At 38.7% G+C, this 72089-nt stretch overlaps 1 protein-coding gene across 1 annotated transcript; it reads left to right on the plus strand.

Annotated features, from left to right (window-relative positions):
- Positions 1-51419: 51419 nt before the first annotated feature.
- On the plus strand, positions 51420-53751 carry LOC145067247 (putative clathrin assembly protein At5g57200). Its single transcript, XM_079014430.1, has 10 exons — positions 51420-51571; positions 51670-51794; positions 51878-51970; positions 52067-52183; positions 52273-52338; positions 52408-52488; positions 52560-52640; positions 52733-52900; positions 53012-53212; positions 53290-53751. Exons 1-10 carry the CDS (start codon positions 51439-51441, stop codon positions 53680-53682), a joined length of 1458 nt encoding a protein of 485 aa, XP_078870556.1. The 5' UTR covers positions 51420-51438; the 3' UTR covers positions 53683-53751.
- The last annotated feature ends 18338 nt before the right edge of the window (positions 53752-72089 follow it).

Genomic DNA, 72089 nt, shown 5'->3' on the forward strand with positions numbered 1-72089 from the left:
TACTCAACCAGAGTGCAAACTCTAAATTTGGGGTTTTGACCCCTATTTAAACACCTTAACCTCCATAACCTCTTCCATTCTCCGCCTCCATCTCTCCAAACGACTTCCTTGAACGCTAACCCTATATTTGAGCCTTGTGAGCTAAAAAGTATGTTTTGGGGTGCTTTTGAAGGGAGAAGAAATTGGTGGTGTTTCTTGGAAAGCTTCATACCTTCTGGATCTAGGATTTGCACGTCTTAATCATTTTCTAGAAGGTATAAATTTCAGAACTTGATGACTAACTTGATAGATCTTGCACCTCTTAAGCCTTTTCAGACGTTTTTAGTGCATAGAGTCATGAAAATGCAATCTTAGTCCTTTATTTCTACCCATACATGAGTTATGGAGTTTAGGACCTTGTAATAAGTTATGGTTTTAGATTTGGACAATTTCTAGCCATGCACACTCGTAAAGTTGGAAACTTTATGATTTAGGATGCAATTTAGGGTAAGATATGAGTTTTGGATGAAGGGTCTTAAAGGGATAGGTGCTTAATGGAAAGTTTGTTTCAGGATTGAGTATGCATGGCATAACTAAGGGGTACGCGACGCGTAGCCCAAAAGTATCCCGTAAAAGCCAAGTCACCTTGTACACAAAGCGTAGCAATGGAGTATGTAGAGTGTACTCGGTGTGATCATGACCATTAAATTTTGCCCATTGACTGTTGACTTTTAACAAGTTTAACTTTAGGTCATTTTGGGTGATTTGAATAATAGATTGAGATTTGGTCCCTGTTTATTGTGACAACCCGAAATTCTATTCTGTACAAACAATAGCACTTCAATAGAAGTCAAATCAGTTACAGTAAATTTTCAGGCTTTTTAGTATAAGTTTGAGTATTCCAGGATTTACACTTAAAGAGATATCAGGAGAGAGGATGCACTGGGGTTATGTGCAACTCTGTTATTTCAAAACTCTATGATATTAGAGTTCATTTCTTGAATAAAATATTTTCTGCCAAAAATCCCAGGACTATATATATAGGATTTTGAACCATATTTATTCATTAATTCCATTTCCAACTAGAGAAAAGCAGATTCTCTCTCACGGATCTTCGGACTTTCGTCCCAAAACGTGAGTACATCTATATAGTTGTATTATATAGCTTATTAAGTGCTTAATAACATAGAAATCATATCAAAACAGCAAGATTTGAGAGTTTACCGCCCAAGAACACCTTGGACCGTAAACTCTTTTATAAGGGTCAAATGAGTGCCTAGTCCTTTCCTCTTGATATGTAACTAGCTTAAACTCGTATCTTATTGTATATAGGACTAGAAAACTCCCAAAAACACCAAGAGTAAGGTGTTCACGGCCCAAGACGTTATTGGACCGTGAACTCCAAACTCAAGGGTCAAAAGAGGCATTAAACCCTCCAAAAGCCTTAGACAATAGCCTTGATTTACTCCTAGTTATTTAGGGACTTTAAATCATCAAAAACCCATCCCAAAGAGAGATTACGGCCGTAATCTCTTATGGTTTTGGTCATTGGGGCCGTGAAGTCCTCAAAGGAGTGTATTTAAGCCCTAAACCCTTCCAAGGATTAATCCATCAAGTAGGAATGCTTCTAGGGATCATGTAGAGCTTCAAAGCACAAAATAACCTAAAGCTTAGGAGCTTACGGCCATAAACTCAAGAGTTTACGACCGTAAACTCCTTGTGTGTTGGTTCTTGGGGAGTAAACTCAAGTATGGGGTCCTTTGGAACCCTAAAAACCACTAGTCTTGTCCTACAACAACTTAGATGAAATCCTTAAGGCTAATAACACTTATGTAAAGTGTTTAGCATGTTCTAGGAGGTATAAACATTTTCAATTAGTAGTTTTAAGCTAATTGGGTACATATATGTGTGATTATATGTTAACTAGGATCATAGAGTGTGTTCAAGACTTCACTTGACACCTAGCAATCCTACATCTTCAGTACATCCGTATCACTCACTACAGGTGAGTTCATACCCCTTAATCAATGGTTTAAATGTTTTTAAATGCTTTTATGGGGGGGGGGGGGAATACAAGTCAAATACTTATAGTTATTACATCAATCACATGTGATTAATAACTACAAAACTAGTGATTTCCTTATTGTTCAAATTGTTTATCAAACTATTTTGCTTCAAACTGTTTTACAAATTCTTATACTTATCAAATACATTTACTTAAACTCTGTTTTACTTATTATCAATTGCATGTCTAGGTATGTATAGTTATATAAGCAATGTTTAAAAAGCTTAGGAAGGTCTGCCCGCCCTATTTCCTTTTAGCCGTTGAGATGTGGTCTGGTGGGATATCGGGTACCGGTCCGAAGGTCGTTTAAATATTAGTTATATATCATGTGTACATATAAGTCATAAAGGTCCTTCCAGTTCATTCGGTACCCTTGGGTAGCAAGGGTATACTTCCATGTTCATACGTACCAGTTACATCACTAGTAAGTTACCATAGGGGTAGCACAGGAGGATACTATTACTATTACTAGAACAATGAAACATACAATGAGTCAGTTCATTCATGAGTCTGCCCGCCCTATTTCCTTTTAGCCATTGAGATGTGGTCTGGTGGGATATCGGGTACCGGTCCGAAGGTCGTTTAAATATTAGTTATATATCATGTGTACATATATAGTCATAAAGGTCCTTCCAGTTCATTCGGTACCCTTGGGTAGCAAGGGTATACTTCCATGTTCATATGTACCAGTTACATCACTAGTAAGTTACCATAGGGGTAGCACAGGAGGATACTATTACTATTACTAGAGCAATGAAACATACAATGAGTCAGTTCATTCATGAGTCAGTACGAGTAATACATACATAACATTATAGCTAGTACACACAGTACATTACTATACATGCTAGATAGAGAGAACATACGTTAAAACTAGCACACGCAGAACATTTCAGTACATACAGGCTAGATAGAGAAAGAGTACACCTTTCAGTTAGCACATTCATTACATGTACATTTAGGCAGTTATGTGAACCATTAAGCGGGGCATGGCACTTCCTGCCATGACCGTTTTTGTATCCCGAATCTCCTTAATTGGGGAGCGTATGAGTTTGCGTATAGATCTATACTGGATTGACTATCCTACACCTTGCTGCTCGCTACAGTGGGACTTGCAAGTCTACGGGTGCCAAATGTCATTTCTTACGGCGTCTTACATCGTCGTTTTACTAGAGTCGGTAGCAGGATATAGGTCGATCACATGTTTCATTGAATACCTTTTGTTTTAAGGTAGTTAGTACCACGGTAGTCACTTATTACAAATACTACGGTACGATAATATTTTCCCATTTACATTCACTTCGTGAATATTCACATGATGCACGGTAATGTAGAAACTATATTTTTGGTTAATGATAGTCAGAATTAGGAAAACACACACTCTATCAAGAGACATACACACAGACACTAGATGCCTTGGTAGAAGGCTACAGTTAGTAGGAAACATAGGGTTTTCTAGGAGAGTTCAAACATTATACAAAACATTGTACAAAACATCTTACAGAAACATTTTACAAACGTTTTCATACAAAGACAGACATTAATATACTTATGATCTCACCAGCTTTAAGCTGATACTCGCTTTCAAGATAACTTGTATTCTTAGGTCACCACTAGACAGGTACAGGTGCCAGGCTTTTGAGAAGATGGAGTTCGTTCAAGACTCATCTTTTATTTTGGTATGTATATTTTTGGTGTCTATAACTTTGACAGAACACACATGTATGAAATTATACTATTAATGCAATGGATGATGTTGTTGCTTGTTTACTATTATTCATTGTTTGTGATACTGTACATGACGTCCTCCGCCTCAGAATGATTCCGCCATTCATGGTTTTGGGGTGTGACATTTATTGTATAGGTGACCTGTAGAGACTATTTCGAGCAGTGATCAGTTTAGTTATCTGTCAGACTGTGAGGTGAGTTTTCCTCATTGTACTCATAGGTTAAAGGCACCAATGTCGGCCCACTAGGTTGTGTTATGTATCATAGTATATCGGATGTTGCTATGTTGTAGTGTACTGTTAGACTGGTAGATCTGTATGATTGTCTATACCGTTTTTTTATATGTTATGTTTATCTGTAGCACATGTTGACATGTTGTGGTTTGTTCGTTAAGGCGGTCCTGCTAATGGCCAAGACACATGGGGCGGTCCGGATATGTTTTAGGCCTTATATGTTTTAGGCCTTATAAGGCGCTCTAGTCAAGACACATGGGGCGGTCCAGATATGATTTAGGCCTAATAACGCGGTCCATTCAGACTGAAGGCTCATGTGTTGCATGATGTAATATGTTTGGTTGTGTAGGGTACTTTGGGGGAACTCACTAAGCTTTGGATTACAATTTCATTTCATGGTTTCAGGTACATCAGATGATTGGGGAAAGGTGAAGGTGTGATTGTACACATCATCCTTGGCATTTTATTGATAAATGATTTTGGGATACTCTGATTAATGATTATGGCTTTTAGAACAATGTTTCGAATGATTTATGGATTATTAAATGGTTTTAAAAAGGGTTAGTGTCATAAAAACCCTCAAGTTTTCAGGGTTTTGTCGGTTTTGCCCAAAGTTGAATTTTATGTCTGTTTTTACCCTAACATTTTCCAAAAAAATGTTCGGTTTTACCCTTTTACCGGTGATAACAGGTTGCGTTTATATTAACTTCGCAGAAAAACCCTTAAGTTTATAGTTTTTTTTTACGTTTTTACCCTTAAATTTATAACTTTTTTTTACACTTTCACCCTATGTATTTTTTTTTCATATTATACGTATTCAAGCAGAAAAATCATATGAATATGTATATTATAAATTTCAACTTTGGGCAAAACCGACAAAACCCTGAAAACTTAATCCGAAACATACTATCATACATAAACGGGTCGGCCTTGGTGCCTTAGACCCGTTCCTACTGGAGAGAAACTCACCTCGTAAGCTAGCTGTGAAGTCTATTGTGAGGAATCTTTGACAGATGCTCTAACGCCTCCCCGACTATCATTATCACAATAACACTTAGTCAAAACCTGATAATCCTTCATAGGGTAAAATGACCATTTTACCCCTAGTCAAAGTCAACATTCTGGTAAAAGTCAATGTCCTAGGTTGACCCAACTCGCCGAGTTGACTCATCAACTCGCCGAGTTCTATGAATCAAAAACCCTGAAATCACGATCTAACTCGTCGAGTGACCTCACTGACTCGCCGAGTTCCATGGCTACTCATAGTCGTGATTTGGCAAAACAACTTGTCGAGTCCCTTCACATACTTGTCGAGTTCTACCTTAAGCTGAAACGGGACAACACGACTCAACTCGTCGAGTTCCTCTATGGACTTGACGAGTTCCTCTATGGACTTGACGAGTTCCTTTGTCTATTTGGGCCATCTTAACAAATTAAGCCTCTACTCTCCAGATCCAAAGTCCATATTTCATATACACATTGGAAATGCCCCTTTAACGGTAAGGTTTCCAAGTTTACCCGCTAATAATCCTCCTTAGTGGGTTTAGCTAAAACCGTAGTTCCTAGACACCAAATGAACATGTAAAGTCTCAGACTTCCTTCCATGGATGGCCTTTTTGGGCTTAAAAGGCCATAATAACGTCCTTAAGCTTGCATGGGGCTTCCATGGTCATAAAGTTTGCACCTTTATGCCATGAAACCCCTTCTAGATCCCAAATTTGAAAGGTAAGCCACTTGGTATGTCCATATCCCAAAGATCAAGATTCTTGAACAAAAACCCTCATAAAATGGAATAAAGGGATCTAATGAACTAATAGCCAAGCTTGAGACTTGATTACCAGAAAACGATGAGGATGGAAGGAAGTCTCTGGATCTACTATCTTCTCTTTGCACCTTCTAGCTTATTCGTCTTCTTCAAGCTTCAAGAACACACAAAGATTACTAAAGAATGGCTCACACACTCACAAAATGCTCTAGGGTTTCGTGGATTAGGGTTTGGGACTTGGAGGCTAGAAATGAGGCCATAAGGTGGGGATTAAAATGCTTAAATAGGGTGCAAAACCTCGAAATTAGGGTTTCACTCTGGCATATCTACTCGCCGAGTTGAGGGCTCTCAACTTGTCGAGTAGATTGCTTAAAACCCGCGTCCAATATCGTTCGTACTCGACGAGTTTGGGGCTCCCAACTCGTCGAGTAGCTCTTCAAAATGAATAAAGTATAAATAAATGCATACCAAGAATCAGGCGTTACATTGTTGTTCAAAATTTACTCTAAAAAGACCAAAAGAAAGGATGTGATGCGTATAATCAGTCAGAGCCAAGGAAAGTGATCCTAAGACACCCACACTTTTTTTTTGTATAGATGATATGATAGAATTGCATGCTTTAGGCTAGCGATTGTCATGATAGAATTACCTGATTTATGATGTCTGACAGCTTAGGAGAATTTTTTTTATTCTAGATGGAATTAACATCATTACTATGGTTTCTTAGTGTGTGCACTATAGTGGTATATAACTAAGAGTTTATATCCTAAGAATCTTTGATTTAGTCTTATTTCCTGTTCCTTATCTGGTTGTGCACTTAGGGTAGCATCAAGTATTCGAATGTCTATGGAATCCAATGTTATCTATGATTAACATGCACAAGAGACTGCAGGGTTGGTGGAAGTTCCATGAGTGTATATGGTTTGTAGTAGGCCAACAAGTAAGGAATTGTTAGTTACTCTTGATAATGTGGGTGTAGGGTGTATGTGTATCCTAGGAAGTGCCTTAGAGTAACTGGTGTGTTTTTCAATGGTGTGTATTTGTTAAAGAGCAGGTATATATGATTGAATCGAACAGTAGTAGACATGAGTAGTTACTTAGCGGATCCGGAACGATTCTTGAGGAAAAGTACAGATAGGTGTGGAAGGTAGTATTGGGCTCGTACTACTGAAATTATTGTATCTGTACTCAAATCAAGGATAATTTTAGGGATTCTAAGGTGATGGTTGAGTGTAGATTGAATAGTTTGGCACCATGATTCATTGCAATATGTTTCCGTCTTTATCGGTTATGGTTATTCAAGCTGATGATGGGCCTGATAATTGTTATGGCCTTAGTGGCCATATTAATTTGGGTTATAATGGTGTAGACCAAGGGGAGTTAGTTGATTATGAGGTCTCTAAGGCCTTGCGTGAGGTAGTACCAGTCAAGTCGCAGGACTCAAGAAGGAAGCGATTGTGATGATCGGCTTGAGGATTGCAGCCCGAGGCTGAATAATTGGCAGATGGGTTGAGATGTCACTATCTTCGATTAGGGGTTATGATTTTCTATCTTTCCGTTTTTGGAGGAAAGAGAGAGCAGACTTGTGATTTTTAGAGTTGTGGTGTAGATCTAACATGGGGCTAGACGGTTGCGGTTTTTGGCAGCAAGTATGTAAGTGTGGGAATGCACATACGGATTCATGTGGTATGGTTGTTTTGAGATGTGATCAAGGGGCTACTTTCTCCGAATAGTTCAATCAGGTGCTAGTTAATTGCTTCATGAATCACGGAAGTAAAGCGGGAACGAAAAGCTTTAATTGTCTCTGATGTATCCCGACTATGAGAATGATACCTTATGTATTTATGAATGATTCTCGCGATGAATTGATGGTTGAGGATTTATAAGTCAAGGTGTGTAGTGGTCCATTTTTTCTAGATAAATAATTGGTGTTATGAATAGACCGTTAGAATTTTTGCATCCACATCTGCAAGGGATTCTCGATGTTAGGGGGGTTATGATTAGGAATTTTCCAAGGTATCCATCTGAAATTCAGAGTCACTTTGAGTTTGCTTGATCTTTATCTGGAAGATCATCTTGCATTGTATTATACATTCCAAGGGTCAGGGATGCTATATATTTGGTTGAGACGGTTTGAGTTTTGCTCTATTTGTAGTTTCAGTTTGTCATAGTTCAAACCCTAAGAACTGTTTTGAAAATCGGACCGGGCCGACTGGTTTGACCGGTTGAACTGGGAACCAAATAGGTTACCGGTTTTTTAGACCACAAAAACCACTTGTATGTCAAACCATTTAAAACCGCCGATTTTCTACGAACCATGGTTCATCCATTCTGGTCGAACCCTCCTAAAAACCGGTTTCGTAAGTTTTAAGTCGGGTCCAACCCATTTAACCGAACAACCCACCCGATTGGTTAGTGCTTGCTTTGGTTGACCCAACATTATATAGAGAATTAAGTTGGCAAATGTTTCATATACCAATCGATGTGGGATACCTCCAATCTTAGAGTTAAAAGGATACGAGCAACAACCCTTTTGTAGAAGATGAAAATGAGGTATGCTTTATCGTGTCAACGATGTAGGACAAGAGGTGTAGTGTATCCATTCATACTCATAACCCTTACAATCCCTACACAACAACTTTTCTAAGTTATCCATTTATACTCATAACCCTTACAAAGTTCACTCAAGTCCAGGTCAAAGTCAAGGTCATAACCTTGGTCAAAGTCAACATCTGGTTGACCAGACTCGCCAAGTTGGTCCACCAACTCGTCGAGTCCCCACGTCCACAAAATGCCATAATCTCGTCCCTACTCATCGAGTCTAGCAAGAGCTCAACGAGTTTGCCTTCAGCAACGCATCAGACTATCTTCATCCGACTCGCCAATTTTGTCCTTGAACTCATCGAGTTCATCTTCATCTATATGAAGGTGTTCGGTCTATGACTTGCCGATTTCATCCTTGAACTCGTCGAGTCCGTCTTCATGTGGTTGGGACATTGCCTTGAACTCGCCGAGTTCCTCCTTGAACTCGTCGAGTCCTTCGATCTTCAAGTCCATAACAAACCCCTAACAGTCTGAGTGTTCCTTCCACTCAACCAAAGTCCATTTCCAAAATACATTTGGGGGAAAATGCGACCCGACTCGCCGAGTCACCTAAGCGACTCGTCGAGTCCCTCTTTGTCCAAAACTATTCAGTCGATTATAATGGGTCTTAATGCATCAAAACCATGGATCTGACCTCCTAGGGTCCATTTTATACGTAAAGTTCCAATCTTGACGTCCATGCATGGGGGGTTTTGGCTCAAAAGCCATAAAAAGAGGTATTTAAGAAGCATGGGTCTCCCATGGCCATAAAGTTGGCACCTTTATGCCATGGGAACCCTTAATGGTTCCAGATCTGATGTGTAACTCCAAACATTCTCACAAAATCCGATTTTAGCTTCACAACTCATAAAAAGGGTAGGAAAATAGCCCCAAAACAAGATCTAAGAGACAGATTGTCAAGGTTCAAGCTTTTTACCTTGAATGAACTGAGAATGAAGCAACTCATAAAAAGGGTAGGAAAATGCGATTTTTTTTATTTTTTATTATTATTTTTTTATTTTTTTAATTGCCCTTTGACTTAAAAACCAAGAAAGTCAACCTTAAAGGTCAAATTTAAAAAGTCAAACTCAAAAGTCAAACTTGAAAAGTCAAACCGAAAAGCTAAATTTGAAATTTTAAAAGTCAAACGAGAAAGTCAAAGGTCAAACTTGAAGATCATAGTCAAAATTTTAAAGTCAAAAGTCAAAAATAAAAGTCAAAAATTAAAATAAAAAATTTTGGGTTGAAAAAGGATTTTAAAAAATAAAATTTGAAGTTTTGGGGTTTAAAATGTCAAAATTCGAAAGTTAGAACCAAGAAGACTAGCTTATGTTTTAAAAAAATGAAAAAAAGATTGGTTGGATGAGATGGCAAAGCGCGTTGATTGTGAACTAGAGGTTCCGGGTTCGATCCCCGGCAACCCAAACTTCGCGTCCCTTTTTATTGGACGCTGCTGCGAGGACTAAGCTGCATGCGAGCCGGACGTTGTTGAGACGAGAGCGAAGCTGAGCCGTGGATTCTGAGGCGAGACCGAGAACCGAAGACCTAGCCACACACTCTGAGCCGTAATCCGAGACCACACACCGAGCCATATACTCCGAGCCGCACACGTTCAACGGGCCACATACCTTCAACAAATTCGCGAAAAAACGACGTTTTTCACCCTTTTTTGCTCCAAAACTCGATCAAAAACTCGTTAATATGAAAAATGCAAAGAAGAAGCCCCTCTTATTTTTCCGAGATCTATCCAAAAACGTAATTATCTTTTCAAAATAAGATCAAATAAGCTCCAGATCTGACAAAATTGACTGATACAAACCAAGCTCTGATACCAATTGTAAGTCCCCAAATTGCTTGTGTATCAATGAGATCCAATTGATGGTGCAGAATCCCAATCAGTTGGATGATTTCAGATCAAATATAGAAGAGAAGGAGAAGAAGAATAACTTGAATCTAATGTATTGATGATATGATTGATGCTCCTTACAATAGATTCTCTCTCACACACACTTCTTCTCTCTAACTTTCTCTCTCTTCTCTTGCCTTACACTCTCAGATGCACTCCTCTATTTATAGCACTCCCAACAGTACACGAGTTTACAGCTGCACACGTGTGTATGGTCGTACACAGGGTGTGCGGCCGCACACACATGTGCAGCCGTATACAGCCACAAAATTACATATTACATTATAGAAAAATATATTTTCCTAGAAAAGCAAAGTATAAACCAATAATTATGACCCAACAGGATGGTTCGTTCACTCTAACCATCCGTTTGCGGGTGAAAAGTAATGCTAAATTGCAGACGAGTACCCAGCTCGTTGTGAAACTTCTTCAAGAATATGGAAGTGAACCGCACATCTCTGTCGGAAATCACCGAAACTGGCACCCCGTGCCGAGCCACTACTTCTCTGATATAGATGTCGGCCAACTTCTCGGCCGAAATGCTCTCTTCAATCAAAATGAAATGGGCGCCCTTGGTCAACCGATCCACGATGACCCAAATCGAATCCACTCCCCGTGTGGTCCTGGGAAGCTTTGTGATGAAATCCATAGTTATATCTTCCTATTTCTATAGTGGAATATCCAACGGCTGGGTCTTTCTGTGGGGTCTCTGGTGCTCAGCCTTGACCTTCTTGTAGGTCAGGCATCTCTCAACAAACCAAGCTACATCCCTCTTCATGCAGGGCCACCAATAATCAAGGCGAAGATCCATGTACATCTTTGTCGCCCCGGGATGGATAGAAAACCTGTATTTGTGCGCCTCCTCCATCAATACCTGGCACACACCTCCATGATATGGGACCCACACCTTACGGTGTAGAGTCAACAATCCACGGCTGTCATAATCGATGGAGGAAACCTGACCCACAATACCCTCACTCTTACGATGTTCCTCCTTCATGGCCTCCTGTTGGGCCTCTCGAATCCACTCCAACAGCGGGGTCACCACTGTCATCCTTAAATAAATATCTCTGATTGGCGCTACCTTGCGGCTAAGTGCATCGACCATCACATTGGCTTTCCCCGGGTGGTAGAGGATCTCACAATCGTAATCCTTCACCACAAACATTGGCTTTCCCCGGGTGGTAGAGGATCTCACAATCGTAATCCTTCACCACATCTAGCCATCGATGTTGCCACATATTCATATTTGGTTGATCCATGAGGTACCTCAAACTCTTATGGTCCATGTAAATAGTACAGCGGACCCCATAGAGGTATTGACGCCAAATCCTGAGGGATAAAACAACTGCCCCCCAACTCCAAGTCATGCGTCGGATAGTTCGCCTCATGAGGCTTTAGCTATCTCGAAGCGTAGGCGATAACATGCCCCCTTTACATCAATACCACGCCCAACCCGAGATGGACGCATCGCAATACACCACAAAATCATCCATGCCCTCCGGCAGGGCTAAGATTGATGCCTCGCACAATCTCTATCTCACCGTCTCGAATGCGGCCTGCTGCTCTGGCCCCTAGTGAAAGACCACAAATTTTCTTGTCAACCGGGTCAAAGGCACAACTATCTTGAAGAAGTCTTGGATGAATATCCGATAGTAACCTACCAATCCCAGGAAGCTCTGAATCTCAGATGAAGACCTCGGAACCTCCCACCTCATCACGGTCTCCACTTTGTCGGGTCGACTGAAATCTCGTTCAGGTTGACAAGGTGCCCAAGAAACTGCACCTCACTCAACCAGAACTCACACTTGGAGAACTTGGCATACAAGCTCTCCCTCCTAAGAGTATCCAATACCTCCCACAAGTGATCCTCATGCCGCTCCCGTGTCTTGGAATAGACCAAGATGTCATCAATGAAAACTATCATAGAACGATCCAACATCGGTCTACACATGCGGTTCATGAGATCCATGAACGTTGCAGGAGGATTGTTGAGCCCAAAAGGCATCACCACGAACTCATAGTGGCCATATCGCGTCCGAAAAGCAGTCTTATGCACATCCTCCTCTTTGACCCTCATCTGATGATAACCCAAACGCAGATCGATCTTGGAGAACCAAGATGCTCCCTGAAGTTGGTCAAAGAGGTCATCAATCCTCAGGAGTGGGTAATGGTTCTTCACCATTACCTTATTCAGCTCCTGGTAATCTATACACATCCGATGCGACCCGTCCTTCTTCTTCACAAATAATATCGAGGCTTCCCAGGGTGAACTGCTCGGTCTAATGAATCCCTTGTCTAACAGCTCCTACAACTGTGTAGACAACTCCTGCATCTCAGGAGGAGCCAGCCGATACGGTGCCCTGGCTATCAGAGCCGCACTAGGGACTAGGTCAATCCTGAACTCTACCTGCCTCTCCAGAGGTATTCCAGGCAGCACCTCTGGAAATACATCCGCGTACTCTCGTACCACAGGCACGCCACTCACCGTCGTCTCGCCCGTCTCTCGGGTATCGAAGACATAGGCGACATACCCTATGCACCCATGCTGAAGGTAGCGTCTAGCCCTCGCTGCTAAACATAAAGTTGGTCCATGCTGGGGCCTCTCGCCCTGAATCACTAGCTCTCCCCCACTGTGGGTCCTGACCCGGACCAACTGCTACGCGCAGTCGATCACCGCCCCAGCGTGGGTCCTGAAGGACCTTAGAGATGCTGCTTATATTATGGGAATAAGGATAGTAAGAAACAGAGAAAAGAGACTGATAGGACTCAGTCAGGATACATACTTGGACAAGGTACTAAAGCGTTTTAGTATGGAAAATTCCAAGAAAAGGGAATTGCCAATCCAAAGCAATACCAAGCTAAGTAAGAATCAGATCCCAAGTACAAAGGCAGAGATAGTTGATATGAGTCGAGTACCTTACGCTTCCGCAGTAGGCTCTTTCATGTACGCTATGACTTGTACTCGCCTTGATGTGGCCTTCGCTTTAAGCATGGTCAGCAGATATCAGGGGAACCCAGGTAGAGCTCATTGCATTGCGGTAAAGAATACTCTTAAGTACCTACGAAGGACCAAGGAATGGTTTCTAGTCCTCGGTGGGAGTGATGACTTAAGGGTAGGAGGATACAGTGACGCTAGTTTTCAGACGGATCGGGATAATTTCCGATCGCAGTCGGGCTGGGTCTTTACCCTAAATGAAGGAGCAGTGACTTGGAAAAGTTCCAAGCAGGAGACCGTAGCTGATTCAACGTGCGAATCAGAGTACATTGCGGCGAGCGAAGCGTCAAAGGAGGCTATATGGTTGAAGAACTTCATTGGAGACCTTGAAGTTGTGCCATCCATAAAGGAGCCGATGGAAATTTTCTGTGATAATGAAGGAGCGGTTGCCTTGACCAAGGAACCGAGAGATCATGGTAGATCTTGACATATCGACAGAAAATACCATTTTATCAGACATTGGGTAGAAGAGGGACTCCTCGTTGTGAAGAGGGTATCATCAGAAGAAAACCTAGCAGATCCCCTTATGAAGGGACTGAGTAGGGTCAAACACTTGCAGCACGCTAGGAGCATTGGGCTGAAGGATGATATAAGTTTGGATTAGATAGGAAACGTGTAATAGATAGTTTGTACTTGACATTTGATGAATAAATAAAATTGTGTTATTTATGAGTAAAGCTACTATATTGTGTTGGTTATTTATCTATTGTTTCAATTTTTCATGTTTTGACTTCCTGAATGATAGGATTATTCAAAATAGTCCACAGTCGGTTATATTTTGGAAGCAGATATGAATGAAGACTGTCATGAATTGTTTGTAGATCGTCTAACAGGTTTTGGGCATAGCAAAGGTTTGTTGCAAAGTTCATAAGTGCTTATGAATATGATTTGAAAATTGGAATAAACCCGATTTTGCTGGTATCACTTCGTGGTGTTTTACCTTAAGTGATCGCAAAGCGATAATATCATATAGTCTTAAAACTTAGAGATATGGTTGTTGTTTGCTGGTTGGTTATGCATTGATGATGTGTAAACGCATCAGTAACTTGATGTTATAAAACACATTGTTTTACATGATTCAATTAGTGAATAATAGATGCATATGAGTCGAAGTTGATCTGTTCCTTTTATTCTATGAGAATAAAAGTGATATCTTGGCCACTTGATGATTTGGTTTGACTTATGTGTCGGGCCCGGTCAGAATGAAGTTGATGTGTTCAACTAAATTCTATGTCACACAAATCGGAAATCGAGGAACAAATGTTGGACAATAAGCATTGTCAGCATGATATCTAGAACGGAGGATTATACGATCCCTTATCTGAAGGACAAGTTGATCAGAGTTGACAGCGAAGTATAAGAGCTACGATTGCTAATCGGATTCTGAAGTCATATGTGAGATATAGTTACTAGACTTATCCAAGTGGGAGACTGTTGGAATAGTGTCTAAGCCCGTAACTATATTTGGTATGTACTTGACCCGGTTGTGCATGGTCCTTTTGGGTTGCCTTCACCAAAGCAACTTGACAAGGTAATTTAAGGAGAAAGAGAGAATATTATGGTTTATTAATATATTATAAGAATGATATATTAAAGGAGAAATCATATTTATTTACTTAGTATTAGTCATAAATTAATTAGGAATTAATTTGGTGACTAAAAGAGATTAATTAAATAAAGGGGTATAAACTGTCAAATGCATGATAGTTGAGTTTTGGGCTGGAGAACCTAATGGACTAAGGGGGAACGAAATTATAATGGGGATCCATCATATTTTCGTCCAAGGGCCCTAATCTAGAAGGTTCTATGGGCTGCTTGGTGATTAAGTTGTCCATTAGGGTTTAGGTTGAAACCCTAGCAGCCAGCAGTATAAATAAGACCCTAGGCTATCGAAATCGGCTACCACTTGATTCTAAGAGAACCTTAGGCCAATTTCAGCACCTCTCTCACCCTTTCTCATATTGCCTTCTTGCTTGTGGGGTTTGTGAACCATTAGAGGAGTTACATTTGTGACTCTAAGCTCAAGATCAAGAAGATTACAAGGATTCAAGCTACTTGGAAGAGGTAAACCACTTAGATCTGTTTTCCTTATGAAAATTTTGAATTATATATGATAGATCTAGGTTTATAAGTCTTGGAATCAAAGCATGTACAATAGAGAAACCTAGATCCAAGCATTAGGGTTTGTATGAGCACATAGGAATGTTTCTTATGCATAAAACCCATCAAACATATCATGTATGGGTATCTTTGGGAAAACTTACTTGAGCTCGGCCGGTCGCACGCATCACACACCTTTTTCTTTCTTAAAACTCCTTATTTCTAAATTTTAGAAACTATTTTTCTTGTAAAAATCCTTCAAGCCCTCGTTTTGTCCAGACACCCCCGAAGGTGTGCCCAAATCCCTCAAACCAAGGCTCTGATACCAACTTGTAACATCCCAAAATTGAGACCCAAATTTTTTTGTTTAATTTCATTACTTACAAAAATAGTTTACGAAAAACATCGTTACTATCATTTTAAAACATCAAATCACAAATCACAAGCCTCGAAATCCATAACATCAAATTGTACAATGTCAGAGTACAATCACAGGGTTCTCAAAACGGAAATCATATGTGTGCGCTGTGTTGCTACCCTGCTGGCTCCTTCCCCTTAGCTGAAGAGGTACCTGAAACCAAAACTAAAAACGGTAAGAATGAAGCTTAGTGAGTTCCCCCATCATACCACATACCATACAACATACATACTGTCGGGCAATTATGGGGTGCCCGACCTACCCATGTCAAGCCATTCTGGGGTGCCTGCCTACCATCCGGTCTATCTCACCCGGTCACGTGGACTATTTCACCCCCGACTACTATCACATAATAACATATCATAATCATGCTGTCAGACAGGTCTGGGTTGTTCGACCTACCCTTCGATCCTAACGACCGAATTGGGGGGACTATTCCCCTCCTACTACCACTATCATATAGAACATATCATACTGGAACTTAGAACATATCAAGTAATAGCAAACCAGACAATTATCACAAAGACAATCATCTTAACTATAATCAACAACTAGTGGGTCAACCTTGGTGCCTTAGACCCACTTCTACTGGAAGGTAACTCACCTCAATGTCGTGTAGTGCTTGTACTGTCCTCGACGTGAAAATTGACTCTCCTCGACTCCTCAGTCCCTACATGAAAACTTCTCTAAGTTATCCATTCATACTCATAACCCTTACAAGGGTCACTCAAGTCCAGGTCAAAGTCAAGGTTATAACCTTGGTCAAAGTCAATATCTGGTTAACCAGACACGCCGAGTTGGTCCACCAACTCGTCAAGTCCCCACGTCCACAAAATGCCATAATTCTGTCCCTACTCGTCAAGTCTAGTAAGAGCTCGATGAGTTCGCCTCCAACAACGCATCAGACTTATCTTCAACCGACTCGCCGAGTTTGTCCTTGAACTCGTTGAGTTCATCTTCATCCTGTTGGAATAGTGTCTAAGGCTGCAACTATATTAGGCAAGTATTTGACCCGGTTGTGCATGGTCCTTTTGGGTTGCCTTCACCATAGCAACTTGACAGGATGATTTATTATGAGAGAAGAAATATTACTTATATATTATGAGAATAATATAAGGAATAATAATATTGTTATTTGATTAATATAAGTCATAAATTAATTAGGAATTAATTTGGTGACTTAAAGAGATTAATTAAATAAAGGGGGGTAAACTGTCAATTGTGTGATAGTTATACTTTGGGCTATAAATTCCTTATGGATAAAGGGTGGCCGGTTTTAAGGACATAGGATAGGCCTTAAAATCGTCCAAGGGGTTATCCATTAGGGTATTGGATTGCTTAGGGCCTAAGTTATCCAATTATGGTGTAAGGGTGAAACCCTAGGAGCCTTACAAGTATAAATAGACCCCAAGGGTCAAGGGAAATCGACACTTGTGCTTAGAGAAGAAACCCTAGCCGATTTGATCCCCTCTCCTCTCTCTCAAATCATCCTCTTGCTAGTTGGTGTTTGTAAGCCATTAGAGGAGTGACAATTGTGACTCTAAAGCTCCAAGAACAAGAAGATCAAGCAAGTGATTCAAGGTAAACTTCTAATCTCTGATTTCATATTATTATTATACTCTATTAGCCATTAGAAGTCTTGGATTCAATGTATGTTCAATTAGAGAAACCTAGATCCAAACATTAGGGTTGCATGTGCACATAGGAATGTTCATATGGCTAAAATTCATCAGTGGTATCAGAGCCTAGATTGGTTTCTATTGAATTGATGCATTGATTGCTTGTTTGTTGCTTAAAAAATCATTTTTTTGTCCTCTGCCTGATGAACTCGGCGAGTCCCATGGTGGTACTCGGCGAGTAGACTCAACTCGACGAGTCCATCTGGGTACTCGGCGAGTTCGAGCGTCAGAAAAAGGAAACTTCGGGATTTCTTGCTGTTTATTTTGAGATACTTGCCTTAATCATATTAGATCAATATAAATCCGATTTTATGATATATATATATATATATATATATATATATATATATATATATATATATATGAGTATATTCTTGACCTAATTGAAGATATTTATCAATTAATAAAATATTTGTTTCCTTATGTGATAATTGATTAATTATTTTAATTTAATTGGTAAATTGTTTTGCAAGAAATCATTAAATAAATCAAATATGGATAATTATGTGATTAATTGTTAATTTAGATTATTTATTATTTGATTCCCCATGTTTTAAAATGTTTAAAACTTGCCCTCAAGTTTTGAAATTTATGTTTTGTAATTAAAAGTTTAATTTAGACAATTTAAATTTCAAACCCTAGAATTTTTACAAGTTTAAAATTCAACCCTATACTAATATAATATTACAAGATTAATATATATATATATATATATATATATATATATATATATATGTATAATTAAAATGCTAGTCTTACCGTTAGTAGGCCTCATTCACGAAGCCGATCTATAAGGTGGGTATAAGGTTGCTGCCTATAAAATGGCGCTTAATGGGTGTACACTCACACCCACCGCTTGCTTGATCGGTTGAGGGTCGTTAGCCGAACGGGTAGGATAGGGCAACCTCATCTCTTCATTAAAAGCATAATATGAAATACAAAGTAACTACATGTTTTTAAAATTTCCCAATCTTAGTTACTTTAGGAAAAGTGAATTGATGCAATCCCATGAAATTACACTTTGCACCCTTGCTAAGAAGCTAGTGGAGCGTATGTGGTTTACCGGCACACTAATTGGTTCTAAGAAAAGGTGGCAAAGGGTGATTCATTGTTTATCATAGTTCGATGGAGCGTGTGTGGTTTACCAGCACATCGAATAGGTGATCGTTACAATGAAGGCACCATGTGAATTTGCATGGTAATTCACACCCACTTTGTGATCCTCGGTATCCCAGTCACAAACGAGAGGGGCATATCGAGATTTTAACATGCCATTGAAAAGTTTCAATGAATCTCATCCAAACCTAGGAATTCTCAATACATTTAGAACTTAAAGTTATGTTTTCGTGAAGGAGAATTAGTGAATCGTCATTCACTTACCTTCAAAATGTTTGCATGTTAGATTACGGTATCCCTTTTCTAATATGTAAATATTGTTGTTGGATCCTAGCCCTAATTTTTCTTATTGGGTGATAATTAGGGATTCATATTCTAATCTATCTTTGTCCTTTCTATTTGTAGATGTCGAACGAAAACAACGCTGCTGCTAGTTCATTCACATTGATGAGCCTTTGTCAAAAGGTGACTTTCGATGGGACGAACTTTAGCGAATGGATAAGATACATTCGCACAAATGCTCGCTATGAGGACAAGGAGTATGTCCTAGATGAGAAGCTCAAAAAAATCAACCCAGAAATCGCTACTCCGGCTGAAATGACTGCTTTTGAAACTCATGAACGTGATGCAACGAAGGTACATTGCATCATGATAGCCACCATGAATGCCGAATTCCAAAAGTCCTATGAGGACATGTATCCGTACGAAATGCACCAAGACTTGTTGGAGAGATACCACCAAAACGCAAGGCAAGAGTGTTACAAGATTTTCACTAACATGATTTCCGCGAAAATGGGTCATTGAGAATCTCTTACCGTGCACCTGCAAAAGATGCAAAGGTATGTCGACCGTCTTCGCAAGTTGAATGTTGACTTTGGGGAAGACTTGGCGATCGACATGGTGCTTCACTCTTTGCCTCCGTGTTACAATCAATTTAGGATGACCTACCACATGAACAAAGAAGAGGTCACCCTAAGCAAGCTCCAAGGTATCCTTAGGGTTGCTGAAAGCAACCTCAAGGACAAGTCTGTTGCACCCGCTCCCAATCCACCCGCTGCTCGTGTTTTGGCCATAGAGCAAGGAAGAGGCAAGAAGAGGAAGGCTCCGTCTAAGAGCCAACGCAAGGGAAGGTCCCGAGAGGGTTCCTCTTCTAGTGGGACCAAAGTTGATCCTGCTAAACCCTGTCCTAACCCTAAGGAGGCAGAGTGCCATCATTGCCATAAAATAGGGCATTGGAAGAGAAGCTGCCTAGACTACCTGCAAGCTATAAGGGAAGGAAAGATCAAGCTGTCTTTTGCAGGTATATACACAATTAAATCTAACGATTCATCTCATGCTATTTCTTAGGTCCTTGATACCGGTTATGGTTACCACATTTGTTCTGAATTGCAGGGACTAAGAAGAAATAGGGATGTGGAGCATGGAAGAATAAATCTAATCATGGGGAACAAAAGATCGTCGCCTGTGACCAAGATTGGAGTGTATTCTTTAGTGCTTAGGAATGGTTTATGTTTAGATTTGAACAATTGTTTCTATTCACCAGAAATGGCAAGAAACATCATTTCATTTCATGGTTTGTTTAGACGAGGTTTTAGATTTTCTTTTAATAATGAGAATGGTTCTATTCTTGCTTATCTATGATGAGATTAAAACTTAACCTTTAATCTATGAAGATCGATTAGATCTTGAACAAGTATGTAAATATAAAACTGTATGAACGCAATAATAAGAACAAGACAAGATTGAATCAAACGAGTCGAATGATTAAAACAAAATCCTCAGAAGAGCTCAATTAAGAACATCAACTGTAGAGGATTGGTAGGTTACAAGAACGATTAAAGAAACCTGTTATGCTCTAGATGAATCGCTATTTCGATAATCTCTAAATCGTTACCCTAATATGCATGCAAGCATTAACTTATATATAATACATAAAAGGCTCTCAGTTGGACAGGCCCAAACCGGAATACAAAACAGCTATACTATCGAGCCCAAAAGACGCAATCTTCAAAATAATCTTTAGCCCAACAATCTCCCCCTTTGCGTCAATTTGGAGCGAGACCTTCACTTTTTAATTGGGCCAGCAGCTGATGCAGGTACCTTCTTCTTCACAGTGTTAAACAGACATTTGGTGATGGAAAGAATGGTCTGTCTAAACCGGATGTACCAATTGATCATGTCATCAAAATACTTGACATCATCGGCCGAGTTCTCTTTACACCGTTTGATAATTGATAGCACATGCTCCAAACAAGCTGTGGTGTAAAGGTGTTTGTCAGCTAAAGCGAAGAGACATTTCTATCCTTCAGCTCTAGTGAACATAACCGAGTTACGCCTCGGATCGATCTTGCCCATTTTCATTTGGTTGAGATCACTGGCCGATCCCACAGGAGCAATCTTTGGTTTCTTCTTGAAGACTGTGGCGACCTCCTGATCCATTAGGGCAACCTCCATGATATAGCAGGCTAACATCCTTTTGAAATGGTCTATAATGGGACCATATTCGGCTTCATCCGTCAAAAGGATATTATACAAGACAATCCAATCATGAGGATTTAGATTCGGTAGATCCGCCAGGGAGATAAGATGAGCAGTTCTTGCAGATCCTCGAATGAGCTTGAACTTAACGTTTGTGAATCTCCCCACGGCATAAGGCTTCAGCACCCGAACGTTCACAATCTTCTGGGCGGTCCAGGTAAGGTATTGAGGGCGAGCAGCCTCCAGATAGAAGTCAATGAGTTCCCTGTCAAGCTCATCGTTCGGATGTGGGACTTCAAAAATGTTAGAGAAGGCGTGGAAGATGAACGCCTTTCGAGTTAGCGGCATATCAAACTGCGAATCGACAGTGTTGTTGCAGTCGAATGATATAACCGGCTCGAGCCATAATATGCTGGGAGTTTCTATGGCCTCTTTAATCATACGTTCCCTGGTCCAGGCAGGGAAGAGAGTCTTTCGGCTCTCAAGGAGATCGTGGGCTTCCTTTTGCTTGCGTTCGGCTTCTTCAGCCTCTCGCGCCACACGACTGGCATCATCGTTAGCATTGCGACTGTTCTTTCGTTTCAACATGTCAGCAATGGTCTCCTTGTCTTCATCTTCATCTTCATCTTCTTCCTCAGCTATGGTTTTGCCCTTGTTCTTCACACCCGAACCCGAAGCATGACCAGTCGGAGGTGGTTCGGTTGTGTGAGTAGCTTTGGAGGAAGGAGGTGGTTTCGATCCGGGTTGCTCATCTCCCCCTTGTTTCGGAATGGACACGAAACTCGGTAGGCCTTCGATTTTGCTGAGAAGGTCCATGGCCGGAGAGAGTTTTTTCAGCGAGGGTACGCCTCACCGAATGGTTAAGAATGGGATCGTGTGCTTCCAGGATGTTGGATAATGCTGCGTGGACATCCGAAACACACGTTTTGATCACCTCCCTTTCGGATCGAAGAGCTTCCAGTTGTTGTTGGGAGTTGGAAAGTTGCGTGCTCTTGACCTTGAGGGTGGTTGTTTTGCTCGCCAAGACGTCCATCAAAGAATTCTCAGCTGCAAGATCCTCTTGTAGCTTAGCTAGGCGGGCATCGATGGAGGCACGAAGTACCGAGTTGTCGTCGCTTATATTTTGGCATAGGGTAGCGAACGAAGTCAACTCCGTGGAGACGAACTTGGCCAATTGCTGAACAATTGGTTCAAGAGTTGTCTTGGTGGTGTCGGCGCTTTCCTGCAAGGACTTCAGCAGGATGGTAGCATCGGAGAATAGTTTTTCGACTTTTTCGGTCGCAGCCTCACAGGCTCTAGTGGAGGCATCAATCGCAGCAGTGGCTGAGGCTACCGAATCATGTTGAGCCCTGGAGAAGGCATCAACGATTTTCTGAAGGGCAGCTTCAGAAAGAGAGGACTGCTGGTTGGAAGAGGAGGCGAGAAGTAGATCAACCTTCTCGTGAAGCTCTTTGAGATGCTTCTTTGTCACTGGAGCATCATCCTCCTCATCACTCTGAACTTGAAACGGACTATAGTAGACCGAATCGAAGTTCATGTGATCACCACCAAGGTAAGGTTTGTCGCCATCCGAGGCATTTTCTGGAGAAGGAGGTGGTGGTGAAGCTGGGGGTGTTGTGGGTGGGGTATTTGGAGGTTGAGTATGGGTTTCGGTTTGTGGTGGTTCGGTTACGGGAGGGATTTCGGTAATTGGTGGTGTTTCGGTTGATGTGGTGAAAATGGGTGGAGGTATAGGGAAAGAGGTTGGGGGAATAGTGGGGTTTATGGTGGGAATGGAAATAGGAATAGTTGGTGGAGGTGAAGGAACTGGGGATTGATGAAGTTCCATCTCTGGGGTTGGGGACCGAGGTGGTGTGTTGCCTCGTTGAGGAGATTCGTCTCCTTGAGATCCTTCAGAGTCCGAACTTCCTCCCTCAGATTCGCTTGAAGAAGAGGGAATTACAAGCTTCCGCTTCTGTTGAGTCTTCCTCCTCTTCGGCTGTGGGGACCGTGCAGCCTTCGGTTGTTTCCTTTTCTTGGGAGAAGGACCCTTTGGAGCTTTGGTCGCTTGCTTCCCTTTTTCAGCCTTTTTGCCCCTGTTGGTCGGTTTGTCTGCATCATGAATCGACCTGAGCATATCCGGCGTCAGTTCCCTGGGACCAGTTGGCCTGAACTCCTTGATCGTCCGGATCAGTCTGCTGTCGGAGGGCACATCACCATACATTGTCTCCGGGATGGAGCCAATGAAAGAAAATTTCGATGCATCTGAGACGATGATCTTCTTGGTATGGAACGTACCAATAGAAGACATCGATGCACCGTCAGCAGTGGGAACATTGAACTTATCCATGGCCCATCGTGTAATCAGAATCCAGAACCGTGCCAACGACACCTCAGAGTGTCGGGATGATGAAGAGAGGCTCTGAATGAGCTGTTGCCATAGGACCAACCCATAATCCAGGTTAATCCCGTTGTATACCCCGTACATTATCGACAGGAAGAGACGACTTGCACCGTCAGATCCTGAGCTCCTCTCCGACAAGCCCTTGAAAAGGACTGTAAATAAGCCATTCCACTGTGGCGGCAGGCAAGACTTTTTAAACTTGGCGACAGAGGTGAGAACCTCTATGTATCCCATGTTGTAAAACATGTTAAACAGCATCCCAACCGGAATCGTCTCCGGATTGATTCTTGAAGGGTCAACGGCAAACCCTAGCATGGTGCAGAACCGTTGTCGAGAAACGGATGTTTTGTGTTCAGCAATTTCAAAGAACACCCGTTCGACGGCCTTGTCATAGTAAGCAGTCGCGTAGACCTGCGATAGGGCCACCATTGGCACAGTTCCGATTCTTGAGAGTGCAGGAGCAAGTTGGGAGTACTTCAAGCATTCTATAACCGGCGACATGTAGGAGTCGTACGCCAGTGGGTTAAGATCAATAACCAGACATTGTTGTGGGCGGATGGGTAGGATCTGTGAAGTAGCATGGACGGAAGAAGATTTAGCCATTATTGAAGAACTGGAGAAGATGATGAACAGTGAAGCTGTTTGAGAATTTTTTTTTTTTTTGCTCTTGAGAAATTTCGGAGGCAGTAAAGAGGTAAAAGGTCTTATGGACTGCCTTTTATAGTGAGGGATTGGAGAGAGAAAAATCGTTTCATATCTTCTATGCGATGATCACGTAGGAGAGAGATTGTCAGAATCCTAGGATCACGCTACCCAACAAGCGCCGTTTCAGAAGAAAATTGCTTCAAATCCGCACGCGCCATTAATTGCCAGAGAGATGACGCTTGGATTTCGCACACGCGTCCACGTTGTCAGTAAAAGCATGGTCGTTCCGTATTCACACGCGCCCCTTTTTACCGTCGTTTGAATTTCAATCCCTTTAACTCCCGCCGAGTCAGCAACCTTTCGTCTTATCCTTTTTAAACGGCATCTTTTTGAATTAAACGCCCACGTGGATTGTTTCCGACCACAGCTCCATAATTATCCACCGAGTAATAATACAACCTGTAAATAATTAGTAACGGAATTTTGGAAAATCAAGGATTTTCGTGCAAAGAGTGTAAAAGAAAAAGAAATAAAGCAACTCTTTTAAGGATATTCTGTGATGTCAATAATGACACGAAACTGATGATCCCGGGTACGAATCTCTTCCTTCAAGGTCAAGAGAGACCTCAAAGTGTTAGTGTGGAATCCCGTTGAATTACGATCAAACACTTATTAATAAATGTTGAAAGGCTTCTTTTGATTAGGCTAATTAAGGGTGGTTTCGCTTCGATTCATCAATTCTATTCTTGATATAAGAAAGAAAGTGAACAAAGTACTTGTGAGACCGGTGTAGCCTGTTAAACAAGTAGGTAGGAATTTATTTTGTATTGGCTTGGAAAAATATAAAATCTCAGAAATAAAATTTAAAATTGGATCCCTTGGGAAGAAATGTTATGGTATGTAACAATTTCATAGGAATCACTCAAAAAAAAAAATTGGAGATTTCTTGAAGGTACATTCGTCAATTCGTTGGTGAAAACTTGAGCAAATTAATTGTTCACCGTAAATTCATTAGGTGTTGAATTTAGGGTTTCACTCAGCTCGTAGTGACACGAAACTAAGATCATAAACACAGATGTTGTGTAACCATAAACCTCAGTGGTAATTTCTGAGAGTCTCAAGGGTTACGTTGATGAAACGAATGTAGTGGAGAAGAATTATGGAGATGGTGTAAGAAGATATAGTACCTCTGCTGCGAAAACAAGGACCAAGCAGGAAACCTTAACTCATGTGAGAAAAGGTTGAGGTAGCTCACGATGAGAATAAATGTGTTAGCCTTATTGGGAAGACAAGGTTTGTGTATACCAGGTCATGAAGGCTTTTATTCAACATCTTATGAGGCTTGGGACACATACAGCAGCATGCTTCTAGGGACACTTAAGTAATTCATCAGATATATCCCCATAAACGAACGAACACAAAAATAAAAAAATAAAAAAATATTTTTGGTGTTTTTGAGATAAAAAAAAATAAACAAATAAGTAAGAAGAAGAAAAAAAAATTAAGACTAAAAAAAACTTTGGAAAAAAAAATATATGAAAAACCGAACCCGAGCGTTCGGTTGGTCTCGGTTCCAGAAAATTTTGAAAAACCGAACCCGAGCGTTCGGTTGGTTTCGGTTCAGGAAAATTTTGAAAAACCGAACCCGAACCTTCGGTTGGTTTCGGTTCAACAAAATTCTGGAAAACCGAACCCGAACCTTCGGTTGGTTTCGGTTTAGGAAAATTTTAAGAAACCAAGGAGTTTAGACATGCAATTTGGAAAAAACTTTTTACACAACGAAAAACAACTTTGTACAAGAAATATACAACAGAGAAAAACTACCTTTGAAGTAATGAGCGAGTCAGATGGTTGAACCGAACCCGAACGTTCGGTTGGTTTCGCTTCTTACGTTTGAGGTTGAGAGGTAGTGTGAGGTACTGACTCTGATTCCATCATACCTAGCCCTTGTAATATTTTATTGAATGAAGCTTCAGGAAGAGCTCTGGTAAAGACGTCAGCCAGTTGATCAGTGGTTCTTACGAAGTGAACTTCAACGTTTCCATCTTCCACGTGATCTTTGATGAAGTGATACCTCAGTGCTATGTGTTTGGTTTTAGAGTGTTGCACTGGGTTATGACAGATCCTAATTGCACTTTCAGAGTCACAATATAGTGGGATCTTCTTCATATTGAGTCCATAGTCTCGAAGTTGACTCTGGATCCAAATCACTTGTGATGTGCAGGATGCAGCGGCAATGTATTCCGCTTCGGCAGTAGACAACGACACACACGTTTGTTTCTTGGATTGCCAGCTGACCAACTTCCCATCAAGGAATTGACAGCCACCAGTTGTGCTTTTACGGTCGAGTCCACATCCTCCAAGGTCAGCATCAGAATAGGCTTGAACGAAGAAGCCTGAGTTGGATGGATACCATAGACCTAAGGAGGTGGTTCGCTTGAGATAGCGTAAGATGTTCTTCACTGCAAGCATGTGAGGTTCGCGTGGGTTTGCCTGAAATCGAGCACAATAACACACAGAAAACATGATATCAGGCCTGCTAGCAGCTAGATACATCAGTGAGCCTATCATTTGACGATAGAGCGTGATATCGACAGCCGATTTGTCTAGAGAAGGGGTAAGCTTGGTGCCAAATGCCATTGGGACTTTAACTTTTGAGTCTCCCATCATGCCAAACTTCGCTAGGAGAGTCTTCGTGTAAGCTTCCTGATTTATAAAGATGCCTTCGGGTCCCTGTCTTATGTTTAAACCAAGGAAAAAGTTAATAGGACCCATTGAGCTCATTTCAAACTTAGTCTCCATCAGCTTTCTGAATTCAGCTGTTAAGCTGGGGTTCGTGGAGCTAAAGATGATGTCATCGACATAAATTTGAACTATCATAAGGTGGTTACCTTCCTTTTTGCGAAAGAAGGTTGGGTCAACCGAACCTTGTTTAAATTTAGACATCTTTAAAAATTTTGTAAGCGTTTCATACCAGGCTCTCGGAGCTTGTTTGAGGCCGTACACAGCTTTATCCAGAATATAGCAATGATTTGGATACTTTTCGTTCACGAACCCAGGAGGTTGTTCCACATACACAGTTTCTTCGAGTTCTCCGTTGAGAAATGCACACTTGACGTCCATTTGGAAAACTTCAAAGTTTTTGTGAGCAGCATAAGCCAGAAATATTCTAACAGATTCTAGCCTAGCTACTGGAGCGAAAGTCTCTTCATAGTCTATCCCTTCCTCCTGACAATATCCCTTTACCACCAGACGAGCCTTGTTCCTTATAATATTACCTTCCTTGTCCATTTTGTTCCTAAAAACCCATTTGAGACCAACAACCGAAGCATCTGGAGGAGTTGGAATGAGGCGCCAGACTTTGTTCCTTTCAAATTCATTCAGTTCGTCTTGCATTGCTTGAACCCAATCAGAGTGATCGAGGGCAGTGTTAACTGTCTTCGGTTCAACTTTTGATACGAATGAGTTAAACATACAAAACTCAATCTTTGAAAATAAGGATGTCTGTTTTGCCTTCAGTTGTGATCGGGTCAGAACCTTTTCAGATACATCACCAACTACTTGAGAGATAGGATGATCTCTGGTCCATTTGGTAAGAGGAGGGTAATTCGGATCAAAGGTTGGGTCAAGTTCAGCATTGATCATTTCTTCTGGCTCAGATTGGCTATCGTAATCAATCGTCATATCATCATGCTCCCCCTCAATTGATGAGCTTTGAGAAACATGAGGTTCAGGGGTTTCTTGTGGTGTTGAGCTTCCAGGCGTTGAAGCACCTTCGGTTGAAGAGGGACCTTCGGTTGAGGTTGTAGAATTTGGCTCCCCCTGGACTTGTGAGCTTGACTCCCCCTCGTCATGAGAACTTGGCTCCCCCTCGAATGAAGCATTGTTGGATGGAGAGTCATCAGTGGGCGATTCTCCTTCATGCATTCTTCTTGCAGCATCTTCGACAATCCGCTTCATATGATCAACTTTGTTGTCAGCTGCACCTGCTTCTGAGAGAGAAGCTTTTTCCGGTTCGTCAAAGAGTTCCAGAAATTTATCATATAAGTTAGCGATCGAGACTGTGACTTGGCCAGTTTGAGGAAAGATTTCCCCTGCGGTGTCTTCTTTGGCCTGTAGCTTCTTGACATAGCTATCGTCAAAGGTCACGTAGTATGTCTCTTCAATCCTTCTCGAACGCTTGTTTAGGACCCTGTACGCCTTGGATGTGAGCGAGTAACCCAGACAAATTCCCTCGTCGGCTTTGACATCAAACTTGTTGCGGTGTTCTTTAGAGTTAAAGATGAAACACCTTGAGCCGAACACATGGAAAAATTTCACATTGGGCTTTCTGTTGTTTAGAATCTCATATGGTGTGAGCGTGAATCGCTTGTTGAGATAAGACCTGTTCTGTGTAAAACAAGCAGCAGAAATAGCGTCAGCCCAAAAATAAAGAGGTAAGGAAGCGAAACTTAGCATAGTTCGGGCAGCTTCACACAAAGATCGGTTTCGTCTTTCGACTATTCCGTTCTGTTGTGGTGTGTAGGGAGCTGAGAAATTGTGACTAACTCCCTTTTCTGCAAGAAACTCTTCAAACTCTCTGTTCTTGATTTCAAGACCATTGTCGCTCCTGATGTTGCGAACAACCTTCTTGAGTTGTACTTCAATTTGCTTGATAAACACTTTCAGCTTTTGAGTCGCTTCAGATTTGAGCTTTAGAAAGAACACCCATGTAAATCGTGAAAAGTCATCAACAATAACAAGAATATACTTGCTACCACCGATGCTTTCGATAGATGAAGGACCACACAAATTGATATGAAGTAATTCGAGTGGTTCAACAACTTTTGTGTTGATTACAGATGGGTGACTTTGACGACTCTGCTTCCCCATTTCACATGCAGCACACAAATGCTCTCTGTCGAACTTGAGCAATGGAAGACCCCTAACATGACCTCCAGTGACAAGTCGGTTGATATCTTTAAAGTTGAGATGAGAGAGTCTTCGGTGCCACAACCAGCTTTCGTCGAATTGAGCTTTTGATAACAGGCATATGGCTGGGTTTCCTTTGATAGGTTTCATGTTTAGAGGAAACATTTCACCCTTTCGCTCTGACTTGAGAATCACTTTCTTTGCCTTTTTCTCTATGATTTCAGAACCTTCATCATCGAATGAGACTTTGAGACCTGTACCTCCAACAAGCTGAGATACACTGATGAGGTTGTGTTGGAGTCCTTCCACATAAGCCACCTTCCTTATAGTAAAGTCCCCATTTGTTATCATTCCGTATCCCTTTATGGTGCCGAAAGAGTTATTTCCAAACTTGACGTTGCCACCATTTGCAAGAGATCTGTATTCCCTAAGCTCCTCTTTCCTCCCTGTCATGTGACGTGAGCAGCCACTGTCGATGTACCATTCTTCGTCGAACTGCTCGTCACTTATAACCTGCAAAAATTAAGCAGATTTAGGAACCCAAAGTTTCTTGGGTCCACGTGAGCTTTTCATGGGAACAGGAACAGTAAGAGAGATGTCGACTAGATATGTTCGTTTTATGAGAGTTGTTTCATCTTTCTTTTTAATGGTAAACACTTTTATCTTATTAGGATGGGATGTGTTCGGTTTGGACTCTGGTTTAGATTCATTGACCTTCTGTTTGCCCTTTTGTTCAGCGGATGGATGAGATTTTTGAGAACAAACAGAATTAGCTTTAGAGCTAGATGGAGATGAATTGGTAGAGGTAGAAGATTTAGAAGAAGTAGAAGAAGTGGATTCAGTAGAAGAATTGGAAGTAGTGGGAGAAGTGGGTTTAGATGGAGAGAAGTTCTTGGCTGCAGACTCTAGGTGATCCTTTTGCTTTTGATCATTTGAAGGACAGACCTTAGAGATTTGATCTCTTTTAACTTCAGAACCGAACCTTTGCTTTCGGTTGAAATTGTCTTGTGAACCGAACCTTGGCTTTCGGTTGAAGTCTTTCTCAGAACCGAACGTTTGCTTTCGGTTGGTGTTTTCTTGTGAACCGAACCTTGGCTTTCGGTTATTGTGACCCTCAGTCTTTCCAACAAGATTGTTTTCATACTTCAGATTCTTATCTTGATGAGAGAAGTATGCATTCTGGGATTGCCAGAATTGTCTCCTTTCAGAGAGATTCTTCCTGTATCTTTGGTTCCTTTCTCTCTTCTTATTCCTCATCTGCTTTGGTTGATGATGAACGTTAGCTTTCGTTTTCGGTTTTTCCTTGGCTGGTTCCTTTTGAACTGAAGGAATTTTACTTTGAGCCGAGGGAGCAGAGGGAGGGTCTGAAGGAGTTTCACTTTGAGATGAGGGAGTAGATGGAGCGTCTTCTTTTGTTGAACTTTCATCCTTCTGAGGAATGTCTTTCGTGCCACTGGTGCTAGGCTCATTGAAGTTATCTGGCTTATTCAAGGGTTCAGGTATGTATCTTCCCTTACTCATCCAGGAGGTTCTTTCAGATAAGCCAACGGTTTCGTTTGCATTATCTATTGGAGCTTCCCAGAAGTACTCATCACACCCATCAGCATTGTCTTCGTTTACAATAGATGTGAGTTCAGCTGTTTGATGTTCGGTTACTCCAGTCACCTTGTATACTTGATTCGGAGTGGTCCTGACCTTTTGATACACAACGGCTTTCTCTGCTAATTTCGGGGACTTTTGTTGGGACAATCGAGCGAACTCCACAGAATTTTCAGAAATAAGATTTTTGTGGTTTTCAGGTTCGCTTTTAACAAATTCTGAGCAGTCAACCATGTCCTCTACAGAAATTTCACTCATGTTGTCATCCTCGGTAAGCTCAGATGCATTTTCAACATCAATTTTGTTTTCTGAGCTTACGTTCGCGTTTAAAGAGTCAAATTTCTGTATGGTTTCGGTTCTCAGTTTAAGTCTATCATTTTCATCCAAAAGATTTTTGAGCATGTCCTTGTGGTCCTTGGATTTAATGAAGGACTCAATTTTGTCCAGTCCATACATGTAGGTCGGATTGATATCATCAGACGATATCACACTCTCACAATTGTAGGCTTCGGCATCGATTTCATCCTCCTTAAACTCTAGGAAGGGCAAAATCATGCGATGGATCTTTTGGCCTATTTCACAGTCTAGGTGAAGCTGAGTAATATTAGAATATAGACGTTTAGCAATTAAACAAAAAACATTCCATTGTTTCAACAATTTTAAATTGTCTCTTTGCAAATAAATGTTTTCGTCTTTAACTTTAACTAATTCCGACTCCTTTAACTCGATCCACATTCTCCGCTCCTCACTCTTCGACGCCACCCTGCTTAATTGATCAGTTAGGTTAGAATTGGTGACTCGAGTTTGAGTTAAGCTACTATCTAGATGAGAAATTCTTGTATTAACGTTTTTTAGTTCTTTCTCATATGAGGATTGTGGTACTTTAGATGAAATAAAAACCGATTGTACCTTCTTTATCAGTTCGTCGAGCTCATTGAACTGCTGGCTGAGGGGTTTGACCGTAAAGCACATGTCTTCCTGCACCTTCGGTCCATCGCTTCCACCATCGGTGTTGTATCCCCTCATTTGTGATACGTCAGACACCATGAAGCATTTTCCTCCACTGCTTTCCTCCTTAGCCACATAAGCCTTTCCATGGGTAGGCTTCCTCACTTCATCGTCTTCTGAGTCAGTAGACCAAACTTCAGTGCTACCGAACTCGTCATCATTAACCGAACCCTGCACAATAAGAGCATTAATAGAAGGGTTAGTAGTAGACTTCTTCTTTCTCAACTCATCTAGTCTCTTCTGCAACACAGCTTCCTCATCATTTCCATCATCCTTTTCAGCCATCTTCTTAAGAACACAGTCCTTAGCATAGTGGTTTTTCCCACCACAGTAGAAACAGCTTACTCCGGAATCGCCATCCACCTTTGGTTCCTTTTTGGGCTCCTCAACCTTCGGTTCATTGTTCACCTTTTCAGAGCTATAACTCCCCTGCCAGTTTCGGTTTTTGTTGCTGGGGAATCTCTTCTTTATGAACCTCTTAGGATTGGACACCATCATGGCATAATCCTCAGACGTGAGGTCATATTCCTCCAAGTTGAGGTCTTCATCCTCCATCACAGCTTTACTTTTAGATAGGAGGGCCAACGAACCAAGACTAGAAACGACATTCTTCTCTTGCACCACAATCTTCTCTTGGGACTTTAGAATACCCACCAGTTTCGCCAAAGAGTATGATTTAAACTGCTCATGGGCTTTGACTGTGGAAACCACTGCTCTCCATTCAGACCTCAGTCCATTCAAGAAAGTAACCTTCTGTTCGATAAACTTCCTTTCAATATCGTGTTTGATCATCTTGCTGAGAAGATGATTGAAGCGATCAAACGTCTGGGTCACCGTTTCTTCGGCCCCTTGCCTGAATTCTCCAAACTCAGATAGAAGCAAAGTTTGGATAGAATGTTCAAGATCTTCGTCTGTAGAATACAGTTCGCGAAGTCTATCCCAAACTTCCTTCGCCGTCGTGCATGAGCTGACCAATCTGAATGTGTCGGACTGAAGGGCGAATCTGATCAACCTTAACGCCTTAATATTGCACTGGAATTTGTCCTTTTCATCTTGTGCAATATCCTTCACGTCCTTTAGCAAATCATTGTACTCCTTTTGTGTCTTAATGATTCTGGACGTTGCAGAATGAGAAAACGGTCCATTGATGATGGCTCCCCATATGAGGTACCCATTGTCCTCCGATCCAATCACGTAGTCTTCAAAGTGATGCGCCCATACTTCATAGTCATGGGTGTATAAGATTGGAATCTTTGTCGTCGAACCGATGCTGTTGGAAATATTAATAGGGTTTGATTGCGTCGCGTCCATTATGATCGTAAAAACCTGTTCAAAGATCAGACTTGTAATAAAGCAGATTAGGGCAAAACAATAAATATCAAGATACGTCAATAATGAGATGACGGCTCAATAAATATCGATAGTTGCGGAAAAAACCTAATGGAAATCTTTTTCACAGAAAAGATGTGTATCGATTACACAACCTCCCGCTCTGATACCAATTGATGAGATTAAAACTTAACCTTTAATCTATGAAGATCGATTAGATCTTGAACAAGTATGTAAATATAAAACTGTATGAACGCAATAATAAGAACAAGACAAGATTGAATCAAACGAGTCGAATGATTAAAACAAAATCCTCAGAAGAGCTCGATTAAGAACATCAACTGTAGAGGATTGGTAGGTTACAAGAACGATTAAAGAAACCTGTTATGCTCTAGATGAATCGCTATTTCGATAATCTCTAAATCGTTACCCTAATATGCATGCAAGCATTAACTTATATATAATACATAAAAGGCTCTCAGTTGGACATGCCCAAACCGGAATACAAAACAGCTATACTATCGAGCCCAAAAGACGCAATCTTCAAAATAATCTTTATCCCAACAATCTAAATGGTGTCTTATATTTTGAAGCAATACCGTGTAATGGAATTTATGAAACTGTTATGATTGTAGATAACTTAGGAAATGATGTTTTATGCATGGATTCTTCCAATGGTATGGATAGAACATCCTTGTGGCATTGTCGTCTTGGACATGTCAACAAGAAGCGCATAGCCCAACTCCAAAAGGATGGAGTGTTGGAGTCATTCGACCTTAGGGAAGATGACACATGCGAATCTTGTTTTCTTGGAAATATGACTAAGTCACCCTTCACCAGTACATGTGAAAGGGGTGAGGGTCTATTGGACCTAATACATACCGATATATGTGGACCGTTTAGATCAACCACGAAGGATGGGAACCGCTTCTATGTGACTTTTACCGATGACTATAGTAGATATGGGTATATCTACTTGATCATGCAAAAGTCAGAAACGTTTGAAAAGTTCAAAGAGTTCAAGAATGAAGTGGAGAATCAATTGGGCAGAAAAATCAAGATGCTTCGATCCGATCGAGGAGGAGAGTACCTAAGTCTTGAATTCCACGACTATCTCAAGGAGTGTGGAATAGTTTCACAATTGACACCACCTAGGACACCGCAGTTGAATGGTGTGGCAGAAAGGCATAATCGAACCTTGTTAGACATGGTTCGCTCTATGATGAGTCGTGCTTCACTACCTATCTTTTTTTGGGGGTATGCCTTAGAGACTGCCGCCCGTATCCATAACCGATTCCCTACTAAGAAGGTTGCCAAAACACCTCACGAGATGTGGACAGGGAAAGCTCCCTCGTTGGCACATATCAAGGTTTGGGGTTGCGAGGCTTTCGTAAGACGAGATACTCATGACAAGCTCGAACCTCGTAGTGAGCGATGTATTTTCATCGGCTACCTGCAGAAATCCTTTGGATATCTCTTCTATAGACCGAAGGACAATGTTGTCTTCGTTGCGAGGAGAGGAGTTTTCCGGGAGCGAGAACTCATAAGCCAAGGAGACAGTGGGAGGCAAATTGAGCTTGAAGAGATTCAAGAGTCGATAGATGAAGGAACCTCTACCGCTGGCGCTCAACCCGAGGAGGAAACTCCGGTTGAACCGATTGACCAGTCATTACCTCTTAGACGTTCCGAAAGAGTTAGAGTTCAACCCCAGTTTTATGCCGAAGGGGACATGTATATTAGTGACGGTACACTAATAAACCTTGATGAACCTAATAGCTATAAGGAAGCCATGGCAGGCCCGGAGTCTGCGAAATGGAAAGAGGCAATGGACAGCGAGATCCAGTCCATGTATGACAACCAAGTTTGGAATTTGGTTGATAACGTGCCCGGACGTAAGACCGTTGGGTGCAAATGGATCTTCAAGAAGAAAACCGACGTGGATGGAAACGTACACACATATAAGGCGCGATTGGTATCAAAGGGCTTTACTCAAACTCCCGGAGTTAACTATGATGAGGCCTTCTCACCAGTTGCGAAGATAAAGTCTATTAGATTGATGCTAGCTATTGCCGCATTTCATGATTATGAGATTTGGAAAATGGATGTCAAAACCGCTTTCCTTAATGGGAAGTTGGCTGAGGATGTTTACATGGCTCAGCCAGAGGGTTTTGTCGATCCGAAGCATCCAAATAGAGTGTGCAAGCTTGATAAGTCCATTTATGGACTTAAGCAAGCGTCTCGCAGATGGAATCTTTGCTTCGATGAGAAAGTCAAAGAGTTTGGATTTGTACGAAGCGAAGATGAATCATGTGTATATGTCAAAGCCAGCGGGAGTATAGTAAGCTTCCACGTTCTGTATGTCGATGACATTCTACTCATAGGAAACGACGTCCCGACTCTGCAGGAGGTTAAGTCCTAGCTCGGGAAGTGCTTCGCTATGAAGGACCTCGGAGAGGCTTCCTATATTTTGGGAATAAGGATAGTGAGAGAACGAAGTAAGAGACTAATAGGACTTGGTCAGAACACTTACTTAGCAAGGTACTAAAACGTTTTAGTATCGAAAACTCGAAGAAGGGAGAATTACCGATACAAAGTAATGCCAAATTGAGTAAGACTCAAAGTCCGAGTACCGAAGCTGAAATAGCAGAAATGAGCCGAGTACCATACGTTTCCGCAGTTGGCTCAATCATGTATGCTATGACTTGTACTCGCCCTGATGCATCCTTTGCTTTGAGCATGGTTAGTAGATATCAAGGGAACCCTGGCAGAGCCCATTGGATTGCGGTTAAGAATATCCTTAAGTACCTTCGGAGGACGAAGGAATGGTTCTTATTCCTCGGAGGGAGTGATGACTTGAAGGTGCGAGGGTATAGTGACGCCAGTTTTCAGACCGACAGGGACAACTACCGTTCGCAGTCGGGCTGGGTCTTTACCCTGAATGGAGGAGAAGTAACTTGGAAAAGTTCCAAGCAGGAAACCGTAGCGGATTCAATGTGTGAATCAGAGTACATTGCAGCGAGCAAAGCGTCGAAGGAGGCAATATGGTTGAAGAACTTCATCGGTGATCTTGGAGTTGTACCTGCCATAAAGGAGCCTATGGAAATTTTCTGTGATAATGAAGGAGCGGTTGCCTTGACCAAGGAACCGGGGGATCATGGTAGATCTAGACATATCGACAAAAAATATCATTTTATTAGACATCGAGTAGAAGAAGGACAACTCGTGGTGAAGAGGATATCATCAGAAGATAACCCAGCAGATCCGCTTACGAAGGGACTGAGCAGGGTTAAGCACTTGCAGCATGCTAGGAGTATTGGGCTGAAGGATGATATTAGTATAGATTAGATAGTATTAGAAACGTGTAATAGATAAATGTAATTAACATTTGATGATTAAATAAAGGAGTATTATTTATGAGTAATGTTATTGTCTTGTGTTAATTGTTTAACTATTGTTTCATTTTTTTTTTGCATGTTTTGACTTCCAGAATAATTGAGTTTATTAAGAATATTCGAATTATTCAAATTGTCCACAATCGTTCATATGTTGGAAGTAAGTATGAATGAAGATTGTCATGAATTGGTGTGTAGACTGTCTAAATGGTATTAGACATAGCAAAAGGTTGTTGCAACGTTCATGAGTGCTTATGAACTAGTTTTGAGCATTGGAACAAACCCACGCTTGCTGGAATCACCTTTTGGAATGTGATAAAAGGGTGATCGCAAGACGATAATATCATATGGTCTTAAAACCAAGATATATGGTTTGTTGTTTGTTAATTGGTTGTACATTGATAATGCGAAGCCGCATTAGTAACTTGATGTTATAAAACGCATTATTGTGTATAGTTGATTAATGAATAAGTAAATGCATATAAGTCGAAGTTTATCTGTTACTTTTATTCTAAGAGGGTAAAAGCGATATCTCGGCCGCTCGATGATTTGATTTGACTTATGTGTCGGGCCTGGTCAGAACTGAATTGATGTGTTCGATTAAGTTCTATGTCAAATAAATCGGAGATCGAGAAACCAAATGCTAGACAAATTAGTTCCATAGAATTGTCAGCATGATATCTAAATAGAGGACTGTAAGATCCCTTATCTGAAGGACGAGATTGGTTAGATCAGAGTTTGACAGCGTCTTTGAGAGCTACGATTGCTAATCGGAATATACTTGTATATAGTTACTAGACTTATCCAAATGGGAGACTGTTGGAATAGTGTCTAAGGCTGCAACTATATTAGGCAAGTATTTGACCCGATTGTGCATGGTCTTTTTGGGTTGCCTTCACCATAGCAACTTGACAGGATGATTTATTATGAGAGAAGAAATATTATTTATATATTAAGAGAATAATATAAGGAATAATAATATTGTTATTTGATTAATATAAGTCATAAATTAATTAGGAATTAATTTGGTGACTTAAAGAGATTAATTAAATAAAGGGGGATAAACTGTCAATTGTGTGATAGTTATACTTTGGGCTATAAATTCCTTATGGATAAAGGGTGGCCGGTTTTAAGGACATAGGATAGGCCTTAAAATCGTCCAAGGGGTTATCCATTAGGGTATTGGATTGCTTAGGGCCTAATTTATCCAATTAGGCTTTAAGGGTGAAACCCTAGGAGCCTTACAAGTATAAATAGACCCCAAGGGTCAAGGGAAATCGGCACTTGTGCATAGAGAAGAAACCCTGGCCGATTTGATCCCCTCTCCTCTCTCTCAAATCATCCTCTTGCTAGTTGGTGTTTGTAAGCCATTAGAGGAGTGACAATTGTGACTTTAAAGCTCCAAGAACAAGAAGATCAAGCAAGTGATTCAAGGTAAACTTCTAATCTCTGATTTCATATTGTTATTATACTCTATTAGCCATTAGAAGTCTTGGATTCAATGTATGTTCAATTAGAGAAACCTAGATCCAAGCATTAGGGTTTCATGTGCACATAGGAATGTTCATATGGCTAAAACCCATCACATCCATATGAAGGTGTTCAGTCTATGAATCGCTGAGTTCATCCTTTAACTCATCGAGTCCGTCTTCATGTGGTTGGGACATAGCCTTGAACTCGTCGAGTTCCTCCTTGAGCTCGTCAAGTCCTTCGATCTTCAAGTCCATAACAAACCCCAAACAGGCTGAGTGTTCCTTCCACTCAACTAAATACCATTTCTAGAAGACATTTGGGGGAAAATGAGACCCAACTCGCTGAGTCACCCAAGTGACTCGCCGAGTCCCTCTTTGTCCAAAACTATTCACTCGATTATAATGGGTCTTAATGTATCAAAGCCATAGATCTGACCTCCTATGGTCCATTTTATATGTAAAGTTCCAATCTTGATGTCCATGCATGGGGGTTTTTGGCTCAAAAGCCATAAAAAGAGGTATTTTAGAAGCATGGGTCTCCCATGGCCATAAAGTTGGCATCTTTATGTCTGGGAACCCTCAATGGTTCCAGATCTGAAGTGCAACTGCAAACACACTCAAATATCCGATTTTAGCTTCACAACTCATAAAAAGGGTAGGAAAATATCCCCAAAACAAGATCTAAGAGATAGATGGTCAAGGTTCAAGATTTTTACCTTGAATGAACTGAGATTGAAGCAAAACCTATGGATCTACTAACTTCCACTTGAACTCCCAAGCTTCCTCCTTCTCTTCCAACTTCAAATGCACACAAAAGTCACTAAAAATCTCAAAAACACTCAAAAGAGGCTTAGGGTTCGAATTAGGGCTTTCTATGGGTTGGGATGAACAATGGAGGATGTGTTGGGGCGTTATAAGTTGTTTAAATAGGGTGCAAACCCTAAATATTAGGGTTTCATCTAGACATTCGTAGTCGTCGAGTCGGTCTCCCAACTCGTCGAGTAGGTCACTTATTCTGCCGATCCAAATTCGGGTCTACTCGACGAGTTGGGCCTCCAACTCACCGAGTCCCAGAGCAAAACATGAGTTTACTTTAATTAAAATACGTACCAGGAACCGGGTGTTTCATGTAGCCGGTAAATAAAATAATACTGGTCAATAACAAATTTCGAACTATCGAACTATTGAAATGATTCAACAAATGCCAAGAAAATTAGCCACTATCCAACATGCTACTTGACATATAAATCCCATGAAAAGTTTTTTACAACTTCACTTAAAAAACAACAATATCTAAATCAGTATATAAATTGTTTACACTAATAGTTCTTTTTAATGTTATATATATATATATATATATATATATATATATATATATATATATATATATATATATATATATAGGTTCAGGTTCATTTGAGACCATTCTAATTTTGTGAGACCATGAGACCAAATCTAAAAATAATTTTAAAATGCAAAATAAATGGAAAAACCCAAAAATTCTTTTTTTAAATATTATTTTCGGAACTTGAATTAACTAAAAAAACTAAAAAAAATAAAAAAATAGAAAATAAAAAAAATTCCGTTTTTTTTGAAAAATACGTGAAATATTCTAAATAGAATATTACACTGACATATTCTAAAAAATAATTTTAAAATGCAAAATAAAAGGAAAAATCTAAAAATTCGTTTTTAAATATTATTTTCGGAACTTGAATTAACTAAAAAAAATCCTTTTTTTTTTTAAAAATACGTGAAATATTCTAAATAGAATATTACACTGTACATATTCTAAAAATAATTTTAAAATGCAAAATAAATGGAAAAATCAAAAAAATTCTTTTTTTAAATATTATTTTCGGAACTTGAATTAACTAAAAAAAATAAAGAAAAATAAAAAAAAATAAAAAAAAATGCGTCTCACGATCTCACAAAATTAGGCCGTCTCACATGAACCTAACCCTATATATATATATATATATATATATATATATATATATATATATATATATATATATATTCAGGTTTTTCAAGTTTTTGGACCGGTTCGACCGGTCATATCTACTTAATCAAACATAAATCGTAAACCTTTGAAAAGTTCAAAGAGTTTAAGAACGTGGTCGAGAATCAATTAGGCAGGAAGATAAAGATGCTCAGATCTGACAGAGGTGGTGAGTATCTTAGTATCGAGTTTCATGACTATCACAAGGAGTGTGGAATCGTTTCACAATTGACACCTCCTAGAACACCACAACTCAATGGTGTGCTTGAGAGGTGTAATCAAACCTTACTAGGTTTGGTTCATTCCATGATGAGTTAATCTTCTCTTTCTATTCATTTATGGGGGTATGCCTTAGAGACAGCCACCCATATTGTGAATCTTGTTCCAAAAAAGAAGGTTGCCAAAATACTTTATGAGATGTGGACAGGGTATACTCCCTTGCTCACATATATCAAGCTCTGGGGTCGTGAAGCTCTCGTAAGAAGAGAGACGCATGACAAACTTGAACCCAAATCCGAGAAGTGTTATTTCATTAGCTACCCATATAAGTCCTTTAGATACTTGTTCTACAGACCAAGTGAGAACGTGGTCTTCGTAGCTCGAAGAAGAGTCTTTCGAGAGAGAGAGAGAGAGAGAGAGAGAGAGAGAGAGAGAACTCATATTCAAAGAAAACAGTGGGAGTGCTATTGATCTTAAAGATATTCAAGAATCATCCAATGAAGGAACCTCAAACAAAACTAGTACTCAACATGAGGAAGAGGTTCCAGTTGAGCCAATTGACAACGCATTACCCTTCATCGTTCCAATAGGGTTATCATGCCACCTGAGTTCTATAGTTTCCATATTTACTGCAAATTGTGACATGTTTGTCAGTGATCGTACATTAGTAAATTTGGATGACCCAGTTAACTACAAGGAAGAAATGGCGTGCCCTGAGTATGCTAAATGGAAGGAGGCAATAGGCAGTGACATTCATTTTATGTATGATAACCAAGTATCGAACTTGGTTGATCATGTGTCTGGTTGAAAGACAGTCATGTGCAAATGAATCTTCAAGAATAAGACTGTCATGGATGGGAAGGTACACATCTATAAAGCTAGGCTGGTTGCAAAGGGATTTACACAAACCCAATGGATTGATTATGATGAGACCTTTTCACCAGTAGCTAAGATAAAGTCTATTAGGATTATGCTTGCTATAGCTATGTTTCATGATTATGAAATTTGGCAGATGGATGTTAAAACTGCTTTCATTGATGGGAAGCTACATAAGGACGTCTATATGAGTCAGTTAGAGGGTTTTGTACATGCCAAGTTTCCTAATAGGTTGTGTAAGCTTGAAAAATCCATTTATGGATTAAAACAAGCATCTCACAGTTGGAATCTTTTCTTCCATGAGAAAGTCAAAGAGTTTAGTTTCTCTTGAAGAGAAGATGAGTCATGTGTATATGTCAAAGCCAGTGGGAGTATAGTAACTTTCCTAGTCTTGTATGTTGATGACATACTCTTTATAGGAAATGACAATCCAACCTTGCAAAAAGTTAAGTCTTGGCTTGGGAAGTGGTTTGCTATGAAGGATCTAGGGGAAGCGTCCTATATTCTAGGAATAAGGATTCATTGGATAGAAAGAATCGTCTTATTGGTCTTAGCTAGAGTACATATTTGGATAAATTATTGAAGCGTTTCAGTATGGAGAATTCAAAGAAAGGGAATTGCCCATTCATAGTACTATCAAGTTGAGTAGGACTCAAAGTCAATGTACTAATGAGGAGAATACTGACATGAGTCGAGTCCCATATGCTTCGACTGTAGGATCGATCATGTATGAAATGACCTGTACTCTACCTGGTGTGTCTTACGTTTTGAGCATGGTTAGTCAATTTTTAGGGAAATTCGGGCAGAGCGCATTAGATTGCGGTGAAGAATATTCTTAAGTATCTACGAATAATAGAAGACATGTTCCTAGTGTTGTATTAGTGTCTAAGTCCATAACTATTTTGTATGTACTTGACCCGGTTGTGAGCATGGTCCTTTTGAGTTGTCTTCACCAAAGCAACTTGATAGGATGATTTGTGGAGAAAGAGATTAATTATGATTTATTAATATATTATATGAATAATATATTAAAAGACAAATCATATTGTTTAATTAATATTAGTTAAGAATTAATAAGAATTAATTTTGTGGCTAAAAGACATTAATTAAATAAAGGGGGCTAGAACTGTCAATTGTGTGATAGTTGGATATTGGGCTAATGGACTCCATAGAGGTTGGAGTAGAAGAAATCTATGGGGAAACCCATGAGAATCCGTCCAAGGCCTCTAAGGAAGGAGTCCATGGGCTGCTTAGGGCCTAAGCAGTCAGATTAGGGTTTCCTAGTTCAAAACCCTAATAGCCTTACTATATAAAGACCTCTCGGGCACCCAAAAACGTGGCTAAGCATTCCTTGGAGTTTCTTGGACATTTTTGGTGCCTCCTTCTCCTCTCCTAAGCCATCCTCTTGCTCTTGGTGTTTGTGAGCCATTAGAGGTGTGACACTTGTGACACTAAGCTTTTAGAAGCCAATTACAAGAAAGAATAGATTGTTATTGCTACATAACAGTCTAAGGTAAGATCTAAACCCTATACTACGATAATATTGATTATTGTATTCTAGATCTAGGGTTTATGAGCTTTGGATGATTATTGCATGTTCGTTAGACAAACTAGATCCAAAGCTTTAGGGTTTGCACGTACACCATATGATTGATGTAGTGCTCAAAACTCATCACCTAGTTCTTGGCGGCAATGATACGTTAAGAGTGAGTGGTTATAGTGACGTCGGTTTTCAAATAGACTGGGACAACTTTTGTTCGCAGTCTGGCTGGGTATTCTTACTGAATGGAGGAGAGGTTACATGGAAAAGTTCCAAGAAAGACACAGTGGCTGATTCCACATGTGAGTCTGAGTACATTGCAGCGAGTGAAGCATCGGAGGAAGCAGATTGGTTGAAGAACTTTATCGGAGATCTCGAAGTCGTTCCAACTATTAAGGAACCCATGGAACTGTTTTGTGATAATAAGGGTGTGGTTGCTTTGACAAAAGAACCAAAGGATCATGGTAGATCCAAACATATCGACAGAAAGAACCATTACATTCGACATTAGGTAGAACAAGGATACCTTCTACTGAAGAGGGTATCATCAGAAGATAATGTTGCAGATCCTTTCACAAAGGCTTTGAGAAGAGTCAAACACTACTAGCATGCTAGGAGCATAGGCTTAAGAGATGATATTAGTTTTAGTAGTTAGGTGATGTGTTTGAAACTTGTAACAAAATAAATGTAATTGATTTGGTGAATGAATAATAGAGAATTATTTATGAGTATCGTACTACCTTATTCAATTATTTATTATTGTGTTTCTTTTTGCATGTTTACACTTTCTGAGTAATTTGAATTATTCAAACATCCACGTTCGTTCATACTTTCAGAAGTAAGTAGTGAGTTAAGATTGTCATGAATTGAATGTAGATTGTCGCTTGAGAAATACATTGCAATTTGAATTGATATAATATTCATGAGTAATTTGAAAATAGGGATTTTAAGTATTAGATAAACCTATGATTAGATATTACTTCATGGATCTTGTCATGAGTAATTCTAAGACGATAACATCCACTATTCTTAAAACAAAGATATGTAGTTCTTAGTTTACAGATCAACTATACATTGGTTGAGTCAAACACATTTTGTAACTGAATGTTATAAAGGGTTGTTCCATGTATGATTTGATATGTGAATTGTATGACTACATAGTCAAAGCAATTCGTTCTATTTAACCTAACAGGAAAAGCGATATCATTAGGCCCCTCGATGATTTGATGTTGACTATATAGTGATGGGCCCAACAATGACTAATTGATGTGTTCATTTTGATTTCAAATAAAGTCTTTACAAATCGTGAAATCGGGAAACATAATTTTGGACAATAATATTTTGATCCATGTCTCGTGTCCATACGATATATTGAAGAACGATGAAATAGTTGATCACTTATCTTAGGGCCAATAGCTGATTTGAATCAGATTTTGGCAGTGGCTTTGGAAAACATTATTTGCTATTTATTTCAAGGTCTATACTTGCAATTGTACTTACAGACTTATCCAAGTGGGAGACCTTTGCATTAAGGTGTCTAAGCCAATAACTAAATTGGTATATTCTTGAAATAGAAGCAAAGTCTTTTTTTGGGTTGCCCTCAAAACTAATATTTCGATAGAATGACTTTTGGAGGAAAATGCTGATTTGTTAAATTATTATATGATTAATAAATTTATTAGAAATTGAAATAAATTATTTATTAATATATTATATGATTAATATATTAATTGGAAATGGTACAAATTAATTTGGAATTAATAAGAAATTAATTCGCATTAATTTTGGGATTAATTAGAATTAATTGAAAGTACAGGGACTAAGCTGTAATTTTTCAATAGTTAAACAAAATAAGGTTTCTTTAACCTTCTAGATAGGGTCAGATTTTGGCTTCTCTTTTAGGGTTTTAGGATAATCCTATTAGATAATGATACTAGATAGTTATCTTGAATTTGAAATATTATTATTTAATTCAAGATTAGGGTTACTAGGGTTATCCTACAACCTATAAATAATGGCTTATCTTACATCAAACGTCCACCACATCGCTTTCACAAGAGCCAAAATTTTACTCAATCCTCATATCTCCTCAAGTCTTCTTGCTACTAGGGTTTTAGATACAAGCCATTAGAGGCATCCATTCCTTTGGTTCTAGCTTTCCAAGATCTAGAAGAAGGATTATACTTTGATCATTTGCATCAATAATCAAAAGGTATATAAACCTAATCTAATATGAATTTAGATTCCATAGCCTCTCTCTTAGGGTTTCTTTATATTCATAGTTAGTTGTTATCAATATAGAAAACATAGATCATTTCTAGGTTGCATGTGAACTTAAGGGTTTAAGTGGTTTTTCGCCACATGTTAATTTTATTACCTAGAAAATCCATTAGGTACAACATCTTCTCTTCCTTTTTAAGTAAAAAAAAACATCATTGGAAATTTTGAATTAATTTTATACCTACCATCCGAAATTTATAGCTTATCTTACATTAAACGTCGCCTTGATGGAATATTCCATCGCTACCATTCGTGAAGACATTGCAGTTTGGAATCAAGGATGAGAATAATGGTGGTTCTTCTCAGGCGGATGATGAATGATGAGAGAAATAACAACGTCCTTCTAGATATTGTTTCGAAGGAGGACTTATCGGATAATATATGGGATGTTGGATACATGTTGGATGTTTTGAAGCCTTGAATTAGAAGAGAGATTGAACATTTAGTAGATTATATGCTAATCTTGGCCAGAAACATAAAAAAAGAAGAGAAAATTTCTTAAAACAGTTCTTCATTGATGATGATTAAGGGTTACAAATAGATTTATTTTGTTTAACTTGTTTTCATAATTGTTAATGATGTAACTAACTATGCTAATGTTTTGGTCTTGTAATGCATAATTATCAGATATTATACAGATATGGTTCAAATGACTCAAACCAACAATTTTTTTTAATTAAATTTTCGTATGTATTCTAGTCTTGATAAATTTATGAAAAATGTTTTATTTATTTTATTTAAATATTCAGTACGCATCTATATTTTTTATGACTATATGAAAAGGTTTGTTTTACGGACTTTTAGATTGTGCAATTTGCAGTAATGTTGATAAAATATATTGACGTTCCATCTTCCTAACAAATAAAGTAAAAATCCATTTTTCTATATTAACAAATCCAAGTAGTGTGTTTCGCCCTTCTTTTTATTGTTTGAAAATTTGGATTGGTTTTCTAGACATTTTCTGCAATGTTTTTTAATGTCTTGTTTGTTTGATACTTATGATGTATCTGATCAATGAATTTGTTATTTTTATATTGAATAAATTTCGGATGTTAGACTTTGTGGTTATCTTAATGAAATTTAAAGAACAATATACAAGCTACATGTATATTTAGTACTAAGCATTGAAAGGGTTTGAATGTGCAACATTGATACACAATCATTAATAGCATTATAGCAACATACTTATCGTTTTGAAAACCAAATAATATAAAACATATTTTAAGCCCACTGTATTCTTATGGTCAATTTGGTTTAGTAAAACTAAAAGTAAAAATATACTCACAATTTAAATCCAATACCTATTGCAATTCGGTTTAGTAAAACTAAAAGTACAAAGTAAAAACAATTGATAAATGGTCCCAAATGAAATATGAAATAAGATCTTCAATAGATTGTGTAATTTGTTATATATCTCTCATATATTTTGTTTCTACTTTCAAGATTTGCAATCAGAATATTCATCATGTGGTTCAAATCTGTTTCTTTTTCATTTCCATATTCCATATATGAAAAGGTTTTATTTTTGCTTCCTTTTCGAGGATATGTCTTCAGTCGATGTAATAGTGAATCTTTTTTTTCTTTGTTTAAATAACGAGCTTTTTTTAACTTTAAATGCTGCCTGACATCCATTGCATGTCTTAATTTTTCTTGTACTAAACTTTGCATTTCAACATCATATTTGTCAAGCATTAAATGTAAATGTTTCCTGATTAGTGCACCACATATGTAAGAGCATTATATTAAAACAATAAATTAAAAAGATAACATCATTTTAGTTCAAGAATTATTTTACATTATGAAATATTATACCAACAATATATAATAAAATAATTTATTTTAAAATACATAGTATATTCCATATTTACAGCTTAATCAACTTGATGAAGTTCCTTTTTCTTTGCTTGTGAATGGATTATCTTTTGGAAAAACATTAATTTTGTAAATGAATGAAACAGTACTTTGTTAACTTTCAGATAAATATATTTTGAATGTTGTTATTAAAAAAAGTCAAACTGATTACATAGTTTACATTGCATTTGAAGTTGACGTCAATTCATTTTGAAAGTTGAATGACAAATTTGCTTTTCAAGTTGGATGGATAACCTTCATTTTTATTTGGATGAATCTTTTGCAGTATATTTTCCTCAGCAATATGCAATATTTATAAGGATGACCTTAATCACAGGTTCTATATTAGAGCGGTTATAAGCAGTTATGTTAATACGATTACTTAAAACCGTATATGTTTAATGTGCCTTTAAATAACGTCTGAAATTTGAGTGTACACATGATCACTCCATTTTATTTAGAATGGATGAAATTATTCAAGATGTGAAAAATGATACCACTCATCATGAAGATAGATTTTAGAAGATATTGTAATCTTTATTTTGTTTTAAATTTTATTTCATTATTTCTATAGTGATTTTTGTTTTTTTTTATTGTTAATTATGTCGCAATATATTTCTACTTCGTAGACAAATAAGCAAAAAAGGAAAATAAAAATATATTAGTAACATGTAAAGTAACTGTCATCCTATCAATAGATGATATCATTTAAGAAGTGAGTCATGACGTGTTCATGGATTTTCATCAAAGGAATAAAGTTCTAAATGTATGAAATAAAATTAATAATGGTTTCGATGAAATTTGTACCTAATCTCACCGCTTAAGCAGTTTCCTAGGAAGACCAAGTAGTGTATGGCTAAAGGACATCTTCAGAATTGTAGGAAAAAAGAAACACATGTGTTTGTGTGTTTACTGGATATTCTCGACCTTATTGATGAAAGGATGAAAGAAAGAAAAGCATTTATGAGGACACTCTTGAATGAATGAAGAAGTTTTATCTTTTGTTATTTTAAGTAAATATTTTGTAACATAAGAAGTTGATGATGTTATCAAAGTAAATTTTCGGATATTTATTATATGTATGTTTTAGTTACTAATAGAAACAACAAAAAGATGTTAGATGTCTTAGGTTTTACGTGTTGGGAGAGGGATATGGAGGGACGGATGTGGGGGAGAGCAAAGGGACAAGGAGATGGAGATGGAGACGGAGACGGAGATGGAGAGATGAAGAGAAAGAGAGAGGGAGATAGAGAGAGCTTGTTAGAGTTTAATGTCTTCTGGAGTATTTTCCATAGTCCATTTTTATTTTTGAAGGGTTGCAAGTGTGCATTGATATATAAATAGTATAATGTGATTGTTACTAATATATTTTATTGTTAATTGTGGTTGCTGCTTTATTATCCGTTTTTATCCAAAGAAGATCGTGTGCCATCTTTACTCTATAAAATACTTTGTCATACTTTGAGATGTAATACCATCAACGTATATTAGAAAAATGTTTTGATTATATCCATTTGTGACTACTATTAAATTATTTACATACAATAGAATGTGACAGCTGCTTATTAATAGTACATATAAATTACTATTTACATACATACCTTGGATAGAGCGATCACATTACTCTTAGATATTATAACATCATATTGTGTAACATATATATATTTTTAATAAAAACAACATAATTATATTTTTTTAACCGTAAGAACATACTAGTTATTCGAAAATTGAATATAGATTGTCAAAATGAAATTAATTGTCGCCGATGCAACACGCATACATTTTATATATATATATATATATATATATATATATATATATATATATATATATATATATATATATATATATATATATATATATAATAAAGTTTTGCATGTTACGGTTAGCTTTTAAGGTAGTTTGTTTTTTGAAAAAATTTAAGTTGTTATGTTTGTAAAATAATAAAAAAATACTTACTCGTTACAACAAACTTGTTATTATGTTTCTTTTGTTAAATTCTTCTAACCATATCATTTACTTATTATAGAAAAAAAATCAAATGATTAAATTCTATTTTATGTCATTTTACATATGTAAAGTAGTTTATCTGTTGGTATAACAAGTATTACTTTTTTACCATCTAATAACTAGTCTTTTTTGGTATAAGAGAAAATGATTTAAATACATTATTAGTTTATGAAAATATAACAAATATGAATAAACATTCATCTATTGGTCGTTTATATATATAATTGTTTTTTTGCTATTGCTTCCGTACTCAAAACAATTCTAAATTTATGGACATCTATAATACGTTGATATCTACTTTAATACATTGATATCTACTTTTATTCAATTTCTTAAATGTCATTTTGTGATTATTTTAAAGGGATATATACAGTAAAGTCCCAATATTTTCATCGATTTGACAAGAAAGTCCTAAACTTTATTTTTTTGACAGTAAAGTCCAAATTACCTGCAGTTTTTGACACTTTTAACCTTTTTCTCCGGTTAGCCGGTAATTAGGACTTTTTTGTCAACAAAATAAAGTTTAGGACTTTCTTGTCAAATCGTAAATTAGGACTTTACTGTCAAAAAAATAAACTTTAGGACTTTTTTGTCAAATCGTTCAAAATATTGGGACTTTAGTGAATATATATATATATATATATATATATATATATATATATATATATATATATATATATATTTTTGTTAGAAATTTAATGGTATGATACTCTTTAAGCATAAGAGTTATTGAAACATTCTCTAATCAGCTAGATCCTATTGAAATCCTTTACGTTTGCTTCTTGTTAAATCGTTTTTTTAATCTCAACAAACCGACATTGAAAAAAATTGAGATAATCAAGAAAGAAAGAAAGAACCAGGGTTGTGTTGGCTTTTTGCAGTCTCAAAAATGGAGAAATAAGAAACCGAAAAAAAACGAAATTGCCCTTCTTTCCCTTTTCCACATTCACACCCTTTTGACTAGGCATGTGTTGTTTGTGTTTGTATAAAGCTAGAACAATTTCGTTTTTTTAGGTTTCTAATTTCTACATTTTTGAGACTACAAAAAACCAACACAACCCTGGTTCTTTCTTTCTTTCTTGATTATCTCAATTTTTTTCAATGTCGGTTCGTTGAGATTGAAAAAACGATTTAACAAGAAGCAAACGTAAAGGATTTCAATAGGATCTAGCTGATTAGAGAATGTTTCAATAACTCTTATGCTTAAAGAATATCATACCATTAAATTTCTAACCAAAAAAATTATATATACACTAAAGTCCCGATATTTTCAACGATTTGACAAAAAAGTCCTAAACTTTATTTTTTTTACAGTAAAGTCCTAATTGACGATTTGACAAGAAAATCCTAAACTTTATTTTTTTTGGCAAAAAAATCCTAATTACCGGCTAACCGGGAAAAAAGGGTAAAAGTGTCAAAAACTGCCGGTAATTTGGACTTTACTGTCAAAAAAATAAAGTTTAGGACTTTCTTGTCAAATCGATGAAAATATTGGGACTTTACTGTATATATCCCTATTTTAAATTAATTTTTTTCTATATATCATTTTATGACTTTTTCTATTTTATTAAATTCTATATAATATTTTAATATAATAATTGCAATAAATAAAGTAATAAATGGATATCAATTTTATTAATGAACTTACCCTTTTATTTTAAAATTCTCAAAATTAAGGCTTATTAGTTTCTTTTGTTTATTTATTTAAATTATTAGTTTAAATTGATAAAAAAAATATTTTCATTATAATAATTCATTATTTTTCTTATTTTCTTATAAATTCAAAGTATTCTAATATTTAGACATTTATATTTAACTTTTTTTTTTAAATTAACCCATGTAATACATGGGTCTCACAACTAATTTATAAAGTTCACTGGATTGTCATATTACGATTTTATATTCTATACAATTCTATAATTTTTTCCTACATTGTATTAAACTTTATAATGTTCAATGGAATATTGTCAAAATTAATTTGTAATGTTTATTAATTTTTTTTCTTTCATTAAACTTAAAATCCATTGAATGTCAATGTAATATTTACGAACGATTTTGTGGTTTTATTTGAGACAATTGATTATATATCAAATAAATAAAAATGTCAATAGCCATAACCATATCCTCCCTACATTTAAAGGACAAAGTGCTTGTTGTTAAAACTAATTAGACATTTTCTACTTTTATCAACTACAAAAAGAAAAAAAGAGAAAGAGGACGAGGAGAAACAAGAACAAGAACCCATATTCAGCATCCTCATTTTTTTCTCAAATGCTAAATAAATATATTATAACATTTTGATCTTGGTTTAAATTTCCATAGAATATATATAAAAAGATTAGGGTTTTGATGGGTACATTCGAAAGCTGGAGAAGAGCCTACGGAGCTCTCAAAGATTCCACCACCGTTGGCCTTGCAAAAGTCGGCAGCGATTTCAAGGTTCTTCGATTCTTCCATTTCAACCACCCTTTTTCAATCCAAGTATAATTCTTTTTCTCAATTTCCAACTTTCAATTGAAGGATCTTGATATCGCCATTATCAAAGCTACCAATCATGACGAATGCCCTCCAAAAGACCTCCACGTTAAAAGTAAGCTTTTTATTTCTTTCCTTCTAATTCTCAGCTTTCTTCAGGAATTTTTTAAATTAAAAATTCTTTTGTTCTGCATGCATGTTAGGGATTATCGTTTCAACATCTTCTGCTGCACCACGAGCAGACGTCGGATATTGCATTCATACACTTTCCAGGAGATTGATGAAAACGAAGAACTGGATCGTAACGTCTTCTTTTTCTTTAATCTCATGTTGTCCCCATTTCATTTTTCAAAGCAATCCCATTTTCGATTTTCCGCTCATTTCATTTGTAGGTTGCAATGAAGACATTAATGGTGTTCCATAGGATTTTACGGGAGGGTGATCCTAGTTTTAGAGAAGAGTTGCTAATTCATTCTCGTCGGCGACACATTTTCCAAATTCAAGATTTCAGAGATGATTCGAGCCAGCTTGGTAAACAATAAAGATATCAACTTTATCCATTCTATCTATATTTTATTTAATCGTCTTATAATCATTGCGTTTTCTGACACGTTTCAATTCCCGAAAAGCTTGGGATTGTTCTTCATGGCTTCGAACGTATGCCACATTTCTTGAAGAACGATTAGAGTGTTACAGAATCGTGGGATTCGACATTGAAACCGAGCGTTTAACAACAGCTCCAGGAATCAACAAGGTTTGTCGGCGTTTGTTACGTTCACAAAAACCTCTATAAAATGGGCGTAATTAACCTCAAGTAATATTTATGAATTACCACAGGCATATAGTAGAACACGACTCATGAACATTGACGAACTACTAGAACAGCTACCTGCAATGCAACAACTTCTCTATCGTCTCTTCTCTTGCCAGGTGAATGATTGATAAACGTTAAAAAAAAGGATCAAAATTCGAATCATGATACTTTTTTCTAATTATAAAGAAATTACACAATTTTTTTTTTTGTAGCCTGAAGGAGCAGCTTATCATAACCAGCTTATACCACATGCATTAGCTCTTGTAATCAAAGAAAGCTTGAAAATCTATTGTGTAATCAATGACGGCATAATCAGACTCGTCGAATTGGTACCATTTTCTTTATTAGTGCTGATCGTTTGATTTAGTTTATATATCCATTTGTTGGTAATTAATTAACAATCTTTAATATCAACCAGTTCTTCGACCTGGGGAAGGACGAAGCTATTGCCGCTATAAACATTTACAAGAGATCTGTAAAACAGGTTGAGCGTCTTTATTTCTTTCCCTAATTCTCCTATATTTGGTTGTTGAAAAATATTTCCACGAATCAGACCGAACAACTTGGGGAGTTCTACAATCTGGGTAAACATATGCGTCTTTCAATGAACATCCAGTTTCCAACATTGACTCAGGTTTGATTTTTGTGAATTGTATATTTGTGAACAATGAACCTGATTCTGATAACATGTTTTAAAATTTTCAGCCTCCACCTTCGTTTCTTGCTACAATGGAGGAATATGTGAAAGGAATTTCTTCGAATGGTTCTGATTCGGATAAGAAACTGGTGAGACTTTATCGTGATCTTTTCGGTTAACATATATTCAAATAAATTGAGAATGAATTCTATTTGTTTCTTTATTTGATCTAAAACTGAAGGAGCATGATCAAGATGTCGCAAAAGAAACCATGGAACCTGTAACTCAAGAAATCAAAGAAATTGAAAACGCAGAGGTACTGCAAGATCAAGAACCAGAACTGAAGCATATACGGAAGGTAGAGGAGGAAGTTCTACCACTCATAGTCATTGATGATGATGATCCTCCAGTGAGTACTCTCTACTCAAGTTCTCAATTTGAAATGACCCATTTTGCAACAGATGCATGCCTATGATCATATTGTAAGTTATTCTCGCACTAATGTTTACATTTGTTGTAGGGTTTGGATGAAGAAGATCCAAAAAAGTTAGAAATAGAGGATAACGACGCATCGATATTGGCTCTTGCCATTGTTCAACCTAGTATACCATCAGATCTAACATGTTCTAAAACCGAAAACACCTCAAGCTGGGAGCTTGCACTCGTGCCCTCAACAAGTAATTACCCTAATAACACCAGTCCTATATCACATACCAAAATGGTTAGTGATCGATGGTTTCTCTTAATGGATAATTTGCCATTGGTTCAAGACTCATAGTCATATGATTTCACTCACAGGGTGGTGGTTTCGATAGGCTACTATTGTACAGTTTATATGAAGACGACATGGCTAAGAAGCAAATGCAAACAGGTTGTAACCCTGGTTATCAATATGGCATGCAACACGAATCATTTCAATACCACCATCCTCTACCACAACAAGATCAGATGAAGGTCGTGATGCAACAACAACAATATAACATAAACCAGGTGTCATACCAACAACAATATCAAGAACAATATCACCAACAATGTTATCAACAACGACAACATAATAACATCTTTGTTCCATATAATCAGCAACAATCGCAACCGTCGAATCAGTCTGCACAACAATCGATGCCGAATCAAAGACCGAACCACTTTGGAGATGGAATCGACTGTCCACATGGGAATCGTGCATTGATATAGACTCAACATGTTTAATGTCCATCGATCCATGCATGTTTTATCATGTAACATCCATAAAATTTCAGTAAAATTTAAACTTTCCAAAAAAATCCTTTTTCTAGAGAAGTATTTGCAAAACCGTTGTCTCCAGAGCATCTATTTAAAACCCAAATCATTTACACATAGTTTTTAGAACATTCACATTATCAGAGTTTCCCAGAAACTAAGTCCAAAACGCGAGGATGTGTACGGTCACACCTTCGCCTTGCCAAAACTTCTGAAGCACCTGAAACAATAAACTGAAACCATAAGCATAAAGCTTAGTAAAGTACCAACACACAAACAACAGCACATATATAAATAACAACACATATATCAAGCCTTCAGCCTGACTGGACCGCCTCGCAGGCCCTACAGCCTATCTGGACCGCTCCCAAGTCTTCGACATGACTAGACCGCCTCGCAGGGCCTACACCCTATCCGGACCGCTTGTCGGGCCTTCGGCATGACTAGACCGCCTCGCAGGGCCTACACCCTATCCGGACCGCTCTTGAGCCTTCGACATGACTGGACCGACTCGCAGGTCCTATAGCTTATCCGGAACGCTTGTCGAGCCTTCGGCCTGACTAGACCGCTTCACAGGGCCTACAATCTATCCGAACCACCTTGGGTTGGCCTTCAACACAAATCAGGACCGCCTCAACCCGATCACACATACACACATGTCGATATATACATAACTCATAACCACATAATCAATCAACAAGCAAGCACCAACCATATAGATCAATAAGCATAACATCATCCTATCTACTAGGATACCGATCTAACAGATCATAACAGCATAGCAACATCCTATCTACCAGGATACCGATCTAACAGATCATAACAGCATACAAGCATACGATAACCAGGATAAAAATCCAGATGGTCGCCCTTGGTGCCTTCAACCCATAAGTATAGTGAGGAAAACTCCCCTCACGCTGCCGAAGCATCCAAACGATCCCTGACCGCTGACTGTCAGATCCCGAGCCACCATCTTCAAGACAACACCCCATCAATAGTTGATTCCATAAATAATCTCTGACTGCAGATCCAATATCATACCCGCGCTAACAAACACCAACATGACAATCCATCAACATCTAGCCACTAACCATACTATGAGTCTGATTTAGGGTAAAATACCTTTTTACCCTTCCTCAAGTTTTGCCCAAAGCCAAGGCCCAAACTAGATAACAAAAGGTCCAGTATCAAAATTAACTCCTTAAGTCCAATTATTGCCCGATTTTCCAAATTGGGCCTAATGGCCTTCATTCAAGAAGATCCAGCAAACTAAAAGCCCAAACCATAAAATCACAGACGGTCCATCACAACCCAATGCAAGCCAAACCCAAATCTTAATCCAAAAGCCCAAACGACTTCAAGCCAACACTTGGCCCAATTTTCCAAATTGGGCCCAACTTCTTATTAGGCCTTATCCAAAGGTCTTATCCTCTACTTAGCCCAAGACATACCCATCCAGATAAACCATTAGGGCCCAACAGATGGCCGGATACCCGAAGCCCAACAGGAGGCGTACGCGGGGCGTACCCCTTCGGTACATTGGGCGTACCTCGCCTCGCATTAACCCATTACGGGGGGTTTGACTCCGAACGCGGGGCGTACAACAACTTACGCAGGGTGTACCCTCGTAGAGACCAAAAGCATGATAAGTGCTTAATGACTTAAGCACTTAAGCCTGAATTTCAGATCCAATACCCAAATGTGCTCTAAAACCATAAAGTCTCAAACTTTAAGACTTTGGTCGACTAAAAAGGGCTTAATACATGGTCTTAATCCATTAAGACCTTTTACAAAGAACTAGGGACCAAACTAGCTCAAAGGACCTCATTTTTATGCCTTAAGAACCATCCTAGGGTATGAAAGGACAACTTAACTCGACCAAAACAAAGCATGCACAATATTGGGAGTCTTGGGACAAGAAGAATGCCAAAAAGTAACCAAAACAAGATCTATACAATCCAAGCATAAAGGTAGAAGCTTTATACCTTCTAAAGCTTCCCAAGATGGTGTAACCCCAGATCTACAAGCTTGATTCATTCCTTGACTCCTTTGATGCATTAACTTCTTCTTTTGGAACACAAAAACTACATCATAAGCTCAAGATGCTCACTATGGGGATTAGGGTTTACTCAAAATGGCTCAAGAACTTGGAGGCTAGAAAAGATGGGAGGAAGTGGTCCATAAGATGCTTAAATACTCCACAAATCTTAAAAGTTAGGGTTTCACCCGGGAAATCGTAGGCCCAACATACATGTATGTATGCCCAACGTACTAGGGCACGCCCTAGTATGCTTTGCATACTCACATGTATGCCCAACGTACTACTCAAGTTCCCAAAATCACAATTTTGCCACTAGGACCTCCCTTTGCCACTTCTTTCCAAACCAAGGGCCAAAAATGACATAATTAAACTCCAAGGGATGAATTTGAAGTTACTTGAAAGATGGGGTGTTACAACTCTCCCCCACTTAAATTCGATTTCGTCCTCGAAATCATTCTTTACCAACCCCAGAAACCCAACATCCTGAGGGCCACATTCACAACCATGACGTATGACGATCTTCTAAGAAGACTAACTCCATAGAAAATTCCAACCTGAACAAAAATAAATCCATAATCCCATACAACCAATCAACCCTACTTCACTTGAAAATCTTCAATCCAGAATCTTGAATTTGGTCTGACTCCCCGACAGACCACTCCTACTAACCATCGCTAATTCCCTTCCCTTTATTTCCTAAACGGAGTACTTAACCCTGGAAACCTGAGGTTCCTACCAGAAAACAGAACCATAGATCATACTCTGTTGCCGACAACTCTTTACTTGACAAAAGAGATTCGATAATCCTTCTAAAGAAAGCTAATTCTTATGGCAAAATTTCCTAGTATATGATGAACAATGGGAGACAACTAGGAGATGAACCTTCTTGTTTCGACCAACAATGCTTCCTTTAACTCCCGAAGCAATATACACATCACTGCTAGCCCATAACCACAAACACCCATGACTGGTCCAATCATCCTCGGGGTGTCGAACCCAATAAACCATCGGGTTGAAGTTCTCAGGGTTTGTTGGTAGGCCTGGCAATAAAGCAGGTTTTACCTTGATCCGATCCAAACCCTTAACAATTATACGGGTTTGGAGCATAGTTTTTGATCCGTTTACCCGTTAATGACCCATACCCGCTAACCCTTTTATTAAAAGGGTCGGGTATGGATCATCACCGATCCGCTCCATTTATAACTCGCCCCATATAAATTTTAGAATTATACATTTATATTTTATACTGCCTAAATTTTACTTTAAATTCCAATTGAAAGTCAAAAGAGAAAAGGAAAAAGACTAAACTATTTACACATAGGACTCGGGGACTTAACTTCTAGACTTCTGGTCTTCTCCCAAGAATCATGATGTCATTTCATTTATATTTCATCATGTACTCACCAATTTCATTTATAAATCAATAAATTCATTTATCAAATGGAAGAAAGTTTGTAATTGTTATTCTCTATCAACGCAATCGAGGGTCAAAAACCAATTGGAAGTAACTACAATAGTTATTTTAATTCCAATCGGAAGTCTTCAAGTACATAATGTGTTTTCTAAATCAAAATTTGTTTTATTTAACAAATATGATTTTATGATTTAAGTAAAATGTGCTTTATTATTCAAAAAACCTACAGGTTACAGGGCGGGTTTGGATATCTGCTGATTCGGTAGACAAGGGTATGGGTTCGATTATTCAAAACCCTGCGGGTTAAGGGGCAGGTTTGGATCGGGTTTTGGAATTTTTTAAAAGGGTTTGGATCAAGGTCGATTCACTCCTAACCCGCCCCATTGCCAGGTCTATTTTTTGGCTTACCGCTCCCCTTAAGCCTCAGTGCCAACGAATTACAGTCGACCCTCATCAGGTACCTTGGCCTACTGCATAGAGCATGACCGCCTCAACCCACCCAAATACAATGTGTCGCCATAGACAATCAGGAGAAAGATCTAACCCGGTACCCGGAACCTGAAAGACAGGGACATTCTAACCCAAAAACCCTCGATTTCACCATCAATGACATCACACCATTTTCCTGAAACTCGCAACTCGCACTACAAACCAAAAGATTCCCCCACTTACCTCACTGACCTCCAGAATGCATGCCCTACACGGATACACGTGCGATTTCCAACGCAAGTTTCAACTATAAGCCATCCCGAAATGGCCATCCATGAATCCACCCCAAGTTTCGGGCTAAAAATACCACAAATCATGAAGAAAAGATCCACAAACAAGTCGATAGCGAACCTCTCCCAATCTGAATCCATATGATACACCAAAACATTAGTATAACCTTTGACTATTTGCCATGCCATTACCAACCTACGAAACGAAGAAAAAAGATGATCAAACCAAGAACTTCCGCATTTCATCTGATCCCTAACAACAACTTGCGAACATTCTAGAATACGAAGCAAACATTCCACAGATTCATTCTGGTACCTGACTGGCACTCCCAACGGCCCTTGACCGTTCCCTATCCAAACCAACTGATTTATGGGTTCTCTGATCCCTATCAACGCGTCATTACCTAGAGTATTACAAATAGATTAAATGAATAATCATGACCATTAGGCCCACAGCCCATGACTGGAATGCTCCTGATCTCATACGGACCTTGTCGGTGTTACATTGCTTGCCCAACCTTATGGGTCCTAAAGATACTCTCCTCCTTTCACTACCTTGAGGGGACCTAATCACTGTCCCACACAACATTGAATGTGCACCACTATGTTGCAGCCCTACCATGTACGATTCACTTATATAACAAGCTGCTACCCAAGCAAAACCTTACGAACCCACGGTCGCACCCAACCCGAGGATAGGATAATGGTCGAACTCTTGACCCAATTCGAAGGCTATAACCCAACAAAACCATGCATATTCTTAGGGAAACCCAAACCTCGTCCAAAAGGAAAGACTTCCTGAGATAAAGCAACACACCACCTCCATCAATAACAGAAGACGTCCATATCACCGATTGAAACAAGATCTCATACTTGATCGAGACTGCACGGATCCTACCTGCACGAAACTAGCCTGAGAAGACTTCTAAGGCGATCTCAAAGGTTACCAAACCCGAGTCTGCTATGAATAAGAAATTCCACTCTACTATTGAGGGCGAACTTCCCCAAGGACCAAGGGAAAACATAAACACACTGCACTAGAGGGTGGGTGGGTGATGCATTCCTTGCTCTTAACTATTGCCTTTTAAATCCTTAGTGGAATTCCCGTTGAAAGAAGAAATCAATGACCAATGGTCGAGGACATCCTGAAACCTAAACCAGAGAATCACAAACCCACCTGGAGTTGAACATACCCGCTCTAGAGAGGTTCACCGATCAATATCCGCCCAACAAATCTGAAAACAGCAGTCCGAACAGCAACTGACAAAACATGTAATGCCTGACACTCAACTTCAGAATTCCCAGTTCTCCCCCACTTAGGCTTCTAACTACCACCCAGTGGTCAGAAATCAACTCACGAATCAAACCGGCTCAACCAGGTATAATCATTCCTAACCATGGAATGAATAACATACGCAAAACGATCCTCCCACTATAGATAAATCAGAACCCAAGAGAAACCTGAATTTCAGCTGAAGACTTTCGGTGTGCAAAATGGCATATAACGACCCCCAATAACCCAAAAAAATAGCAGAAAGTCAACCCGGGATTTAATTTACCCAATCCAGCAAAATTCCAACATAATACAATTCCCGATACAACCCTGAAGAATACAGGGGATGACACACCCTCAAAGCATACAAAGAAATCATGATCTCCTCCTCCTGAGTTACCCTGACCAACGTGGGAGTACGCAGGAAGACTCCCCTTTGATCCCAGGTGACATGAACTAATCAACAGGATTCCCTTCCCTGCTTGCAATCCCAACGACAATCCAACGCTAAACTTTCCCGTCTCCCGAGATTTGGGGATCTTACTTGCCTCACAAGATACTCATGTCACATCAATCCACATGCGCTCACCAGCGCTGAAATACTACCGCCAACTACTATGATTAACTGACCCCGAGCTGGAGATACAACCTGACCCTGGGGTCACAAGCCCGCTCACTCCTTCAAACTCGGAAAACTGAAATGGTACAACCCTTGCCATAGATAACGAAATTCCAATCCATCAATCAACCATCCTACTTCCAGGTGCAAAACCCAAGCCGATTATAATAATTTCTCCCTTCCTGAGTCCCACAACTCGCATTCCCAACATCAAGATAAATCCCCGAGGCCTCAAACCAAAACTCACTAGGTCAGCACCACACAACCCAAAATCCAAGATGTCGTTGGGCTCACATACCAGGCCCATCCCCATGACTAAGCAACTACAACCAAAAGATTGCCAGGAACATAACCACTGCCGCAAACCATGGTGTCCAACCATGTTACCTTCTCTGACCAGCCCTTAGAATCCCAAAAGATCTTCCTTGGTTCGAGTATGGATCATGTGCTTTCAGTAGTATGGATCCAATACTACCTTCCACACCTATCCATCCTTTCCTCAAGAATCATATCGGGTCCTCAAAGTCCTAGTCATAAAATACTCTTGAAACCTGCTCAACCAAGAAACAACCGCACTAACATACTTCCTAGGCTATCCTAGGATCCCACACCATTCTGCCATCAGTTGGTGAAGAACTCCTCACAAAGTCAGTTAGCTATCTTATGAACATAATCACATGCGACAAAGCTCAGATAATCCTTCGAGTAACAGACTCATCCCTACAACTGTTGGACTCCAACAAGAGCTCCACAATAGGTTCAACTACGTCACTCTGAGATATCCAACCTTTTTTCACATGTGACTTGACATATTCATTTAATGGCTAACCCACATCACTCATGAGTTCCACAAAGCACAAAGCAAGCAACATTCGTGCAGAGGAGCCGACTGGCGCTAAATACAATAAATATGGCAGATCCTCTTCCGAAACCCCCGATCTCCTAATCTTAACATCTCGCGCGCATCTTCGCCATGCCTTCACTCTGTCAAGAGTGGCTAATCATTCCTCATCGACTCGCTGTGAATCACGCCCAATATAGGGAAACCACCGCTACCTTATCCAATAACGCGACTAGCCGACTGACCCCACACGATTCATCCATACCACACTTGCCACATGACTCTCCATTGGTACCAGATGACTATCGAATGGATACAACCACATGCCCCATAATTTAAACAATCTTAGGCTAAAAGATTCAATCCCACAACGGTTGGACTCAAATGAGAGAAGCGAAGCAGGACCAAACCCCACAGCCTAAGATCCTTTAAACCATGTAGCATGTGACCTAGTGTATCCATTCAATAGCCAGTTCACATGCGAAAGAGTTACAAAACAACCAAACAAGGGAACTCTATAGGAACTAAGGCATCTCATAATCAGGCAATTCTATCAAGCAATTTCTGAAGATCCCTAACCTATCACTAGCATGTTGTTCTAACATATCATAATATCAAATAATAGTATGGTATTTTGGGGTCTACTTACTGGCTCCGGTTGATCGTCCATATCGCATCCTCCTTAAGTATTTTGAAAACCATTTGAAATTCATTTTGAAAATCTTTTCTGTAATTTGAGACTGGATTCACACGAGTGTTCCTCCAATTCACTCTAACCAAGGCTCAGATACCAACTTGTAACATCCATAAAATTTTAGTAAAATTTAAACTTTCCAAAACAATCCTTTTTCTATAGAAGTGTTTACAAAATCATTATTTCCAAAGCATTTATTTAAAACCGTAATCATTTACATATTTTCAAAACATTCACATTATCAGAGTTTCCCAGAAACCATAAGTCCAAAATGCGAGGATGTGTACGGTCATGCCTTCGCCTAGCCAAAACATCTGATGCACCTAAAATAATAAATTGAAACCGTAAGCACAAAGCTTAGTGAGTTCCCCCAAAGTACCAATACACAAACATTAGCAATATGCAAACAACAACACGCATACTGAGCCTTCAGCCTGACTGGACCGCCTCGTAGGGCCTACAACCTATCTGGACCCCTCCCAAGCCTTCGGTATGACTGGACCACCTCGTAGGGCCTACAATCTATCTGGACCGCTCCCAAGCCTTCGACATGACTGGACCGCCTCGTAGGGCCTACAGCCTATCCAGACCACTCGTCAGGCCTTCGGCCTCACTGGACCGCCTCGTAGGGCCTACAATCTACCCGGACGGCCATAGGTATGTTGGCCTTCAGCATAAAGCATGATCGCCTCAACCCGACTACACACACATGTCAACATATAGATAACTCATAACCACATAATCAATCAACAGGAAGGCACAAATCATAAAAATCAATAAGCATATCATTATCCTATCTACCAGGATATTGATCTAACAGATCATAACAACATAGAAACATCCTATCTACCAGGATACTGATATAATAGATCATAACAGCATACAAGCATACGATAACCAGGATACCAATCTAGATGGTCGGCCTTGGTGCCTTCGACCGATAAGTATAGTAAGGAAAACTCACATCAGGTTGCCGAAGCATGCATACGATCCCTAACCGCTGACTGCCAGATCCCGAACCACCATCATCAAGACAACACCCCATTAATAGTCGATTCCATAAATAATCTCTGACTGCAGATCCGCTATCACCCTCGCGCTAACAGACTCCAACATGACAATCCACCAGCATCTAGCCACTAAGGCACTAACCATACTACGAGTTTGATTCAAGGTAAAAGACCTTTTTACTCTTCCTCAAGTTTGGCCCAAAGCCAAGGCCTAAACTAGATGGCAAAAGGTCCAATATCAAAATAAACTCCTTAAGTCCAATTATGGCCCGATTTACCAATTGGGCCTAATGGGCTTCATTCAAGAAGATCCAACAAGCTAAAAGCCCAAACCATAAAATCCCAAATGGTCCATCACAACCCAATGCAAGCCAAGCCAAAATCTTAATCCAAAGGCCCAAACCACTTCAAGCCCACACTTGGCCCATTACGAGGGGTTTGACACCGAACGCAAGGCATACAACAACTTACATGGGGCGTACCCTCGCAGAGACCAAAATCATGATAAGTGCTTAATGGCTTAAGCACTTAAGCCCAAATTTCAGATCCACTACCCAAATGTGCTCTAGAACCTTAAAGTCTCAAACTTTAAGACTTTAGTCGATTAAAAAGGGCTTAATATATGGTCTTAATCCATTAAGACCTCCTACAAAGAAATAGGGACCAAACTAGCTCGAGGGACCTCATTTTTATGCCTTAGGACCCATCCTAGGGTCGGAAAGGACAACTTAACTCGACCAAAACAAAGCATGCAAATATATTGGGACTCTTGGGATAAGAAGAATGCCTAAAAAGTAACCAAAAGAAGATCTACACAATCTAAGCATAAAGGTAGAAGCTTTATATCTTCTAAAGCTTCCCAAGATGGTGATAACCCTAGATCTACAAGCTTGATTCTTTCCTTGACTCCTTTGATGCATTAACTTCTTATTTTTGGCACACAAAAACTACATCATAAGCTCAAGATGGTCACTATATGGATTAGGGTTTACCCACAATGGCTCTAGAAATTGGTGGTTGGAAAAGATGAAAGGAAATGGTCCATAAGATGCTTAAATGCTCCACAAACCCTAAAAGTTAAGGTTTCACCCTGTTCGTACGCCCAGCATACTAGGGCACACCCTAGTATGCTTAGCGTACTCACATGTACGCCCAGCGTACTACTCAAGTTCCCAAAATCACCATTTTTACACTAGGGCCTCCCTTTGCCACTTCTTTCCAAACCAAGGGCCAAAAATAACCTAATTAAAATCTAAGGGATGAATTTGAAGTTACTTGAAATGCAACTATATGTATATATTATCACTACCAAAATGCAACTATATGTATATATGCATGGCAAATGACTCTCGTCGTCATAATCTTAAAATGTAATTATATGTAGGTATGTATAACTATATGTAGATATGTATATAACTTTTGTTGGTTAATTATATATCTTTTATTTCATATCCCTATTTATAACGTATCTAATAAGGTATTAATTAGAGTTTCATTATTGTCCCAATGTCATGATGAATTGAACTATTTGAATTACAAATGACAATGATACTCCTGCCATCACTGATCTATTTTAATCTTCTTCATCGTCAACAATGGGAAAATAATAATAACAAGAGATATTTGGAATTCAGTTGTGGGTTGTAATTGGAGCTAGCTGTAAATGTTATGGTATTATTTCTTTTCTATGCATACATTTGTTATGGTCAACACCGATGATTTGATGACTGTGAAAGTATTATCAACCAAGGTTTGTCTTCCAAGTTGATTGAATCAACATTGGTCCAAATTATAATTTTATGTCAAAAATAGAAAGAAGAATTTTGAACAAACTCCCAAAGGTCATCTGATATAGGCATATTTAGTCATATAATTTATATATTATCTTAATATTTTATGTTGATTTTATCTCATTTAATGAAAAAAAAAGAGCTTAATTAGTTTAGAATTTCATTGTCAGCAACAATCACATGCTCGGATGGAAAAGGAAGCGGAACTAGCGATTGGAAGCTTGGAGATTGGATTTTGAAGAAAGAAGGTTGTTGCTGGACAGCTTGACCACCCGTCAGTGTTTTAGCCATATCTCACAAACTATAACTCCGATTGACGAGATTCAAAATGTTCTGAAAACTAGACACAATTTCGGACGACTTTCATGTTTTGAGAAAATGTTGATTCCAAGAGAACTCGACGATTTGGGCCTCAACTCGATGAGTTTATCAGAAAGTTCGCGATTCTCGACGCTGACTTGCCGTACGCGGGATTTTAAAGACCGACTCGACAAGTTGGATCACAAATACATCGATTTGGCCCTGTTTTTAGAATTTGTATATAGAAACGCTTCTCATTCGAACCCTAATTAATTGTGGAAGATTTGGACGATTTTTGGAGGCCAGAAGGGTTCTTAGAGCTGTAGTTTTCGAGATTTCAACTTAGATATCAATTTGGAATAGATCAAAGGCAATAAACACTATACTTTTTCTTAATATTTTGCATAAACTATGTTTACATCATTAGATTTCGTTTTTGGATTGTTAATTGTCGTAGATATGAGCTAAAAACTATTTGCTTTTGTTTAGGGTAGATAAACTTATAACTATGGTTTGATTTTATGGCATGGGTTAGTTTTGATTTGGTGAATTGTCTTGTTAAGCTTGTTAAAGACCCTTATATGTTAACAATAATTATTTTCTGTTAATAATCAAGTTGTTGAGTTGCATGAACATCATCTTAATTGCTTGAATCATATGGATTTGTGAAAACAATATTGTATGTCTAGAATTAGTGAATATGAACCTAGGATTAACTAAGAAAATAAGTAAGTTAATATGTAAGCATGTATGATGAACAACCATGCATGAGTTAATTGAATTGACAAATTTAGTTAGCTAAAACTACAAGTCTTACTTGATCTGAATTGAACAACTAGGAAACTCGTTAGTTTAATCGATTGGCCACTGTTTGAATTAACTAGTTTGCTAAGGATTAGTAATAGTGAACATGAATCTAATCACATTAGAAATTGGTAGCCAATGACATAATAATCCATTACACTTGCCATGAAATCAACCATAGGAATAAGTGAGTCGAACCTAAACAGAAGTCTCGTTTATCATTGAATCTAGTTACCTTTTATTATATTTAGTTGTTTAGTTGTCTTTTGTTTTCGTGTTATTTGCTTACTTAGGTTTTCTAGTCTTGCAAAACTAGAGAGAAACCCCCATTTGAATTAATTGTTTTATTTAGATAATATTAGTATTAATTTTAACTGTTACTGTTTCTTGTGTTCGATACCCTATTTGCTTAAACTAAACTGCTATCGATAGGTACACTGTCTGTGTGTATTTGTTTTTTATTTGAGTTTATTAGGATTAAAACTAGTTCGTTTAACACACATTAGCATCCACAATGCATTGAACTTCATAGAGTTCAATGGATTGACGGATTATTTTTCTACATTCCACACAACTCAATCAATTTTTTCATACAATGCATTGAACTCTACAAAGTTCAATAGAAAGTAACAAAAGCTAATTTATAGTTTCTATTTAAGAGCAGAAAACTTTCCTTTTTCCCATTGAAGTGTTCAATGATCATTGAACTTTAAATCCATTGAATGTCAATGTGGCATCTCACAATGGTAGAGTTTCATCCATTGAATGACAACTAGACCTGTCATCTATCACATTCAACTCACCATTATGGATGCTCTAACCCTTAATGTGTAAACGATTCATAAATGCGTGTTGAACAACCCATTTTCCTTGAGTCAATCATTTGCTTTTATTGCAATAATTAGCTTAATTTGTATGTGGAATGAACGTACAATAAATATTTTTAAATGATATTTGTAGGAATAAAAATTAAAGGAAATTGATGGGAAATGCATGAAAAGCGACGTAACATAACATGAGGAAATGTCTAGATAAAAAGAATTGGACTAGGAAGCTTGCAATGGGTAGAAGTGGAAAATAATTTCTTCTCGGTGTCCCACATAGCATCCTAGGACTATGATCCTCACATAAGATGCCCTTTCTGACACGAAGATAAACAAACTTAGGTTGAGTTTTTTCCAACCCACCACCCCGTTTATTATACATGTTTTGATATTTTGACCTATGAACCTATTTATTTTATGAAACTGAAAAAAAAAAAGACAAAATTATTAAATAAACAAGAGAGTAAAGACTAATAAAATATGTGATATTTAGACTTCTTTCAAGTAACCTAAGAACTCGAATCTAACCTACCTACATACTCATATAATTATATTGGTTGCGCGGGTTGTGTTTGAGTTTGACTTGTTTCGGTCAAGGTTAAACAAAATGACACAAATACTTATATGGGTTATGTCCGGGTTAAGTTTTCTGACCCGCCAACCCGTACACAACATGATTGTCACCACTATTGCAAATAGGGGTGAACATATTGATTTTTCAAATCGATTTGGTTCAGGTTTCGACAGTATTGGTATCAACATGATTGCCAAAATAACATCGGTTTAATTAAAATTATTTTGGGTTAAACCGGTTTAAAGAATGATGAATGTGAACAACAAGTTTTTATGATGAAAACCCGTTTTTGTAAAACCTACATAAGGTATCTTGCATGAACAACAATTTGAACTATTAAAAAAAAATAACGAATTGAACAAAAATTTTAAAGAATGATGAATGTGAACAAGAAGTTTTTATGAAAATCGATTTTTTCAATGTGAAAACAATTTTCGAATCGGTTTGACCCATACGGTTCTAATATTCTATCAAGTCAAACCGAATTAGTTTCCCCTGGAGGGGTTTCTAATAACGAAGCATAAGGTGAAGGTTAAATTGAAACTTGGGCCTTAATTTATGGGATTTACCCTTCTATATAGATTCTTATATCAATCGCTTATCAACGAAATCATTTTATGCGTCTTTTTCCACACAAATACGCACAGTAGTATATATCGAATCCATGGCTCGTTTCCTCTCGCAAACCCTAATTCGAACGTTATCACCCTCATCGAATTCATTGCAGACGTTCAAATTAGGGATATCACAGCGGAGTCGGTTCTCCAGCCGGTCGGGAAAAGCGCAAATGATCGAAGTCGACCTTGAATCGGAAGGAGATGCAGAGGTTCTAGGGTTAAGAAAGCTTGATGACGTTATCCACAATCTCATCGTGAGGCAATCGGCTCCGGATTGGCTCCCTTTCATTCCCGGTTCATCATACTGGGTCCCACCTCGTCGCCACCGACCGGAATCTCACGACCTCTTCGAAGTCCTGAATCAAATTACCAATCCATTGACCGAGGACGAATCTATGTCCCTTAGTACGTCGCGTGGTTGGCCTTCGTCAGCTTATTTCATTGAAGGTATCGTCTTTTTCTTTGCTTTGCGTTTCGTTTGTTTTCAAGCCTTAATTTTGTTCGAGTATAGATGAACCGAAAAAATGACGAATTGGATTGTGTAGAATGTAGATTTGTTAGTTACGAAAATACACGTTGGAATTAATATGAAGTTAAGATTTTTGTGATAAAGTAGTGATAGGGCATTGACCTCGAGATTCCACAAATCATACCAGTTCAAGATTGAAAGTACTTCAATGAAATGTCGAATCTTTGGTGCAAGTTCTGTCAGTTTTATCGCTATTTGAAGGATCAAAAGTTTGAAATTGAAGTTTCCAATTGCTTGTCCTTTTGGAGAGGCATTGTGTTAGGAGTGTGCTAGGTGTCAATCATAAGTTAAAAACATTTCAGCATTAGGATTGGAAACGAATACAAAAAAAAAGTGAACATAGAAGGAATCAACTATTCATCTCCATATTGGGTAAGACATTATATAATTGTAATATTGTATATTGAATATGGGTACTAAATCACAGTTTATAAGACACTTGCCTTATCTTCTTTTCATTTCCAAACATTCACACATCCACATAAATTAGGAAGACTACACTAAGGGCGTGTTTGGTTCGTGGGTTCTGGTAGAATCCAATGGAATTGGAATTTGAGTTTCCATTCCATGGCATGTTTTGTCGCCAAATGGACAGAATTCAATTCCGTTGAAACCCTTTAGATTCCATGATTTGTTAAAAGACTAAATTATGTCACAATTCTGTAGGGTTGTAGAAGGAATTCAGCTCCTTTGATTTCCTACCAATTCCCTTGAAAAGGGTTCTAATAATGTTTGTAGAGGAACAATAGTTTTTTAAAATTCCTGGAATTTGAGGAATTTAAATACAAAGGGAATTGAATTGAATTCTTTTTGGTTATATGTTTCTGTTTGGTTTGTAAATCTGTCAAGGACATTGGAATGTAAACAAATGATATAACGATTGAATTGCTCTCTCTTTATTTTCTTGTAAATTCCTGTTCATTTTGTAGATACCTATTTGAATATTAGTTACAAACTTATAAAAATATATAAATTGCCCTTTGATTAATTTCTACTTCTGTTATGATCCCTTGGAGTTTCATTTGTGTGATTCCCACCTCCCACATATTTCTATTCCAACAATTTCCTTACTTTGTAAAAGACCAAAATACCCTTTGGTAAACACCCTGTTAAGTTTGTGACATGTGATATGTAACTGCAGGTACTTCCCCTACGCATCCCGTGGAGGTGAAAATTCAAAACAATCAGGAGAATAGTATGCCTATGTCTGGGCCCACAGAAGAGGAAGGATGAACTCTCACATCACATTTCACAGCTACCACAAGTGAAAACATTCAAAATTATTTACAATTTGATTTCATGATTGTTAAGTTAAAAGAGTTTTGATGGTTTCACTAGCTTCCTACTGTAGACTGTAGATATATATATTTGTATTTTATTTTTTTATATAGAAAGGTAGAAGCCAAGCCATGTGTTGACTGTTGAAGACTTGAAGTTGAAGAAAGTCAACGCCATCTTGTTTGTTTGTACAGAATTTCGTGCTTGTTTTCATGTCGAATTCCCTACCACAGTATAAGCTTACTTAATATATTAATAATTTAAACTGTTGGAGTTTTCTTCTATGTATTCTGCAATCTTGAAAAGGGCCCCTTTTCATAAGATGCAAGCTTTGCTTAATTGCTTGATTCAATCTAATTTTAACCTTTTTTTTTTACATCTTTTACATAACATCTATTCTATAATTTAATTCTATTCCCTGAAGTATAATGATAGTTGTGATTTAAACCAAACTTATGTAAACCACTTAACCACTTTAAAAACAAGGGATATTCAGTGTTTGAATAAAAGCGAATTGGCCCATCGGACAATTTGGATTAGACTATATGGTTCAGATATTTGGATTGGTTTTTAAAAAAACCGAATTATTATTTTGGGTTTCAGAGTGATTTTGGTTTATAAGATATGAACCAAATAGTTTAAAAATATCGAATTACAGTTATTTATTTATTTATTTATTTATTTATTTTGAACTAAAAGTATTTATTAGTAGATATTATAAAGTTCAATACATATCGATTGAAGGCAAACGGGCAACAAGCTGTGCTGCTAGTCCTTTCTGAATAGCAAAATCAATTCTTTTGAAAACTACATTTGTGGATCTAGGAGATATGACATTAAAATGCATGACCCGTTGGATTCTATTGAGGATCTGGTGCGAGAAAACCAAATGTATCGAATGCAAAAGGAACAAACACATGTTGATTTGCTATACATGCATTCTCGTGCTTTACCACTTTGCACGCAGCAGCTTTCAAAGCGGCATGCCCAGCTGTGAAACCCCCGCTCCCCAAACCAACGAGAGGAGAGACCCCAGTAAGATCAACGCACTCATGCTTCCCTCCTATCCATCCAATGTGGACCTTCCATCCTGCGGGTTCGTTAAAAAGTTCATCGGCGCTTCTTTCTTCACAGAAAACCAGCACGCCGACAAGCATCAAAGAGAACATCCCGAACCACATCATGTCTATACTTGAAACCAGGGAGCTCTCTACAATGAACCGCGTGTTCCCCAAAGGTATCCAAACATGCCTTGCGACAAACTGGACATATCTCGTCAATTGGGAATATGGGAATCATGAGGCGGTAACGAAGGATAGTTCGGTACTCCACATGAGACATATGTTGGCCAAGACCATCAATAGGGATAGTTAGCAGAAAATCCTGAGCATGAGGCGCCCGCATACACTCAAAGACTACTTGCTGTCTGACAGTCATGTCAAAGTCAACTTCCATATCTTGGACGATTTTGCTAAAAATGGCACACGCCAAAGCTTTTTGGGATTTAGGGGGGCAGTGTCCTTATTAGTGAAACCGCTACAGTCAAATCCCAGAATCGTATTGTGAAGACGAGTCACAACACATAGGTAATCCGAGTCCATACCACATACGCCACTGTCAAATCAACAGCATTGACCGCTCTCTTCATGACCAGCCCGCTAATAAACCATGCGTCTCTACTAACAGCCCCCCCAAGGAGCTTCACCCCCAAAGAAGGTCTCCCTATATCCGTTGGGAATAAAGCAGCACGAAGCTTCCTACCATCACAGGAGGGCCAAAAAAATCTCCGTTTTCTTGATGTTCAACTCCAAACCCAAACCTGGACCATGCAACCGAATTATGTTCAACACTCCAGCCACCTCCTCTGAATCCCCAATGATAGTCTCATCATCAAGATACCAAGCATGGAGAAGGAGCTTACAATTGTTCTAATCTTGTACACAAGCGGGTGCAAAACGAGGGCAAAAAGAAGAGGGCCCAAGGGGTCACCTTGTTGCACCCCAGTGGCAGACCATATATGTTAGGCTCCGATATAAAGTCTCGCTACTTGCCCGTACAAGAAATTCACCCACAAAGAAATGGAAGGGCACATCTTCCTAACCTCGTGGAGCAATGCTGATCGATCCACCAAGTTAAAGGCATTCGAAAAATCCACAGTCAGCATTACAAGAGACCCATCAGCATGGTGTTAACTCAACACCCTATTGGCACTGTGTAACACAGCCTCAGCACCGCTAGATACACCAACCCCGAACTGAATATCATTAAGGTACTTGGCCATTTCTTTACCCATACCTTTCATGGCAACCTTGGAAACCAATCGTCTCCATATAGTGCCTACTGCAATCAGACGGATCCCGTTGTCAGGTTTAAGTAGAGGCGTGAGAGGAGCGGATGCAACAAACTCTGCCAAAATGGTTGGACATCTTCCCGCTAACCATAAATTAACAACTGAAGTGATAGCATGTATGAGATCTGTGGCAATAGCAGACCCTTCTCCACAAAGGGCGTCTAGTAAGTGTTGAGCCCTCAAGCCATCTCTCCTGCAAGAAGTTCCTTTAGGGAAGGATTTGATGCAACCAAATACACAGTCAAAGTCGGCTACAAGGGGAGGTTTAGAAATTATGGGGCTCGACATGGATGGGGGTGGTATGAAAGGGTGTTTGTCATCCAAAGCTTTAATAGTATCACCATTATATGGTGCAACACCCGATGAGCATAACACTTTCACTACTACGGTAAAATGACCATCTGCAACCTTACGGAGACACTGTCTGATGTTGGTGTTACTTGATGTAGCCTCCTTCTGAAGGATGCATCCACCTTGTCTCATAGATCCACCCTCAGGATTGTCTAACATATTTTGAACTAGCTTCGTGATACCACCCGCTTTCCCCCATGTATCCAAGGACTGCAGGATGGAGCTTTGTTGTAAGGATTTTCTATTCTCATACCTACATTCTTGTCTATTTTTGGGTCTAAACACCTGCAGTGTGAATTTTAAACCACAACTAAATAATTTATTTTCATTTCTT

This window comes from Lactuca serriola, chromosome 8, assembly GCF_051521515.1.
Source record: "Lactuca serriola cultivar US96UC23 chromosome 8, Lser_US96UC23_V15, whole genome shotgun sequence".
NCBI lineage: Eukaryota > Viridiplantae > Streptophyta > Magnoliopsida > Asterales > Asteraceae > Lactuca > Lactuca serriola.

Excerpts from the sequence above, each read along its gene's own strand:
- LOC145067247 (XM_079014430.1), top strand. The coding sequence starts at position 51,439 with ATGAAGACATTAATGGTGTTCCATAGGATTTTACGGGAGGGTGATCCT. Across the intron at positions 52,339-52,407 it reads ACAAGAGATCTGTAAAACAG|ACCGAACAACTTGGGGAGTT; the intron begins GTTGAGCGTCTT and ends TCCACGAATCAG. Across the intron at positions 53,213-53,289 it reads CTATATCACATACCAAAATG|GGTGGTGGTTTCGATAGGCT; the intron begins GTTAGTGATCGA and ends TTTCACTCACAG.